The following is a 71,809-nucleotide window of genomic DNA, read 5'->3' as shown; positions in this document are numbered from 1 at the left end:
TCAGAATAGATGTTTGCACATCAAAAGAGAGTCCCCTGGAGGAGCTGCCTCTCCCGGTCCCTTGGCTACAATGTCTGTGAGTTCCCCTGGAGCCTCATGGGTCCCCAGCAGCACACAATGTTCTCCCTTTCTCCCTTTTTTGTTGACACTGAGAGAGCCACAAGTGAATTACAAAATCCCAGAATGTTTAGGTTGGAAGAGACCTCCAAGATCATCCTGTCCAACCTTTGACCAACACCCTAATCTAACTACTAAACCATGTACTTAAGGACCAGGTCCAAATGCCTTTTAAATGCCTCCAGGGATGGTGACTCCACCACTGTCCTGGGCCATTCCAATGCCTTACAACCCTCTCAGTGAAAAAATGTTTCCTAGAAAAACATAAAAAATGATAACTCTTTCCTTTCATTTAGCTTTGTTGGAGGCTTTACCCCAAGTTCAGACCTATCCGAATGCAAGAATAGTTACTCTGGGAGCTAAATGGAGGTAGTGTCAAGTTTTCTGTAAAGATCAAGGATGATCTCACAACTGTGGATTCAGGTGCTGACAGACCAATAAAAATCATATTTTGTTGAGCTGAGCCCTGAACAAACTTGCCTGTGTCATGGCAGGCAATGGCCCTGAGCAGCTGAGGAGATATTGGTCCCGAGAAGCCTGAAAATGCCTGAGTATCAGAGCAAGACCTTGACGAGCTCAGGTGTAGGAAATCAAATCATCCTCATGGAGAAGCTCAACACAAGCCTAGTCCTGGAGAGCTGGCACTGGGTATAACTTCATCACTTTTCTGGACCAAGAACCAAGAGCGTGACCAGCCCCATCTAGGTTTTCCTTATCATCTCTCTCCTGCCTGGAATTTGTTTTCCCACAATCTTTGGATTTCTCCTTGGAATAAGTTTGTGTCTTCCCCTTTGGCGGCCCCATGGGAAGTGCTGAACATTGTAGAGGTTGAAGTGGAGGTGGGCATCTCATCCTGTCAGGGCACGAAGCTGGAAAAGGGAAAAGTGGGGCACTTAGCTGCTTCATGGTGATAGACATCACCTCTTCCAATCATGGGTGGTGATACAGACCTATAGTGTATGGGGGGCATATGGGATTTTTTTTTTTTTAATCTCTTGAGCTGTGTAAGTCACAGGGTGACTCCTTACAGAAGAATGGATACTAGGAGTAAGAAGCAGTGGGAAAATGCTGCTGAGGCTTTGGAAATCTAATCACTGTTGGTGACCCTCACATTTGGTATGTGATTTGGGTTCTGGAAACAAAGTTCAGGTCCACAAAGTGTTTAGGAGCATCTTCCCTGTGTAGCTTCCTAACCTGTGTCAGCATCCGTGGGTGTTTATGGTGCTGGGTAGGAGCTTGGTGCTAGTTATCTTCCACAAATCTGTCTTCCAGCTGTTGTTTTAGTAGTCATGCAAGGACCTGGCCTGGCTGGAAGAGGAATAAATCTAAATAAAAAAACCCAGGGAGTCCTGCGTGGGAGCACTGATCGGGAGGGGACGTTCTGCATCTCTGCCTCCAGCTCACTGAATCACATCACCCACGCCTGGAAAATGGCCTTCATCAGGCATGTTCTTGGCATCAGGCCTCCAGGCACAGGGCTTTTTGTGTTCTTGCTGAGACTTATGAGGCTGAGTTGTGCGTTGGGTTGACAGAGGATGTACCAGAGGCTGGTGAAAAGAATGCAGAGAATAGGAGGACCTCAGAGGCTATCAGGGTCTGGGCTGAACTGGGGCTGAGACAGGGCAGAAAGACAGAGAAATCAAATCAGACAGATATGTAGATTCTAGTAGGCAAAGCCTAATGAAACTTAGCTTGAGCCCAGGGTTTCAGTGATACCTTTGTCCCCCTCCATCCCCCAGTAGTTATATAGCAAGGAAAAAAATGACTGCTTCTCTCTCCTACTTCTAACTGCAGGGAAATTAATGGAATTTCAAAGGATAGCCAAACATTTCATTTTAAAAATGTAGAAATGTCATGTGCATTTCAGCCTCTGTGTAGTTTGCTAAAATACACATGTAGCAAAGATGGGGGGAGGAGAAAAAAAGGAGAATAAAATACTTGTAAAAGGAGCAGTATAAACAAGTCTCATCTGGAACTGCCAAGGCAGGATGATGCAGTATTGTCTGGGAATCTTTTGGTGCTGTCGTGGCAGGAATGAAAAGGGTGATGTTGAGCACAACACCTCTGAACACATCAGTCCCACTCATCCTTTCAATGCCAAGCAAAAGCTGTTCTTGCCCATCATTAGCTTTTTTAGCTTTTTTTTTGAAGCCCACCAGCTCTTTGCAGGTTTATTCTCAGGGAAGCTCTATTCCTGCAAGTTCAAGATTTGAACGAGCCTTTGTTTTCTGCTGATTTTCTATTTCCTTTCCTAATTTTAGCCTCCAGAGGGCGAAAACCCTTCAAAAGAGCTGCAGCCAAGCTGGAGGTGACCTGCTTGCAAAACTGCAGCCTAAAAATCCGTGGTAAAGAATTCTCCCTCAGTCTTGGAGGTTTTCAGCCCATTTTTGCGATGATGTCTCCACCCCCCAGGCCTGACCCCTGCTGGGACTTTATGTGGGGGTCTGGGTGAGAGATGGGGAACACAAACTCCTGATTCAAGGCTTCCTGAAAAGCTTTGGGGATGATGAAATCGTCTGGTGCCTTACATCAGTTGGGAAATTTTTTCACCTCCTCGGCCTGGGAGCTCTTCCAGAAGTCCTGGGTGATGTGGGAATGTCCTAATGCCACCAGTGCAGACGTCATGCTCCTTTTCCATAAGGTACAAGGAGCAGTTTCCTTGTAAAGTGCTTTAGGAAAGAAAGGGGATCTCCCACTTGGTAGCTTCAAGAGAATCCTGCCAGATCAAAGCATCCTGGTGCTCTAACACTAATCCAGAGCTCAAAGAGATGGAGAAACAGGACAGGGAGTATGAAAACAAGGGCAGGATGCTTTTGAGGACAACACATATATTGCTGCTTGTTCAAGAGATCTGGCTCCTGGGAAATGCTGAGTGTCTGCTCTGACAAATGGGTTCTTTGCATAGGTCTCCAAAGGGTCTGGAAAAGTAAGAACTAGTGTGAGAAATGGAAAAGTGAGAACTGGAAAGAGAGGGCATTGCTGGCTCCCAGCTGGAAAAATGTTATTAAAGACGGTACAGAGGCAAGGTAGAAGGAGATAGGAGCAGTTTGGGAGTGAGAAGGTGGGAGATGGGGCTGAGGAAGGTGGGTGGGAGATGGGGCGGACTGAAGGAGAAACAGAACTCCTGGAGAGCTCAGTATGTGAAATGTTTCAGTATGTATGAACGTACCTACCAGCTGTGCTGGGAGTGTGCTCATTGTAGACAGTGTGGTTCAGTTCTGCAGTGTAGTTGCTGCCAAATGGGAGGCCACAAGCCCCAGGCTCAGTGTCTTGTCACAGAAGGATGATGCTGACAGCCAGAGGGACCCCGCAGCTCTGTGTGCATCCAGGCACCAGCACTGAAATAAGCTGAGCACTTAAATAATTTACTGCTGTGTTTCTGTCAAATCTCATTACATGGCACCTGAGCTACTTCTCTGCTTAAGTGACTGCCTGGATTCTATTGTACCCCATGCCTGATGAAATCCCTAGAAATATCCTCAAAGAGGACATTAGGTAAAGGCTGGGACATTCTTCTGCAATGCTTTTGGGGTATAAACCTGGTGTGGATGTGGTCCTGCCTCATCCATCACAGCTCACCTTGGGCAGAAGGGGAGAATTTTGGAGAAGGGGCACTGGGAAGATCAAACAGATCCTGCAATAAGTAGATGAGGCTCCTAGTCTTTGAAAAGAGGTGGCTGGAGGGTAAACATGGAAGGCTTATGAAACTGGGAGAGAACTGTCTGTTCACTGCTTCATTCAAGAGTAAATAGATGGATAGACAGATGGAAGAGGAGATAGGTGAGTAGATAGATAGATAAATAGAAGGTTACATTCATATATACTTAAGGGCATCAGCTGAGGTTCAAAACAAACAAGATGGTATTTGATCCAAGGTCTGGTTAAGCTGTGAAACTTGCCAGCACAAGCTTTGGGTGGCAAAGGCTGATCCAGAGGAGCCTGGGTGGTGACAGGAGAGAAGCCCCCAGGGGGTCAGCCAGGACACAGCCCCCCCATGTGCTGCAGGCACTGACCAAGCCATGACTGGCCAGAGACAGGAGGCTGTGTGGAGAAAATGTCATTTATGTGTTGCTACGCATTTCCCAGACGTCTCCATCTGCAGTGTCAGGGACAGGACAGAGGGTGACAGGTACATGCAGGTGACCGTGCAATACAGCTGTTCTGTCCCCTTCTTATGAACCCTTCAGCTGATGTGAAGAAACTGCAGCAGAGCCAGCCCTGGGCAGAGCTTTTCCTGGGTCACTTTGACTGCACTGTTTCTTATTGAGCTTTTGTAACACAAACGTGGGTGTCTCAGATGATGTCCTTATGCCAGTCCAATTGGAGAAACACTTAAAAACAGTTCCCCTACATTCATCCATCTGTGTTATACTAGGATAAGGAGTCTTTCCTCTGGCTCAGCAACCTCTTGCCTCAGATAAATCCTGAGTTTTATTATTTTATTTTCAGAGTTCAGCATCAACAGTGCGGATGGAGAAACTATACTGGAATATGCATGGCTTTTAGACAAGAGAAATATAAAGGTATACAGAGACTTTTCCCTATGGCTAAGACCAGAATAAATATATCTTTATGAAAAAAAAAGATTACATACTTCTCCCTATGCTTTCTTTCCCATCTGAGGTAATATTCCCGGCCAAATGCAGAACTGACTTGGGCTCACCAAAGAATTTTTAAAAGCTTTTTGGTTTTTAATTTGCATGTATCTGACATGGGAGTGACTAAACACCAGCACTGCTCATGTGGTTTTTTTCACAGATACTTTTTCAGAGCATTACTCTGTTTGTGAAGTGCTTTGTACTGAAGAAAAACAAGTGTCAAATACCACAGATCAGCAACAAGCCTGTTGTCAGAGCCAACCCACCTTCACAGGATTTCCCAAATGTTCTGCCTTTATTCTGCATTTTGTGTGAACATTTAAATCATTCGTTCTGTTTCCTTTTTCCATTTTTTTTCCTTACAGAAACTAAAGCAGGCAAAGTTTGAAAGCAGAGAACGTGCCAAGCACTTCAGAGAGTTTTCCCAGCGATGCTTGTCAGGTCCTTCATCTGGAGCTGCTCGGCTTGACAACCTGTGAATTCCCATTTCTTTAACTAAAACCCTAAAAACATGATATTCTGCTTAAACTACTCTAACTCTTTAAACTACTCTAACCCTTCAGAGCTGCTTAAGCTGCTTAAGACTCAGCTACGGTTCCGATCAGTCCAGACGCTAAAGCACTGCAGAGCAGCCGAGTGCTATAAACTCCCCTGGCTTTGAAATGATCTCCAAATTGAAAATGTTTCAACTGGTAGTATTTAAATATTCATTGCTCTAAATCTAAGAAATTTGCTTCTAAATAGGATTGAATTATGAGTCTCAATGAGATTTTGCAGCACAAAGCCTCATTTGCAGTGAGCCTGAGTAGCAGTTTGAAAGTTATTAACTTCAGCAGTTGGGAAATTCCTCTTAAAGTGGCATCTTTAACAAATGCTTCACAAAATTCATAGAATGACAGAATGGTTTGGGTTGGAAAGGACCTTAAAGATCATCAAGATCCAAACCCTCTGCATGGGACACCTCCCTCTAGACCAGGTTGGAAGAGGCCTCAAATTGCCTTCACTGATTAAAAACAAAAACCAAAACCCCAGATGTATTTAATTTGTCTTGAGTTTCAAACTGCATTGACATCACCAAAATGAGCTGTTTTTTATCTCCCTGGCTCCTACTACCCAATCTGAGTGCACAATCTGGCAGTGACATAAAATCAGTACAGCTTGATGGTTTTGTGCCCATTTGCTCAGATTGATTAAACCACTGGTGATGGGGATGTTCAATTGCACACGCAGGTGGGCACAAACCCAAAATCCTTGCTGGATTGGGAGGCAAGAAGCCCAATTCCAGGCAGGAGGGAAGTTGCTTTTAGTTTATGAGCACCATGTGGTCTGCCTTTTAGAAGTGCCAACAGCCCAAGCAGTTATGTGCATTGATCTGATGCTGTGGCAGTGGGATTGTGCCAGCTTTTCAGACTGTCATCAGAGGGTTCAGAGGAGGTGACACCAGCCTGGGTGAGGAGCAGATACTTCCAGTGCCCAGCAAGGTGCAACGTGCTTGAGGCCAAGTATTTTTCTTGCTGAAAGAACAGGATGTTATTTTCCTGGGTGAAACAGGATGAGACCTTGTTGGGTCACTTCTTCTGCTTCCGTCAGACTATTGAAATGTGGTAAATACCAAACTCTTCATCTGAACTGATTAACCAGCTCCAGTGCTGCTGAGAGCCACGGGGGGTGGAAGCTGTTGAAAAATGGGCAGGTGTGGGATGTGATGCAGAGATGTTCTGGGCACTGAGCTTTCCAAAACACCCAAAAAAACCCTGTAGGGACCTAGGTCTGAAAGCTGAGGAATGGCAGAGAATCTTCTCATGGAGGCAATGGGAATAGATAACCTCCAAGGTTCCATGTGTCCCAAGAGACCCACATGGTGATTGATGTTAATTCCTCTGCTCCCAGTGGACCCCAGGTCCTTGGCATGGCACCTGAGCACCTATATCCCATGAGGAGATCCTACAAGTCCAGCTCAACCCTTTGATCAGTAGTCATATAATCATAGGATAATTTAAGTTGGAAGGGACTTTTAAAGGCCATCTAGTCCAAACCCCCTGCAATGAGCAGGGACATCTTCAACTAGATCAGGTTGCTCAGAGCCCTGTCCAACATGACCTTGAATGTTTCCAGAGATGTGGCATCTACAACCACTCAGGGCAACTTTTTCCAGTGTCTCACCACACTCATCATAAAAAACATGTCTTCCTTATAACTAGTCTGAATCTACCCTCTTTTAGTTTAAAACCATTTTGAAACCATTACCTCTTGTCCTATCTCCACAGTGGCCCTGCTAAGAAGGGCCACCTAAATCTCAAACACCAGCCTGGAACTTGTGACCAGGTTGTCACCAGTTGTTGCAGCATTGGGGTGCACATATTGGGGTACAGGGACCATCCATGGGCTTTAATGAAGAATTTCAGGTGCTGTAATGGTGCCCACCTCAGAAGTTTCTGATAACATGAGGAGGGGGGCACTATGGTGAGGATTACATTCAATAGGATTTTATTGTGGCATCCCCAGCTTGCCAAATGCTTCAAAACCCAGCAAAGCACAGGAAAAATCACAGTTTACTCTGGTCAAAATAGACATTTCCTTTTGCCTTCAGAAAAATACCTCCTCTGGAAGGAAAGGGGCATTTAGAGATGGGCAGTGGTGAGACACTGGCCTGTCAGCCCTGAAAATAACACCTTGTACTTTTTAAGCCAGCCTGGAGGAATGATGAGAAGAATGCCACATAAGACAGACACTGCAAGCCTTTATGTCACACTCAGGCCACTTTCCTCCCTTCCTCCCTCTGGAGCTATGGCTGGGGAGCACCTGGCCTTCCTCCAAAAAACCACGTGCAGTTTCTGGCTCTGATATTAAAGATCAGGACTGTGAGCCCAGACACCCCCCGGGAGCAGCGGGGTGTGAATCCATCCCGTGGGATCACCACTATGGCAGGGAAGTTCTGGCTGGACATCCTGTTGGCTGCCTTCAGCCTTGGGGAGATTTGGGGCCAGGTGAGCAGCTCTCTCTCAGCCTCATCAAGACCTGATAATTGTGCTGCTTTTGCTCAAGCTCCGGGCTCTATAATTAGCAGGGCTGTGTCAGCACCCGCTGATGCCGCAATCCTAAGGGTTCAGCTCGGTTTTCCAGGAGCTGCTGGGACTCCAGACAAATAAGGAGGTTATCTCGGGTGACTCGGCCATCTGCAGATTCCTTCTTGTCTGCCCATCCCTGCTGAGTGTCCTCACCCTGACAGGACACTTGATGGGGTTTTTAACAGGGACCAATGGGGCTGATTGTTGGCCTCATGAAGAGAAGCCAGAGGGTGGCATTTGAGAAAGGGGCTGGGACTTGGCCTGGGAACTCAGCACCCAGTGTCAGGGTGACACTGCACCTCCAGTACAGTGTTCAGTCCTGGGGCCCTTTCTCTGTAAGAAGGAGATTTTGTTGCTTGAGTCCAGAGAAGGGCAACAAAGCTGTTGAAGGGTCTGGAGAACAAGTCCTGTGAGGAGAGGCTGAGGGAACTGGGATTGTTTTGCTTGGAGGAGGCTGAGAGGAAACCTTATTGCTCTCTACAACTCCCTGAAAGGAGGTTGTAGGGAAGTGGGTGTTGGTCTCTTCTCCCAAGTGAACAACGACAGGACCAGAGGAAACAGTCTGAAGTTGTACCAGGGGAGATTTAGGCTTGATACAAGGAAGAATTTCTTTGCTGAAAGGGCAGTGAGACATTGGAATAGGCTGCCCAAGGAGGTGGTGGGGTCACCATACCTGGAAGTATTCAGAAACCACATAGATGAGGCATTTCAGGAAATGTTTTAATGGCCATGGGGTTGCTTGGTTGTTTTGTTGTTTGTTTGGATTTGTTTCTGGGCAGACTGTTGGATGGGGAGATCTTAGAGATCTTTTCTGTGACAATTCTGTGATTCTGTCAATGCCAAAGGAAATGTTTTACCCCTGCAAACATCCAAACATCCAATTCATGAAGTCCCCCTCAGCTATTGTACATTGGGATGAGCATCCCAAAGTCTGTGAAGCTGAATGCTATTTTAGGATACAAGCTATTAGGAAGCTGCTGTATTACTGCCTCTTTCACAGAAACACAAGTATTCATTTAAAATCTGGCATGCCATCCTGCTCTCATTCCTCCAGAAGGGTCTCAAACGGACCAGAGCAGCTGTGGGTCAGGATGTCAGGCTCAGTCCAAGACCCGCAAGGCCATTCAAAGCAGCAAATCATTGTTGGCATGATTCATCCATGGGGTTGACGTGTAGGAGCACAACCTTGGGGATGGATGCAAGAAAACAGCCTCCCAGTCCTTCCCACCCACACTGAGGTCCTCCAGGGGTGCTGAAAGCAGAAAAACATGAACAGAGTGGAAAAGAGAGTAAAGATGAAGGTGACATTCAGTATGAGGCTGAAGGATATGCAGGCTACTTTTTTCCCCCACTAAAACAGCTTTTTTTCCCACTATGGAGCTGCTTGGGTATGTATCCAAGGGGCACACTGAGCTTCTTCCCTAGCATGTGTCCGTGCTCTTGAATCCAAAGATTACATCTGCCAGTGACCAGCCAGGATGTGGTCCCTGCTGGACCAGCTTCAGATCCAGCAAACCTTGTATGTTCATCTCATGTGCCCTTCATCCTTCACACTCATGGCACAGCCGAGAGCTGCAGCTACCGAGCGAGTGTCACCCCTCATTTGTGTCACTATGGGAGGCAAAAGAGCCAAGCCTATTACATGTTTATTGTGTTAGTGGCCCTATTTCTAAGCTAACAGCAAGAGCAAGGTGGGTTTTGCATAAGACTTAGTGCTTTTATCCCAGGCAGGAAATCCTGACTCAGCCTGTTCCATAAATGATTGATCTCAGTCACAGAAAGTTAGAGGGGAGAAAGGCTGAATTAGCCCAGGCAAGTTGGGTGATGAAACTGAAGTGAAAGCAGAAGCAAACACAAGGCCAGGATGAAGGGTCCTTCACAAGGGATTTCACAAGGGCAAAGGACATTGCAAAGGGCATTACTAGAGCCTGCCTGTAAATGCCATCGGTGGGAGAACCATCCTTGGCCCAGTTTTGGCCCAGGAGAGCTGATACCCTCCCTGAAGTCTGTGTGCTGCTTCTAGGGGAGGATAAGGCCATCATTCTATCCCTGGAGGAATTTGGATGGGACCACCCCACACAAGAGGAAAAGATTTTCAGATGGGGCAGGGGCCGCACTGTACCAGCTGGCCCTGGCACTGTTGAGTTTACTCTGCATTTCAAGGATTTTAACCATAAATGAGACTGAAAAGAAAAACTAAGCAGGGTTTCCCAGCAATAATAATAATCCCTCCCTTGGATGTCCACAATGAGAGGGGAGAGGGGAGCAGCCAGCAGCTGAGCTCATTTAATAGCAAAGGGTTTCAAGAAGGAAAATCTACCACCCCATGCAGAAATGTGGAGCTCAAGACAAAGGTACATCCAGCCCCAGAACAGACACTGAACAAATATTTAACTTCTTACATTGCCACCCACTGATCCAAGTCAAGCAAAAGCAGGGATGAAAGTTGGAGAAGGTCCCTGAGCTCCGTGCGGAGTTGGATGTGGTTTCATCTTTCATCAGGGACATGTGCTGATGGCATGGGGCTCTCCCCATGGATGTACCAAGGATGTCCCTGACGTCTGGAGCAGCAGCAGCACTGGGAAGAGTCCTGGATTCCTGCATCACAGCTGGCCTGAGCTGGAAGGGTTCCAACAGGGAGGATGGACTTCACCCAAGGAAAAAGGGCTCTTGATTCCAGATGGGTTTAGCTGTGGCAGCCTGGGAGAAGACTGCCTGCTCCTCACCTCTGCTACGTGTTTGAAAACATCCAGAGGATGAGAGAAGATGCTTGGGGATGCCCAGGCATGAGTCAAAACCTGAGAAAATCTGATTTCTTGGTATGAGAAAAATAAAAATTAATAATAATAAAAAGAGAGAATATGATCACAGTCTTCAAACACCTCAAGGAGGGAGCCAAGAAGCAGACAGGGAAGGATAAACATCAGGCAGGGAAAATATTTAATTTAGCTAAAGGAGCATATTGACACAAGAGCAAACGAGGGTTATCTGTCTGTGGATACATTTAGTTAGAGGAAACTTCCCAGCTATTAGAGCAAAGGTGAGGGGGGAAAAAAACAAGAAAAAAACCCAAGCTGTGGGGGTGGGAGAAGTGTTGTTTCCGAGACCTGACACCTCCTTTAGGTGGTCTGACTCCATCTGGTCTGGTTAATTAATCCTTGCTGTCCACAGAAGAATTTTTTGGACCATCCCCAGCCTGGCTTTGGCACAGGTCAACTTGCAAGCTGCCAACTGGCTTGCAAAGATCATCCAAGCTGGGGATGGCAGGTGGGTTCTCCCTTGCCACAGAGGGATTTGGAAATACCCCCATCCTGCAGCTTGGCATAGCACAAGTCCATCCTCTTCCCATTGCTACCGGGCCCTGCCCTTCCATCCTTCTGCTGCAGAAATGATGGCCAGATGAAGAAGGGAGATCTTTGGAAGCAGAAGAAAAAGAGAAGGGAGAAACAGAGGCAGAGGATGGAGACTCCTTGGCTCAGCTCCAGAGTTGGATTTTCCTCCCAGCTTCCCTTGGTGAGATGGAGCAAGAGGAAGGCAAATGGTCTGACCAGAGAGCCAGCACTGACATGGATTTATTTCTAGCTTGAAAACTAGTGTAATGGATAAATTAATTAATGGAAAACAGTCTATTAACCATGCCGTGAAGTGCCACATCTACACTTCTTCTGAACACCTCCAGAGGTGGTGACTCCACCACCTCCCTGTCCAGCCCTTTCCAGTGCCTGACCACTCTTTCAGTAAAGAAATTTTTCCTAAGATGGGAAGTTTCATCTCCATTCTTCAGTTTTCCCACCTGTAAAATAACAACACTGCCAGCCTCAGCTCAAGACAACTGGTTACTCTTATAGTAAATCAGTACTAGGAGTAAAGCAGAAGCAGTGGTTACTGTGAAAAGTACTCAGCAGCCCAGTAAAGCACCCCAGAATATCAATGAATCAATCAATCTAATCCTTGCCAGGTATTAGCCTGGAAAGATTTGAGCTGCCAGAGACAAAGTCAGGCAGATTAATGCCCTGCTTTCCTACTGAGCCTGACAGGTCCTGGCAAGAGCTTTTCTGCCCAGAAATGTATTTTGAGACTAGCATGCTCACAGAGTAACTCATTCCATTCAAATCAAATTAAAGCCAAGTTAATCTCTTCCACAGAGAGAAAGGAGCAGGCAGGTGAAGCTGGTGTGGCAGCCAAGGGGTCCCTGCAGGGCTTGGAGCAGCTCTGGGATAGTTGGAGGGGACGTGGATGTGTTGGGGGCTCCACCAAGCACTGCAAAAACTCAAGGGTTTGGGGCACAGTGCAGGAACCCTGAGCAGCCAGAAATGCCCAGAGGTGCCAAAAGAGGCAGATCCCTCTGCTCCCAGCAGGAAAGCAGGTGGTGATCTGCAGTTTTAGGAAATTAAACTGGCTCAAGATCTGATGGACCCTTCAGTTGGGAGGATGGTTGGAGGCAGAGCAAACCTTCAGCAAATGTGTACTGAACACCTCCATGGGTCTGCACCCAACAGCCTATGTGAGATGGAGGAAATGTGCTCCAAGGGGTCAAAAAGGTGACCAGCTGGCATGATCTACCCATGCTCCACACCATTTGACCTTCTAAGTCCCCTTAGAAGGGGTGGCACGTCAAGAGTGGTCTGTGGCCAGAGCCAGGTCCAGCACTGTGCCTGGGAATTGTTGGGAAGCCCAAGTTGTGCCTGGGACCACCCCAGTAACCTTGAGTTTCACACAGGGCACCCTTCCCTGAGGCTGTTTCATGTGCAGTGATACATAAACCTGATTCAATCATAGCAAAAATGGAGGGGGAAAAAAAAAAAAAAAAAGAAAAAAGGTGCCTTTGCTGTGGGTGGCTGCCCAGGGCTGCTCAAAACTCAGCTGGGCACAGCCCTAATCTCAGTCTAAGAGTAGATTCAATTTCGAAGCTGTCCCTGCATTGAAAACAAATCTGGAGTGGGTGATTTTAAAAGCTCCCTCCCAGCATAAGGGAATGTTATGGTTCTAAATCATCCAATGATCATAAAACATCATTAAACCATTTGGAACATTTTGAGATCCTACAGAGCAATTCTCCTGCCTGTTTGCACTGGCTCACCATACCTTGACCTCAGAGATGGAGCTGATTTGTGCAATGACATCAGCTCCACCACCACTTCTCATTCTTCCTGCAGCCCCATGGACTAATCCAGGTTGCCCCAGGGCACAGTTTGTCCTGGCACCATGGAGGTGAAGTGGTGTAACCAATTAGAAATTGCTTTTATTTTGCAGGGCACAAATCTCACGTGCCAATGCTCTGCCTGAGGTGCAGACCCATGCCCAAGGTGGATCCATGGACCTGCAAGGGTAGAATATTACCCTTGGGTAATAAGGGAAAATAAGGTGATGCATGTTCTGGACATTATTCAGTCACCATCCTTGGTCTAAGGAGGATCTAAATATACATCTCCTCCATCTTCCCCTGTGGTCTAACCACCTGAATTTTGTACAAAAATTTGGGCAGGAGCCCTGCCTGGCTCAGCTCCCCACCAAGCCCTGCTGCCACTGACCAAGGAGCTTCTGTCTGAGCACCTAAAGAGAGACCAGAACCTTTCCTGGCTGCAACAGCACCTAAATTGTCAGAAAGGTTGGTGCAACTTTAGGAGACCCCAAAAAGATCCTGCCTGAGCTTCTGGCCAGCATCATTGTCATCAGCTGGGCCAACATTATTCCAATGCTTCTGGTTTAATTTTGGTTTGGTTTTTATTCCCTTTTTCTGGATTACAATAAAATAATGTTTGAGAAAGGGAGAGAAGCTGGAAGGGAAAATGAAATTACAGCAATGGGAAGGAAACTGTAAACCTCTTAATTGCTGACACAGGGAAGAAGCAGCCATGTCCCCTGAAGGCTGTTTTGAGCAACATATCAGAGATTGCCACCATAGGCAGCTACTGGCTGAGTACAGAAATGATGCCTCCTCTTATTTCTCCTCCATCTTCCCATTTCCTTACCCTGGAAACTCCCCTGTTGTGGGACTCACAGGAGCAAAGGCCAAGAAAAACTCAGCAGCAAGGCTTCCATGACTTCAAGCTCACAGCCTGCAATTCCAGAGGAGGATTTCTGTGCCATTCATCCCTGTGCTGATGTGTCCCCACCCCACACACTGCACAGCTTGGTCCCACAGCCCCAGGGCTGGGCACTGACCCCCCCCTGTATAACCCCTGCATCCCACACTGAGCACATTGGGCATCCTGGGGCAGCATCACCACCCATCTGCCCACAGATTATTCACACAAGGGCTGCACAGATGTTTCCTCCTACACAGAGACTCTGTTGCAATTCACAAGAAATTATCTGATGTAAAAGGAGCTGGGGGGGGGGCTGAATAACCTCCCACAAGACCCCAGGTGCTTTTCCAATCTGGAATGTGAGAAGCCATGCCAGAGGGCTACAATTAGCTCCCCATTAGGCTAAATTTCAATTGGGCTGAGCTAGGAGGAAAGTACAACTTTTCTTCTGCAAGGAAAACCTACAAATCATGAAAAAAAAAACAGAAAGGAAAAGGGAATTTAAAAAATAATCCCAAACCTTATTTGCACTAGAGGCACCAAAAGACCCTGGATCAGCAGAGATGGTGCCAGGATGCTGGAGGCATCTTCAGAAGGTTTGGATAAAGCAAATACTGTGACCTTGGAGGGGGGAAACACAATTTTCATTCCTCATGTCCAAGCCCACAGCAACCAGAACTGCAGAAGCTGATGTTTTGTGTGACCTCCACAGGAAATTTCAGTTCCTGCCCAGATGCCCACAGAAGGCAGAGCAAGGGAGCGTGGCTGCATTCTCATCTTCCTTTTGTGTTCCTCCTGGTGATCAGAGGGCTGGGGCACCTCTCCTGTGGGGACAGCTGAGAAAATTGGGGTTGTTCAGCCTGGAGAAGAGAAAGCTCCAGGGAGACCTTAGAGCACCTTCCAGTACCTAAAGGGGCCACAGAGAAGCTGGGGAGGGACTTTTGGCAAGGGCATGGAGTGACTGCAGGTAATGGTTCCAGACTGAAAGAGGAGAGATTTAGGTTAGATACTAGGAAGAAATTCTGGACTGTGAGGGTGGTACAAGGTGCCCAGAGAAGCTGTGGCTGTCCCCTCTCTCTGTAAGTGTTCAAGGCCAGGTTGGATGGGGCTTGGAGCAAACTGGGCTGGTGGGAGATGTCCCTGCCCATGGCAGGAGGATGGAACTAGATGTGCTTTAAGGTTTTTCCAACCCAAACCCTTCTATGATCCTACAATGCCTGAGCAACTATAGAGAGGCAAGGAGCAAAGCAAACCCCCAACACTTCAAACCTGCACCTCTCACCTACAATGCAGACCTCAGGTTTTGTTGGTTTGTTGGGGTTTTTTTAAGGCATAATTTGCATTAAATGCAAAATGCATTTCTGTGCATCCATTTACCCAGGTCTTTACATTCACAACGTTGCCTTGTTAAACCCACTGAGCCAAAAACTTCACCCATTTGAGTCAAACAGAACCTGCATGTAAGGTTTGTGCATTGCCCACCATGCCTCAGATAGCACAGTCTCTCCCATCCTGGTTTTGCCTCCAGCCCATCAATCCTTGGGTTATTTACCCAAGATGTAAGAGAGCTGCTAAGGGGAAGGGGGGAGCACTGGGTTTGCAGCTCCTCACACTTCCCACGCTGCCAGGAAATGCCCATCTGTGTGGCTCAGCTGCTCTCAGATACTTCCCCTGCACACCCCCAGATACATAAAATATTTTTATATATATTATAGATGTACATAAATACACAATAAAAATTTTTAAATACAAATATATAAATGAAAATATTTGTGGTAATCATCAATATACATTTGCCTGCATTGAACATGCATCAAAGTGTATATATAATATTAAATACACAGGAAATGGTGGAGCCAAGGACAGGACTAACATCCAGGTGGCAAGGAAAGGAGGGAGCGATGCTGAAGGCATGAAGAGCATAGAGAGAGCCAAGGACTGACCCAAATCTTGGCCTGTCCCACAGCCTGCCACCAAAAGGAATTAAATTTGTCCTACCAGCCTGGAGACCCACCTGTGTCCACTTTTACAGCTTTTCTGATGCCTTGGTACCTCCCGGCCCTGATAATTCCATGACATGCCTGCTTTGTGGTTTCTTCAGCTGGCTGCTAAATCCTCCTCCTAGGACCATATTATTTGGTTGTTTTATCTTCAAACCCTCTCAGAAAATGTGTGTGGGGCTGTCAGGATAGAAAGCAGAGCTGAGGGATGGGGCCAGCATTGCCCTGGGAGGATGGCTCTGATGGCTCCAGCATTTACAACCCTTGGGTTTAGCTGGGATCACCTGGACCATCAGAAAAGGACAAATCCTCAGTTTCCCACCTGGGTTCACTCCAAGAACCTGCTAAGGATAATTGAAAGCCTGCAGTTTGGGTTTGCCTTGAGCTATTGAGGCCCTTGAGCTTCTAGGGATAACTCTTGCCCAGGCAGGTTGACAACAGCCACCAGCGCTCCCAACACAGTTTTTAAAAAAGAAACAAACAAAGAAACAAAAACCCCACTTGCCAACAGGGTGTTACTGGGCTCCACCTCAGAATACCACTTTCAGCAACAGGTCCATACCAGGCACATGAGCCATACTTGCTATTTCTTTGTGATGATTTGAAGACATGAGGCAGCCACCCAGAGCCCAATGCTGCTTTGCTAGCAAGGGGAAACCCCACCCCAGCACTCCTGGTAAAGGCTCTTGCTATTTTGCAATGTATTTAATCTGTCCATGGGTTGAACACTTTGAATCCTGTACCTATGTATAGTCCAGTAATGGCAATTTTCAATGCCAGCCAGAAAGAAAACACAGTGCCCTGGTCAGCGGGAAAGCACTCTGGAGCCAAGTATACAAAATGACAGTATTATAAACCAGAAGCATTTGCGAATTGAGGTTTCCATTCATAGACAGAAAAACAAGAGATTAGTTATTTGGAAGTGAAGATTTTAAGGGCACTGGTAATGTAGCAAGGCAAGCGAAGCACTGTGCCTGCAGGACTGTAGCTGGGGAGTGACTCAGCACAGCAGATGCATCCTGGAAAATTAATACCTCAGCCCCTCCAAAGTGCCTGCAAATCCTTTTCAGAGCTTGCAAAAAACAGCCCTGGAAGACCCAAGAGCCATCTCATCTGCTCACCACTATGGGGATCAATACAAGTCCCCCTTCCCCAGCTCAGGGACCTGACTTGTGGGGAAGCATCCCCCTGCAATCTCCCAGCTGCAGAGAGCTCCAGGGATTCAAGGCAGTGTTGCTAAAGGAAAGCAAACACATTCTGGCCTCAAAGCTAAAGAATCCCTTTTGCCACCCTCAGATCCCAAAATCTCCCTCTTCAACCCCCCACAGGCATCCTGAGCATCCCCTGCTTCAACCCCGGTGTCCCCAAGCAGAGGCAGGTGTTAAGGAGCTTAACACAGAATCATGTCAAGTAACAAACACCTAGTATTTATTAATAAATTAGTACACTGGAAGGCAATTTTTCAATTCATTCCCCTCTTGCCCCACTCCCACCCCTTCCCACAGGGCAGCACCTGCCACCCTCATATAATGATTTCTTCAAATTGAGCGTAGTACAGACTGTTTGTTACGGGAGCATAATAGTTGCAAATATAATCAGACAGACTTCTTACGATGCAGCTATTTTTTCCCCCCACCCCACCCCCTTCCATTTTTTTTTTTTTTTTCTCCTCTTAATAAAAAGTGAAGTGTGATTTGAAGAGGCTATTCAGACCAGGTAAGGTCTCTGGAGAACCTATTGGCCACGTCTGTATAAAAAACAAGAGACACGAGTGTAAAAGCATAGCGTGGTTTTAAGTCCTACACTGCGAGGAGAGCAGGACCACCCCTGGCTGCTTCCGCCTCCCCATGTCCAGCACAAGCTCCCTTCGTGGCCCCACCATTCCTGTAAGAGGCAAGGCAAGATAAACTCCTCACATTTGACTGAAGGCAAAGGACCTTTTCATCACCTCCAAGTTGGTGGGACTGCCCCTTCTCTTTGCAGTTAAAGCACTTCTGCTTTACTTTATAGGAACGCGATGCATTGTCCGGGTGAAAACCATACAATAAATAACCATGCTAGTAAAACCTCAGCAATGGATAGGAGCTATATAGTAGTACATTTAAAAAAAAAACAACAAAAAACCAGTCAGCTCAGGTGGGAAGCTTAGCTGCGAGACAGTGACCAGCAACAATTGGGGTTTATTTTTTTTTTTTGCGTGTTTTTGCCATTTACCACGCTGAGGCGAAGAGAGAGAAAGTCACTCCAAGAGACAGCTTTGAATGAAGAAGTGGGTTACAGAGCAATCCCCAATTTGATGTGTTATATTACACCAGATTTCATGGTCTTTTAGTTCATTAACTGCATTTTTCTTTAAAGTGCATCGACTGATCTGATTGGAATGAGGACAAGGAGGAAAGAGGCTCGGGAAAGGGGGCAAAGGGTGCAAAGACTTGGACTGAGCGATAGAGTTAAGGTGGAGGGGTGCAACGCTGGCAAACTGCCCCCCCTCCAGAAACCAAGGACACCTCAACAGAAATACTGGCCATATATTCTACAACAAAACCTGCCCGAGTATTGTCGGTCATCTTAAGGAGTGCCAAGCTAGCTCTAGCAGATATTCGGAGAGTGCGTGGTGGTGACCCAGTGCCTACAGTAAGTCAGGGAGGTGGCTATAGACAGAGTCCAGGAGGGTCTGGCTGGCTTCCTGGCTCTTGACTCCAGCGATCTCAAACAGCCTGTCCAGCTTGTCTTCAGCTTGGGGGATCTCCTCTATGACATGGAGCTCCTCAGGGTTCAGGATGTGCAGCATGTCATCGAAGATCGGCTGCAGATCGCAAGGGTCCAAGCGCACCTGGCGCAGGACGGTGTCCTTCTTTTCTGTAGGAGGAAAGGAAAGGAGAGGGTGATCAGGAAACCCCTCAAGAAACTTCTGCTAATCAGGGCTTGTTCTCCTTGGAGACTTGGATCCATCCCCTGGTGCCACCTCTGGACAGGGATGTGCCACCAGGACAATCAAGGGAAAAAGCAGAAGATGGTCGGTGTTGAGAAGGGGAGAAGATGGAGAAGGAGCCTAAACCAGGATCCTGCTAGAGCAAGCACGTCACCTATAAATGCTGAATGGCCAATGTGGGAAAGAGAGGGTAGGAGGGGAGCCAAAAAAAGCAGAATTCTGATTCTGTTCTTTCAGGTTGTTTTCATTGGGTCAGCTTCATTTCTGCACCCAAGTTTAAATTCAGAAAACTGATGGAGCATAATGTTTCACCTTCATCAGAAGTTGAAGATTAAATGCAGCAATTTAAATGCAGTAAATTAAGCTCTCTAATAAAAGCTGAGGTGATTAATTGTCATTTACATCTCAAGTCCCACACTGCAGCAAGCTGAACCAGGAGTAACAAAAAAAAAAAATCTTTGTTCTCCTGGTTTCACCTCATGCAGTAACACACAGGCCAACATAATAGCCAAAAATCAGGAGAAACCCCACAACAAGCATCCAAGGATGCTACAACTCTGTCAGCATTTCCAAGAGTCAAAAGCCTTTAGGAAGTTGTTTTCCCAAACCTGTATCATCTTAGCTAACAGGATATTCTTGCCTGGAACGAGGATCCACTAAACATATCCCAGAGAGTCAGTTTTCCCAGTTATTTACGATATGCTAGGCAGCTCTGCCACGTGTGCCACCACAAGGAGCACACACCATGGCATCCCTTTGCATCCCCCAACAAGCCCCAAGCTCCCAGGGTTGATTTTAGTACCTTTGGTAATAAAAGAGCCTGTCCGGCTGAGCGCAGAGGAGCCGCTGGAGGTGGAATCACAGCGCAGGAGGGGCTCCGCTTCATCGACGAAGAAACATTTCTTCTCTGAAGGAGAGGGCTCCACGGTGAGGACAGCCGCCTCGGGGGGCTTGGGGCTGGGGGTGGGTGCAGGGCTGAGGGGGCTGGGGCTCGCTGGGACTGCCAGCCTGTCAACTTCCACCTTTTTGGGGAAGAAAGAGAGGGAAAGTGAATGCAGTGAGGGTGGGTGCTGTGCAATGGGCTTCTGCTCAAAACCATCCCGAGCCTATCCTTGGTGAGCAAGCCCTGAGTTTGGGTGGTTTCCTTCTTCCTGGGGACCTGCTGGCCCAGAACAGGCACCAAAAATGACCTGTAGTGGACATCAGGCTGGCATTTAGCCACCAGTGCTCAACAGGGCAGGAGGGGTTAATGCAACCTGAACTCCTGGTAGGAGCTGCTGCAGCACCTAGATGGCACATGCAACCCCAGAAGCATCTTAACTTTGTTTTCCTTCTGACTCTCGGGTTATTAAAGCCTGAAGCTCCCTCAAAATCCTACTCCACAGCTATCACTTGCTAAAACCAAGTCATAGCCTGGCTCCAGGCCTCATTGAATTACCTTGGTTGGAAAAGACCTTCAAGATGAAGTTCAACTATAACCTGATACTGACAGGACATTGACTAAACTATATCCCCAAGCAGTATGTCTATACTACTCTTAAATACCTCCAGGTATGGTGACTCCACCATTGCCCTGGGCAGCCTGTTCCAATGCCTGATAACCCTTTCAGTGAAGAAACTCTTGCTAACATTCAACCTAAACCTACCCTGGTGCAACTTGAACCCATTACCTCTTGTCTCATCACTTGTAACTTCATTGAACAGACCAATCCCCACCTCTCTACCACCTCATTTCTTTAGCTGTAGAGAGCAATAAACTCTCCCCTCAGCCTCTTCCAGGCTAATAAACCTCATCTCCCTCAGCTGCTCCTCATAACACTTGTGATCCAAACCCTTTATCAGCTTTGGTGCCTTCCTTTAGACACACTCCAGTAGCTCCATGTCCTTTCTGTAGTGAAGGCCCCAAAACTGCAAACAGTACTTAAGGTGCAGCCTCACTAAGGTTGAGTACAAGGGTAAGGTCACCCCCCTGGTCCTGATGGCCACACTGTTCCTGATACAGGCCAAGATGCTATTGGCCCTCCTGGCAACCTGTACACACTGCTGGCTCATGTTCAACCAGCTGTCAATCAGCACCCCCAGGTCCCTCTCTGCTGAGCAGCTCTCCAGACACTTCTCCCCAAGTCTGTAGCACTGCTGGGGGTTGTTGTGGCCAGAGAGCAGGACCTAACATTTGACCTTATTGAAACTCCTGCAGTTGGCCTCAGCCCATTCATCAAACCTGTCTGGATCCCTGTGCAGAGCCTCCTTACCCTCAGGCACATCAACACTCCCACCCAGCTTACTGTCACCTGCAAATTTACTAAGGGTGCTCTCTATCCCCTCACCAAGATCCTTGATCAACATGTTAAACCAGAGTGGTCCCAGTACTAAGCCCTGGGGAAGATGCCTCCAACCAGCTGAGAGACTGCAGGGCTAGAGCTGTGAGGCCCCTCGGAGATCTCCACTGCAGCACTGCTCCTCTCACCAGCTACACTGAAACACTTGGAGTTAATAATTTGTTTGCCCTGTCTCACCCTGGCTCCCATGAGCACCCCATTAAAGCGTGATGGAATAATCCATCCTGCCTGACTTCAAGTCCAGGGCCAGGAAGGACAAGCAAAGGCTGGCACTAACCACAGTGTCACCCAAGTGCCTTTGCTTTTTGCTACCCTGATCTGAGCCAAAGGCTCCTGGAGATACAGGGAGCAGCAAGCACTGCTGGGACATCCTGAGCTGGAAAGCAGCATGGCTTGGGTGCCATCAGGAACCTGCTTCCTAACCTGACCATGGTCTGCATCACCCTTCTTGCATCTCCCTCCTACCTCCATGGCAGGAGGCAATGTTATCTGCCCTCCTTCATCTCTCAGTATCCCCTTGGGTTGCAAACCTCAAGCAGAATATACTCCCTGCAGGGACAAGAACCTTGAAGCAGTGTCCCTACATCTCTGGCTAGCAGTCTGGGTACCTCTGGAGGTCACCATGACCCTCCAGGCAGGTTCCTCTAAGGATCACCTAATATTTAACTTCTTCCCAAACTTTGCATCCCTGCTTGAACTGCTAAAGCAGCACAGATATGCAAGCCCTCTCTGCCCACAACTCACTCTCCCAACAAAATTCCACAACCCTGTTTTCTCCTTCTACAGGGAGACCAGTCGATTCATTCTCACACACTTTTGATTAAAATGCAAGATTCAGATGAAAGGCTGTGGGCCAGGGAGCTGCTGAGCCACCTCCATGCCAGCATGGATGTGCCTGCACATTTCTCATCCGTGTCGAGGAATTCACCACCCACAAATCACATGGCTGCTGAGACGCCCATTAGTTCACATTAAATTAACATTGAAGCCTGTTCCTAGTAGAATAAAAGGTTGGTTTCTTTCCCCCCATTGAAAATAAACAGGGAAGGATTTGTTCTAGCTCAGAACGTTACGCAATGGGCATGTTAAAAATAAAAGTCAGCTTTAATTTTTAATTAAAGGAATCTGCTTTCTACTCTGAAATTCCCTTCCCGTTGCAGCTCATCGATGAGAATCAGCTTATTGCCATTAACAGGGGAAAAGCAAGGGAAGGACCAGAACAGCAGCTGGCTGCTTTCCAAATTGCAACATGCTCCAATTTCCCCTTTAACAAAACAAAACAAAACAAAATACAAACCCAAAACAAACACACACAAACCCTAAGGAGGCTTTAGGGGTTTGTTTTTCCCTGTGCAGCTATCAATGTAATACCCTGTCAAAAACTGAAATCCAAAAAGGGGCCTGACAGCCAAGGAGCAGTTACAGGGAGGCCAGGGAGCAGCCAGCTGTCCTGGCTCTCCTTCCCAGCAGAGGGGAAAAAAACCCTTCCCAGAAGCATGCAAGTCATTTGGAGTTTAATTAAAGAGCTGGTAAAGCAAGGCGAGGGGAAAAAAAACAGAAAAAAAAAATAAAATCACCCGAGGTTATTTGACTGTAGGCATCCTGGGAGCCCAAAGCTTTCCAAATAGCTGAATGGTTGTGAGCTTATGAGGCAAAGCAAACAGGATGCTCGGATGCCTGTTAATATTTAAACCGAGGGAAGAAAGTGAGTGGGAACAAGGGCTTTGAAAGGCTAAAGGAAAGCTAAAGGTTGCTGCAAGGTTAAGCCTGTGGAATAGGTGTAAAAATACACTATTCATAACCCATGACTCATTTGCTTGAAACCACCTTGACCATTCCTATTTTTAAGACTGGTGGTGCTTGAGTGAAACCGATCTCCGGCTGGAAAAAATAATAATAAAAAAAACCTCCTCTGAAGGCCTTTTTCCTTTCCAGAGCCATGGAGTTTCTTACCTTTCCATCATCGTTGCAGGGCTCCTGAGCTTGCCACTGGGGTTGCATCTGCACCTGCACAGACAGACAGAGAGATGCAGAGGGTCAGACACAAGGACCAGCATGAAAATCCAAAGGTGCTGCAGCGGCTTTGATGCATCAGCAGCCTCCTGACACGAGGCAGTCGAGCTGGGGCACTCTGCCAATTTATTGTTAAATTTTGTTTTAAGTACTGCAGCAATAGGTTTGAAATGCCAAAAAAAAAAAACAAACCCAAAAAACAACCCACAAAAAACCCCAAAAAAACCTCAACAAAAAAACCCAACAAGAACCCAAACCAAACCAAAAAAACCCAACCCCCAAACCAAACCAACAAAGTAAACCCAAAATGCCACCACCAAAAAACCCCAAACCAAACCAGAATAATCCTAAAAGCTCCCTTTAGGGTACAGCTCAAGCACCAACATCCCTGTGGATCTTGGTGCATCTGCTCTAGAGGATGCTCTAAGCAGCAGAGGGGGTCTGAAGGCCCCTCCTAAAAGGAAGAAGAGAGGACAGCAAGGGATGGGTGCTGAAGATGACAGAGGCAAGGTTTTGTTTCCTTTTCACAGCTGCTGCCAACGGCTCTGTTTGAACAGGTTGGTCCCATTTTCTGCCTTCATTTTACTGAAGTGCGATAAAAGCTCACCTTGGACAAACAGAAACCACAGCTGCTGTGCCAGCATTAGGAAGGAGCAGCCAGGGGCATCCAAAACCCCCTCCCATGGGCAGCACTTCCCTGTAATTCCTCCTGCAGCAACCAGACAGAAATGAAAATCCAGTGGCAGGTTTGGTGCTGCATCAGCCCAGTGGTTTTGTGCAGCTGTGCTTGAGTCAGGTTTTCTTGCCCCAACACAAACATGACTCAAACTACTGCTGATTCAAGAAAAAAAAAAAAGATTGAGCAGGGAGCTGGGTTCAGAGAAGCAACCTCAGCAGAGGGTGACTGCACACCCTCTTAGGGTGGGGGATAAATTAAGCACCAAGGTTTTGGTGTTGACTGGGCCATGAGGTCTCATTAAGGTGGCAGAGACACAGGGTGATGGTCTGCAGGTGAAGGGTAAACCCTTCACCTGGCTCAGCTCCTTGTCCTTTACCTTGCTGGTCAGGTTTTAGAGGAACATTTCACATCATCTGTGGTGGAGCTGGTGGCACAGAATCATTCTGGTTGGAAAAGAACTTTAAGAGCATCATGTCCCTCAACACAAGGTAGCCCTAGAGAAAAGCTACTCCAGTCAAGCCTCACGTGACCCAGGATGGGCAATGAAAGGGTTTAGATGCCAAAACCAAAATGCAACCATCCATGGAGCAAACAGCTCTTTCCCACCAGCCCCAGCCATTTCTGGGCCTTCTCCTTTCTATGGATTTGCCCACTCATCTTTTCAACTCAACCCATGATGATAAGAGTCGATAAAGCTGTGATGAAGAGTTTCCAAATGCCACTATAGGCTGAGTAAGTCAATATCAGGTTTGGTTTGTTCTGACTCCACCATCTTCTAATTTCACCCTATACTCCTTAGCCCAACATACTGCAAATACACAGACCCAAAGAGATGTGGTTATCACAGAATGGAAGCCTCAATTGTAACTACATCCACTAGAAAATAACTTTTTCTTGTGTTTATCTTCTCTGTATTTGTATTACTGGTTGAAACCCAACTCAAGGTTTAGAGTAAACCTGACAAAAACCACTCCAACAAAACCCAACTAAGGATACCTTCCATAGGGCTTTGACCAATTTATCCTACAGTTTTCTGCCTCAAATAAAACCTAATGCAAGTCCAGAAGGAAATATTGCATGCAACTTTTTTTTCCCAGGCTGGGAAATGCTCTCAGACTGCAGCCCCTGCCTGGGAAATACACCCAACAGCTTCAGCCTTACTCCTCTGCCAGTGAAAAATTAATTGCTAATTAGTCCAGCCCAGTTCTGCTTTGCCAGAAGAGGAAATGAAGGGGATGGGGCAGAAGCTACTGGGGATGGATTTGGGGAACGCTGCTCCAGGCTCTTGACCCCCAGCCCTGGGTTTTGACCCGCAAAAAGACAAAGAACAGGAGCCAAAAGGCAATGCCACAGCCACGTGCCTGAACATGGGGCTACTTTCACATCCTCTTGTCCTCTAGCACTCCCCAAAAACCCCATGGTTTAACCTCACACCAGACACAGCCCTGACACATCTGCTGATTCATGGGATTATCCAGAGCATGCAATTAGCCGTGGACCTAAATCTCATTGGGCTCAGGACTGCAGCTCCTCACTCTCCATTTTTACCATCTCCCTATCAATTTATTTGTTTTGTAGCTTTACTGAGCTACTGAGAGCCCCAAGCAAGGCTGCTTGCTTCCCCTCCCATCCATCCCTTGAAATATTTCAGCTGAGGCCAGCAGAGCCATAAATAAAAAGCTAAGAGCTTAAACCACTGCTCACAGTAGGACACTTGCAGGAGTAAACAGGGCCATCCATGTCAGCAACACCCCAGGCCAGCAGACACTCCTTAATATCTTCCAAATGCTGTTATGCACCCCAAAAAAATCCCATTACCGAGTGCCTGCACTGCACTTTGCTGGTTTTAACCCCAAAAGGGAGAACTGCAATTTGCTGGGATGGCAATGAAAACCTTTTCCTTGTCCCCCAGCACCTCCATTCATGTTGATGTCAGCTCCACTTTTTGGGGTGTGCCTGTGCTTCACCACTGCCCAGGGAAAGAGTTTGAAAACCTGGAAGGGGGAAAAGTGCTGGTGGCCTGGGCCAACCTTTAACAGGAGCCCTGTGAGTTAAATGCACCCCAAAAAAATACCTTCCCACAGCTGCTGCTGCATACACCACATTTTCTGTTATCAGCTGCAAAAAAAAACCACAACCCCCAAAAAAACCCAACACCCCCCCCAAAAAAAAACAGACAAACAAAACAAAAAAACCCACCAAGAAACAACCAACCAAAAAAAAAACCAAACCCCTAGCAAAGAGATTCAGAGGGCTAATCTGGTTTTAACCTAAATTCATTCAGTGTGCTGCAAAACCAGCATAATCCCCCACAGCTAAAAAAGCCAACGAGCCTCCAGCAGAGCTGCTCCCTGCTTGAAGAAAAAGTTGCAGCCATACACTGTAACGCTCCAGAGACTCCCATAAAATCCCCTGTTCCTGTCAAGGGTGGTAAATATTTGGATTTCAGAGCCTGGGAAGTTGCTGGGGGAATGGGACAGTACAGGGGAGAGCAGCTTTGCCTCTGCAGGTTTCACAGGGTGAAGACAGAACAAAGGATTTGGGATAAGGATAACATAGTGGGTGGGATGGGATGGCAAAGGGAGGCTGGCAGGGTTCAGGGTACTGATTTGCTGACCAAGGGCTATGTCACCCAGTAACACATTTTTTCACCTGTTTTTCAGCTGTTCTTATGATTTTTGGTTTGGTTTATATTCAAGACTGCTTCTGCAGGGGTGAATGCTGGAGAGGTGCAGTTCAGTACTCAAAGCTGCCACCAACAGGGTGTCCCAATCCTTTGGATCAAACTGGGGCACCTTTCCTGTTGCAAAGGATTGGAGTGACTGGACAAGGGGGAATGGCTGGAGGAGGGGAGGAAGGGAGGTTTAGATTAAGAATTTGTATTAGGAATTCTTCACTGTGAGTGTGGTGAGACACTGACACAGGCTGCCCAGAGAAGTTCTGGCTGCCCCCTCCTTGGAAGTGTTCAAGACCAGATTGAAGGGGGCTTGAAGAAACCTGGTCTAGCAGGAGGTGTCCTTGCCCATGGCACAGGGGTTGGAATGAGATGATCTTTAAGGTCCCTTCCAACACAAACCATTCTATGGTTCTATGAAATTGGTTCCATACAGAGAAAAGCTGCCTCAATTTGTCTGTGTTTGGACAGACCACTGAGCACCAAACCTGGATTAGCTCTAATTAAAGGCTTTCCAACCAGCACAGATTAAAAGAACCCCAAACAAAACAACCTCAGTGGTTGCCCCTAGCATTGAGCACTTGGCTTCCCCACTGCTAGTGCCATGAACCTCCCCAATACGGCTCAGCCACTGGCACGAGGCTCCAGGGATTCATTTTCCCTTGCACAAGCTGCTTCCCACAGCTTTCTGCATCCCTTCCAGGGCCACTCCACCACTTCCCACATCCACAATAAAAAGAGCCAACCCAGGGCAAGGAGGTAAACAGGTTACAGCAGGTAACAGCAGTGTGCTGCAGTGATGAATCTGCACCCCAGGGTGCTTTTGAGGTTCAACATCCCATGTGCCATTTGAGTGACTGCCCATGGACCTTTGGGGTGGAGGGACCACACAGGAATGGGCAGCACCTAAAGCTGGTCATGAGGGATGCTCATTCAAAAAAGCCTGATGGGATGAATGGAAGAGGGAGGTGTACCTGGTCAGGTGAATTTTTAAGAACATCTCCTTTGCTGAAACAAGCCCTGCTTCTCATGTGGACCCACATGAGTTACCTGAAAAGATTAGCAAACCAATTTTACTAATTTCTAAGGAAAGAAAGTGAAAGCCACAGGAGATCACTAGGCTCCAGGTGCTGCTGGGCAGTAGGGAACACAGCGTAGTGCTTCAAAAAACAAAGAGAATTGTCCTCTAGGAAAGCAGGTCACCAAGCCCAAAAGAAGCCTTGCCTACAAGTATCCATGAGATTTGGGTTTGCTCATTCTCCAGGGCATCTGATTGCTTCACTTTCGAAGTTCCAGGCACATGTAAGGAAATAGCTTGTGTTTAATTTGTCATCAGGAGTACATCATCATGATGGGTCACCCAATAAGCTCTGGTCCTGAAGCTTCCACCCAGATCTCTGTGCTATTTGAGAAGTGCCTGACAGCTTTGGCTGAAACAGCACAGGAGCCCCAAGCACCCCACAACACATCTGGTAATTATGTGTTGTGCTGATGAACAAGCCCCATGTTTTATCTGATGTCCCAGCCCAGAGTTTTGCTGTAGTATTTGAAGTCAAATCAGTAACTAGGAGGACATGACCTTTATAAACATTTCCAGAAGACTACCAAATTCTCAGAGCCAAAAACCCAAAATCATACTGACAAGGAAGGCAGAGGTGGTCAAAACAAGCCTTGGTGGCAAAAGGCACCAAAGCACCTTGTGACTTAAACCCAGTTGAGACTCTGCTGTAGGATATTCTGCAGCAATTTCTTTAGTCTCCCCAGATCCAGGAGATCTTGGTTTAAGGCCAGAGCTGCCACAGAAAGGTAACAACTCTGGAGGAGACCATGCGTGGAACCCCAATGCTACCATCACCACACTGGAAGAAGTAACTTGCTGCTCTACAACATTTAGTGCTCAAGGATGCTTGGACCTTCTCACAAAATCCTGGGATTTAGTAACAGCATTTAAGGACAAGCTGAAAAGGGGGTGATTTTCCTCTGCCTCCTCAGTGCAAGGGCTCAGAGTTAAGTACCAAGTTCTCCCGGTGGGCTCCAGACACATAACACAAACCACGACACACGGGACTCGAGAGCTCATCAAAACCCAGACAAGGTTTTGAGCAAACTTTGGCAAAGCTTTGCTTAAAATATACATCTCAAATATAAACCCCCGAGAAGCCCCAGGGGCTGAACAGAGTCCATCCCCTTGACTATTAGATAAACTCCAGGCCACATCCGTGTCCCGCACTGGACAAGACGCGCTCTGGGGCAGACGGGCACGTGAAATCCCAACCCCTCCTTACCGGGGTGGTGTCCTCCATCAGGCCTCGGATCTTCTCCACCACGTCGTTGCGACGGTGCTGACGGAGGGCACTGATGAGCTGGGCCAGGCTGGCCTCAGGCCCACGGATGGTCCAGTGCTGCAAGGCGGCGTAGGCGCGCTCGTGGTCGGCCGCGTAACCGTTGGAGAAAGCCGCGACCTCCCGCTCGCTGGCGTTGCAGAGGAACTGGTAGATGTCCTTCCACTGGCTCCCCAGCTGGGCTGCCACAAGCTTCAAGATGTCGATGCCTGTGGGGGCAGAAGGGCTACGGGTGAAGGGAGGGCATTTGCAGCCTCCCTGTTTTGAAGAGCTAAGCTCCAACAAAGCTTTTCCCAGCCCCAAACAGCTGCGGGTTTTACGCTTTTCTTTGGAGGTTTTATTATTACCATTGAAGACCTTTTGGGAGTCCAGGCTGCAGGGAGCTCTGTGGGCAAGCAGGACCTGTCATGAGCTCAACACCTGCTGTGTAAATAAGGGGTTGCAGACCCACAGAGGCCCATGCACTCTCAGATTAACCATGTTAATTTAATCACAAAACTTCCTGTGCTCTTTGGCACAGGAAAAGCCCTGGTACTGAGCGACCACATGGCTGCAGAAGCAGGGGAGATGGCAACACGCTCACCCATATGCCTGCATCACAGCCACCACTATGAAGACGAGCTGGATTAAGAGATGAGTCAGCAAAGCATCTTTCTAAAGATGAACATTTCCATGACAGAGCAGCTACAGTCTCATGTAGAGCCCTTTCCCGTGCAGACTGGTGGGATGACTCAGTTACAGGATAGGAGACCTTGCACCAGCTGAGTGTTGGGTGAATGGAAAATCTGCTAGGGGATAAAAAGACAGAACCTCTCCCAGATCAGCCTTGTCAGTTCAAGATTGTGAGGGTTTCCTCAGTTTAGCTTTGTCAGCAATGCAAATAGCACACTTGTCCTTGCAGCTACTCAGAGGTCATGAGTTAAACCTTCAAATAAAGCCATAAGAGCTAATTAACCCTGGTTAATCAAACTAAGCAGCACTTTGTTTCTAACCACCACAATGTAGATGAGCTGCAAAGAGAAACTCTTTCCAGAGGTGTCACCATACCTCAGGCTTGCTGGCAAACCAGCACACCCCCAGCACTACAGGGATGGTTCCTCCTTCCCTCTGCAGCCACCACAACTTCCTCAGCAAAACCCCTTGCTTCTGGCATAAAATCCATAGAAATAATTTCTAATGCAATTTAGACCAAATCTCCCAACTGCACCTTCAGGTCACAGTCCTGATACAGCCAGCTACATACTTACATATATATTTTAGAACTATACAGCCATATATATATGTGTATATATATATATGAACTATACAGCCTGATATAGAGTATTAGCATATATATTTTTATTTATATGCAAACAGCCTGATATATATATATACTTTTTTATAAATGTATGTGTATACACACACATATTTATGATATATATAAAAATGTATAGACAATATAGATATTTTATGTGTCTCTGTGTACATATACATACATATATACACACATGAAATATCTTTACAGCCAGGTATAGACATTTTTATATATGTATGTGTATGTATACATACTTCATTCATCTCTATGATAAAGGTATGTTATTTATGTGCACGTATATGAATTACATATACACACATGAAAAAAACCCACTGTAAAGCCTCATATAGATATTTCTGACTCAAACCCTCCTCACTACTTAAGCAGGCTTACCAAGCTGCTATGTATAGACATCAGTTTTTACTTCTGAGCTAGATAACAGCCATGACCTCACAGAGCTCAGAGCATCCACAGCTGGTGTGGGACTACAGCAGAAACACCCCAGTACATGCCATGCTTTACACCTCCCTATCTTCCTCTCACTGTCACTAAACATCCCTCCCCAGCTGATTTACAGCAATGGGCACATACTGCCTCACATGGTGATATAGGGTTCCCCTACCAACCCAGGGGATGCAGCCCCCAAAAACCAAACCAACCCCAGTGCTTGATTTTAACTATGGAGAAGTACAGGAGAGAGGAAGAGTGAATGGGAAAAAAGTCATCTTTGTTATTTAAAATAAGCTTAAGATATGTTCCCCTGCAATAAGGGACAAGAAAAGACTGCAAATACACAGGTGGAATTTATGATGGGGCTCATTACCTCAGGTACATAATTATGTGTTATTGCTCATCAGATTTCAACATGGTCGCAGGAATTTTTCTGGTCTTTTTAACTTCTCTCGTTTTGCAAACACAAATTCCTCTCCCTCAATGCCTCTACCCATCCAGGCTGGCTGTCAGTCCTACACAGAAAGGACACACAGCCCAGGCCATGCTGTCACCAAGTCCTGAACCTTTGGACATCACTCACCCATGTTGCTAAGAAGCCCAGAAGATGATTCTGGTTTGGAGTCACATCCTTTAAATCAGCAAATTCAGCTAATTCTGGCATAAACCCAGCAGAACACTAGGTTTATGCAGCCAACGCTTAATTTTATCACTCATTAGAAAAAAAAAATTAAAATTCCTGATTTTGAGGGAAGGAAAAGCTTTGCAAGGCTTGTGCACCAAGGAACAGCAGAAATGCAGAGAGGCACAAGCAGGTTTGGTGCTGCCCATTTTACATCTGTAAAGATACATCTCAGTGCATAAGTCATCCTCACAAAGCTTTTTCTAGCCTTGTATTCAGGGGCATTTTTTCCCCCTGGATTGAATGATATATAAAGATAATGCTTGTTTTTACACATATAGATTTATATATGTAAAAAGTAAAATGCTGCCCCTTTTCTATACAAAATGAACAGAGCTGGGTGCTCCCAAGAGTGCTGCCCTGTGATGAGTTAAAAGAATTACACCTGGTGGGAGCTTTGCCCACACTCACTCCCACACAGACAAATATAATTTGTTATTTTATATAATATAATAAAAATATAACCTGCTGGTTTATGACCCTGGCAGAGTCCTCCCAGGAAAGGAAAACCCCATACATTACCTGCTCCCATCTTTGTATTTAATGCTGATAAATTCCAGCAATTACAGCTGCTGTACTGGTGAGAAAAGCTTTCAGCTGGTCACAGCTTGATTTTCACCAGCTTTATGCAGTGGTGTGGCATTTACATCCCAATGTCCTTGCACAAGATTTATGACAAAACGCTCGTGCTCCAACTGACATTTTCAAGTTTAGTGTATTTAATCTCACCATCCCATAAAGTGGCCCCATAAACATGTTTATGTCCCTTGGCAATAATATCCCAAGGCATGAGAACACACCAGGCAGCAGAGGATTTAATGGCTCATAATAATCTTTGGAGAACAAATGTCCCATTAAAATGAATTGGAAACGTCTACCTTAATACTCTGAGAACCTTAAACACATTTTCTTGCAACTACTAAATGAATTTAAGCCCCATATGTTCGCAACATCCACTAAAATATTGTGCAAACAAAACCCCAGATAGATGTGGAAGAGACACAGACATGAGCACAGCTTTGGCTGCAGTCAGTTGGGAAACCACTGCTCCTTCTGTTCTTGAAAAATAAGATTAAAACCATTACAAGACGAGTTCCAGCTGAACACTGCCAAGTATTACTGCTCGAGCCATCCACAGTTACTTAATTCACTTGTTCAGGAACTAAAATAAAATGTTAATGTTTATAATAAGCTTACAGTCCTACTCTTTCCTTATTTCCAGACTACTTCCCTCCAAATTACTCTGCAGAGCACTGATAGTGCTGGAGTGTCCTGCTGGGATGGGAAGGTGCCCACCAGGGTGCATGGAGCAAAAATCCCCAGCTCCACCTGAGGTTCTGGGTCCTCCCTCTCCACATGGATCTTCTCCCACCAAGCTCATCTGCACACTGGGCCTGGAGGTGATGCTCAAAGTCCTCCAGATCTCAGCATTCCCCAGTGAAATGGCTGAGCTCAGGGGGACAGTGCTTTAATCCACTGGTTTCACACTTCCCACATGAGGATGGCCACAGCCAGGTTGGGGTGAAGCTGCTGTGAGCTTGCAAACACCAGAGTACAGCATGAGTCCTATTTTAACACAGGAACAGCCTGGCAGAGCTGCCACCTCCCTGCAGCAAAAGCAGATGACACCACCACCCTCTCCATCATCACTATCAGGGATCATCATCATTTATCACCCAGCCTTGCTTGCTTCAGATAAGGCAACAACAGCATCTGAAGGGTTCGGATTTCTGTGTGTGTCTTGGGTACTTGGGTAGGTGGCATTTCAATTACCTAAACACTGCAATTCCCTAAATTTTGTGATGGGCTTCTCCATTAACCACCTAATATTTTAAGGTGGTGATAACCTTGGAGCAATGAAGAACTCCAGGACATGTTGTGCACAGGCAATTGAGAAGCCCAAGGGTGGACGTACACACAGGTGCAACCAGGAATGTCTAGAGCCAGAGAAAACTGGGACAAATGGAGACATTCCAGAGATGGATTTGATGCCTGCAGAGCAGCACCAGCAAATGCCACTGTTGAATACACATCCAGCTCATCTACAAAGATGCTGAGCTGAAGGGAGAAGCAGGGCAGATCCACAATATCTCTCATCTCCTAGCACACAACCCACCTCCACTCCCAACCTCCTCCATAAACACCACTTCAATTTATTTCAGTGACTTCCATTTGCTTATTCTGAATTTGGTTCAAGATTTTTCCCACCCATTTCCAGCTCCTTCTGATGTCTCTCACCTCACTGCAGCCCACAGTACACAATGACAGAGCTGTCACTCCTTCCATTCAGGAAGGTCACCAAGGTGGTCCCCACACAAGCACATGAGACTTAAAGAGTTTTAATGAGTCCCTTGAGCTTGTTCTGGACTCTCACTCCTGTCCCATAACCCTGCTCTTTACAGGATGGACATGAACCAAGGGATTACTTGGCCTCAAGGAGGGCAAGAGTGGGGCAGGGCTGTGACTGGCAGTACAATACCTTCAATAATCCATTTCTCTGCTGTTCCTTTTTAACATCTTCAAGCAAAGCCAAGAGGAGTGAAAGAGCTACCCCAAAAGAAGGCTACACCCAAGCACCTGGCAGCAGATACGGTATAGTCTAACCACAGCCTAGCCACAGAGGAGCTTCAGTTCCTTCCTCTTCTCTCCACCTTCTCACAAACAAAACCCCATCACTGGTTTCATTTTCGGGTCTCAAGACAAACTGCAGGTTGTACTTTCAGAAGAGTGCTTGTTGGGAAGCTGCCACCTTTTAGGTGCTCAAGTCTACAGAGCCTCCCAAGCCATGTGTCTTTCTATCCCACTAACAATGAACGGACACAGCACAGAGAAAAGGAATAACACAATATTTGTTCAAATCTTCTACATCTGGAAAGTAAAGCTCAGGAGATGCTCTAGGACCTGTGGTGCATGGAGTCTCATCTTATGATCAGCTCCAATGTCCAGGGCTCCAGAGCCAGCTCCATCCATTTTCAGAAAGGCTGGATTTTAGGACACTGTTCACCAGTCCTTCAGAGGCAGATCCTACCAATCCACTCATGAGACCTGGGGGAAAAGCCTTCTACCACCTACCTACTGACATAGGTATCCCAGAGTTGGGCAATACTAATCTGTGCAAATCTTGGTGACAAATCTTGTGACAAATCTTGACCAAGACAGGCTGGCTGGATTTCAGCCCTTGCCCAGACCTTGAGAATGAAGCAACATGGGTGGAGAGCACAGCTCAAAGGCACACACAAGTCAGACAGCAGACCCAAGGTGATGAAGGCCAATCCTCACCTATATTCAAATAAAAGCTTTGAATCACTGCAAACCCAGCTCTGTTCCTAAGTCCAGCCCACCTGCTTTCTCCAAATATCCTCCCAACTCACATGAAGCACAGCAAAACTGCCTCTTTTTACCCCTGAGCACACACCAAGAGCCTGCATCACCAAGGCAGCCAGGCTGCAGCACATCCTATCTCCAGCTGACAAGACAACACAGCTCAGCCAAATCAGGAAAATCCCAACTCCTCAATGCAATTACCTTTCCAAAATGCAAAAATTTCACCCACCTCTTCTGAAAAGGGGAGGGTTGTTGAAAACTCTGTTCCTTACCCCTTTCAAACACATTTCAGGTACTAAATTAGGTTTGGAAGATATGCAAGGTCTTGCATATGGGTCAGAGGAACCCTGATAAGAAAGACTTGGGGGTACTGATGGATGAAAAGCTGGACACGAGCTTGCAGCCCAGAAACCAACCATATCCCAGGCTGCTTCAAAAGCATTATGGCCAGCAGGTCAGGGGAGCTGATTGTCCCCCTCTGTTCTGCTCTTGTGAGACCCCACCTGGAGCACTGTGTCCAGATATGGAGACCCCAACCCAGGATGGACATGGAGCTTTTAGTGAGTGCAGAGGAGGGGCCGGAGCAGCTCTCTGGAGACAGACACAGAGTTGGGGTGGTTCAGCCTGGAGAAGGCTCTGGGAAGACCTTAGAGATGCTTGTCAGTATATAATGGAACTTACAAGAAAGTCAGAGAGACATTTTATCAGAGTGTCTAGTGACAGGGCAAGGGGCAACAGTTTTAAACTGAAAAGAGGGAAGATTTAGATTGAAGGAATTTATTTTTTTTTTTACAATAAGGGTGGTGAGACACGCAGGTTTCCCAGTGAAGTTGTGGCTGCCTCATCCCTGGAAGTGTTCAAGGCAGGTTAGATGGGGCTTGGAGCCTAGTGGAATGTGTCCCTTTAAGGTCCCTTTCAATTTGAACCTTTCCATGATTCTGTCTTTGTCCAGACAGAAGGAAAGGACCCACTTATGAAGATTTTATAGCCATTTGATAGTTTTTCCATGGAGGACAGTGCTGGTACCAGATCCTCCCAGAAGCCAGTGATTCATATCCTCAGCAAGTGCTGTTTGGGCAACAAACCACTAAATGGTGGTGTTTGTTGTTTTTAGAAAGAAAAAAATAAAAAAATCTTGCAGGGCAGGAAACTGACTCCGGACAAACACTTCCCACATGTTCTATGGAAAATAACTCAAGGAAACCAGGCAGTCGAGGAAGGTCTGTGATCAGTGCACTTATTACAAACATGTTTGGGACCCAGGAACTTAAGGGCCAGCACAAGACAAGACCTGCCCTCCCACCAGAGCAAGAGGAAGTCACCCCTGTAACAGAACCTTTGGTCCAACTCTGCTGAGACCCACATGAGCTCCTCCCCACCACCATGGGATGCTCTGGCCTTGGGGACCTGCAGACTGAGCTTGCTCTTTGGTTTACAAGGGAAAGGCCAGCATAAGCACTTTATGTAATTATTAAATTTTAAATGGCTTTTGTGGAGTTAATCTTCATTACAACCCTCCTGGACAGCTGGTAACCCTGAGCAAGCAGAGCCATATAAATATCCAGACACCCACAGATGCCAACCCAAGGATTAAATTTACCTCCTGCATTTATTTTTTCCCCAGATGAAGCCTTGGTGAGAAACGGGGAAAAAAAAAAGATAAAATAATCTGCCTTGTTACTCAAGGAGTTATGTGTGAGAGCCTTACTGATGTGAGAAATCACAGCCCTCCCAGCACACAAAAAAAACAGTGCCAAAAAAACAAACAAAAACAACAACCAAAATAGATGAAAAAGAAAAAAAAAAAAAAAAAGAAAAACCAAAACCCAAACAAAACCAGAAGCTTAGCATGTTTTTCTACAACAAAATCCTGCCCCCACAGAGCTGCCCTGCCTATGACACTCAGCCCTACACCTTAATGGGGAGGCACAAATCCCCATTCTTAATTAAATTAAGCCAGAGGCCACCTAGGAATTTAGACCACGGGGTGGTTGGTTTTTTCTTCTCTTTTCTTTTTTTTAAAGCACGATTGGGAGCAAACATACCAGCTTCCCCACAGATGGCTTGTACAGCAAATCACTTCTAATGTGAAGTGATCAAGCACCAGTGTTCAGGCCTGCTAATGCAATAAGGCTCAGGAGCAAGATAAGATAAACCTACACATGATTAGGTTTCCTTCTCTCCAAGCAGAGCAGCAGACTCCCTTATTTGAATTTTCCAAGGCTGCCTTTCACCACAAAGCCTTGGTGAGCTCCTGCTTAAGCCCTCTGGGAAACACACAACTTCCCAAAAGGTGAGGGATGATTCAAGGCAAGCCTGAGATAAGTTCTAAATTGAGCAGTTTGAGGAAGATCATGAACAGTGTGGGTTGAAAAGGACCTTAAAGATCATCTATTCCCAATCCCCCTGCCACAGGCAGGGACATCTTTCAAGGGACCAAGCTGCTCAAAGCCCCATCCATCTTGGCTTTGAACACTCCCAGGGAGGGGCTTCCACAATTTCCCTGGACAATCTGTGCCAACATCTCACCACCCTCACAGGGAAGAATTTCTTCCTAATAAAGGTACCTTCTTCCAGCTAAAACCCATTCCTCCTCCTCCTATCACTACATACCCTTGTGGCAATTCCCTCTCCAGATTTCTTGTAGACCCACTTCAGGTACTGGAAAGAAAGCTGCTGCAAGATCTCCAGTGGTGTTTCAAACTCATCAGATGTCACCCCAGATCTCACACAGCAGATGAAGGGCTGCTTCATCCCACCCCAAAGTGGAACATTACATGGGTGCTGGAGCAGATGCATCATGAAACACTGAGCTCCCACAGAGCCAAACAAGCCCCAGTGAGGGAGCATCCCTGTTTCAAGGCTCAGCAGTACAACAGCAGCAATATTTCTTGTGATGCCCAGCATGGACCTGCCCCTTCCAATTTAACAAGCTCACTTTTTGCCTGGGTCTTCCTTTGCAGAGGTGGACAGGCTGGCACTAGAGGACCAGCAGTGATCTGCAGATTGTTAACCTACAGATGCCAGGAGAGAGATTGCTTAAAAAAAAAAAAATACCCAAAATAACAATACCTTCTTCTCTGTTTTGGCCAGCAGACAGACACTAATCCCTCATCTCATGCTCTGCCTGCCAGAGTCAGATTAGGACTTGTGCACAAGCCCACGGCTGCTCTTCTCCAGGCCCAACTGCAATTACCAAATCATGTCAGCATGGATGGGCACACCTGCTCTCACAAGATGCTGCTGGCCACCTCTGCCCTGCCTATGGGCTAGGCAGAAAACCTTGAGGCTACCACAGTTTGAGGCTGGTGAAGCTTTTAACCCCGTAATTGCTCTCCCTGCTCTGTAGATATGCAGGAGAACACTGTCCCCATGGTACCTTTCCACAGCAGCTCCAGTATCTTCACCCTGTCTCCCAGCACAAGGCTCCTGCCACCAAACTGTGACCTGTTCAGAAGCTGATCTAAGGGAAATCTACTGCTACAAACCAAAACCATTACATGGCTTTCATCTCATTGACCTGCACAAACACTAAGGAGACATCCTTACATAGCACCTAGACTGACCCTGTAGACCTGCAAGTGCTTTCTCTTTAAAAAAACAAATAAACAAAAAAGACTCAAGAAATTTTACTCTAATAAGCATCTTCTAACACTAACCATAAGTGAGTATCTGATCCACGGGAGGACAAGCCTGCAATGACCCAAGATGTACGCAGCCAGCACACCCACTGGTTTTATTCCCGTGGTGATGCCTCAGCACAGGGTCAGGCTCTCCATGGCACAGGGATTTCCAGCAAGGCTCTGGTCTCACCTCAACACCCTGACCAAATCCCCTGGGAACAGACCAAGCTCAAGCCGTGGCCTGCTCCTACAGCAACTGAATCATAGAATAATTTGGGTTGGAAGGGACCTCTAAAGGTCATCTAGTCCAATCCCACTGCAGTAAGCAAGGACACCCTCAACTAGATCAGGTTGCTCAGAGCCTCCTCAAGCTTGACTATCTCCAGCCATGAGGCCTCAACTACCTCCCTGGGCAATCTCTTCCATTTTTCCACTACCCTCATGGTAAAGAACTTTTATCTAACACCAAGTCTAAATCTACTCTTCTCTAATTTAAAAACATTGCTTCTTGTCCTATCACTACAAGCCCTTGCAAACAGGGCTTGTAGGTCCCCTTCAGATACTGCAAAGTCACTATTAAGTCTCCCTGGAGCCTTTTCTCCAGGCTGAACAACCCCAGCTCCCTCAACCTGTCTTCATAGGAGAGGTATTCCAGCTCTCTGATCATTCTTGTAGCCCTCCTCTGGTTCTATTCTATCAGATCCATGTCCTTCCTGTGCTGAGGACTCCAGAGCTGGATGCAACACTCCATGGAGGTCTTACCAGAGCAAAGTGGCAGAATCACCTCTCTCAAGCTGCTGTCCACACTCCTTTTGATGCAGCTCAGGATGCAATTGGCCTTCCGGGCTGCAAGCAGGCAATGTTGGCTCCTGTCCAGCTTTTCATCCACCAGCACCCCCCTGTCCTTTTCTGCTGGGCTGCTTTCTAAAACCTCATCCCCCAACCTGTACTGATGGTGCAGATTGTTCTGACCCAGGTGCACAACCCTGCACTTGGTCTTGTTGAACCTCACCTGGGCCCAGCTCTTCAGCTTGTCCATATCCTTCTGGATGACATCCCATCCCTCTGGCTTACCAACAGCACCACTCAACTTGGTGCCATCTACAAACTTGCTGATGGTGCACTTGAGCCCACTGTCTATATTGTTGATAAAAATAATAAACAGTAAGGTCCCAGTATGGACCCCTGTGTGACACCACTTGTCACTGGTCTCCATTTGGACTTTGAGCTGTCAGTCACTGTAGATCTGACCATTCAGCCAATTCCTTTTCCACTGAACAGTCTGCCCATCAAATCCATACCTCTCCAGCTCAGTGGGTGGGATATCATGGGGATAAGGTCAAAGGCCTTGCAGAAGTTCAGATCACATCCACTGCTTTTCCCTTGTTGACTGATGTAGCCACTCCGTAGTAGAAAGCCCCTAGTTTGGTCAGGAAGAATTCACCCCTAGTAAAGGCTAGTAAAGTTGTCTTCAACCAACTGAGCTGCAAGACAAAGGTCTATTATAAATCAACAACCAAGATGCTCCCAGTTTGATAAAAACTGGTCATCCCAACAGCTGAGCAATCAAGACCCCCATATCCCAGCACTCCTCATCTTTTCACCATTATCCCTGAACTCCCCACTCTGATTTCAATCCTGAGCCATTTCCAGTACCTGCAGTCACAGCTCAGCTCCATCTTGGCTGCAAACAGCTTTTGCAGAGCAATTTATTTCTCTGAGTACTTAAGGCTTCCTGGCTTCACACTCACCACCCACTGCAGTAATATGCAATTAAAAGACTTGAAGAAAAATACAAAGGGAAGTGGCATCTCAGCCAGGCCAGTGATGCCAAGATCTTTTTTTCTTAGTCTTTCATCTCCAAAAAAAAAAAACAGAATCACCAAATTATCTTCTTTCCTCTTGGCACACCACGTGTGGCAGCTTCTTCTTGTACAGACAAGGTTTTACCCCAAAATGTAACATTTTACAGAGTCTCTTGCCTTTCATCTTCTGCTACTCTATGGGTGAAAGTCAAAGGTAACACTACCAGCAATTCCTGCAAGATGATTTCAGGCCCAGCTTTATGTTTGGCATAAACTGATGCCAAATTTGGCATTTCCAAAATGTCCAAGAGACAGACCTCTAGTCTTCATTTTTATTAAAAGCTCAATTCCTTGCCTTTGGAAACAGCTGAAGGAATGAAACGGGTGTTTGCTAAAATAAAGGGATTATTTAGAAGAAAGTGTTTCCTGTGTGTAGGCTTCTCTTGATCTTCTATAAAAGAAAGCAGTCACACAAGGTCAAACCCACAGAGCACTATCAGCCCAGTACCCACATTGTTCAGGCACCACACTGATCATTTCTTTGGAAATTTTTGGCAAACTGCTTTTTCTTTTTTGATTCCCATCTGCTGGGCTAAAAAGTAAGAGCCAGCTGAAGCAGCAAGACGTCCAACTTCTCCAACCACAGCTACACTGTGGATCCTGCTCCACCTTCAAGATCCTGTACAGACCAGAGCTGGGGGCTTTACAAGAGCCCCTGCCACAGGGACAGAGAGCAGTGGCATTTGCCATCTTGGCTGGAACACATCCATGCTAAGGACACAGGTCTTGTTTTAAAACCAGCCTGCCAAGCTACTGCTATTTATAGCTTTAGCCTGTTATTTAAGGCATGTGTTATGAGCAGAGAGAGCACAGGGCATAGACACCAACTCACAGGGAGATGAGGACAAGTGAAATGCTCCTGGATAACAACCACTGCTCAGGATCTCACAAGTATCTCAAGCACTGTGAGGAATTGAGCAAGGGGAAGCACTGCTTCCACCCTAAAATCCTCCTCTTTTAGGAAGAAGTCCTGGCACAGTGAGATGTCTTTGCTCCAGCATTCACCAGTGTCAGTTCCACACTGAAAATGCTTCACCCAGAACCGACAGATATAAAGAAATCTTAATAAAAATTTATAATAAAACCCTCCAAACAGGCAAAGCCTTGGATATGCTCCCATCCGGCATCCTGGAGGTGCAGGGGGTGCTGGGTCAAAGGCAGCCAAGAACAACTCCTCTGAGCAGAAACTGCAGCACCTACGTCAGACACCGTCTTCCCTTTCAAAGGTTAAAGCTATTTACTGAAAGGATTAGGAGGGAGGAGATGGTAAATGCAGAGGAGTGGGGGGAGACTCTGCACAACAGCTATGTACACAGGGCTTTGCCCTGGCAATAAACACACCCCAGCTCCTTCCTGGTGTGCCCAGGTCATATGGATGTCAGATCACCAGCACCAGACCCCAGGGCTTGACCCTCAACCCCAAAATGATGATTTAAGCTTAATTGCTTGCCCTTCACACCTCTAATGCAACCACAAACTAGGCTGACACCTGAAGACTTGGAGAGCAGTCATGGCTTTCGCATTTATGGAGGCTTTGCTCTGGCTGCCAAGCATGCAGAGATCTGCACTGGCAGCAAGGGAGGGGAAAGATTTCTCCTGTGCAACAGCCTGAAGTTTGTTCCTGGCTATATTCACCCTTGCCTAAAATGCTGCTTCAGGAGGAGGCATGATTTGGGTACAAACACTGCTGGAGCAGCAGAAAGCTGAGCTGTGATGCTGCAGCTCTGCAGTACATCCCCATTGCACAGCCAGTTAGTAAATTAAAGTGCTTTAAGGCACTACATCTCCTACTTCAAACAAACAGTCTCAGAGCTAGACATTTCAACTGCAAAACCAAGGAGGGATTCATATACCAACAATTTCCATATCTGCCACAATAGAGCAGTACCACCAAAGAACTAATGAGCAAGGTCCTTCCAGCTAACAAGATGGGATCTGGGCAACACCAGAGCTGCACTAAAAGCAAGGCAAAGCATTAACCAGTTAGCACTCATTTGTCTGCCTTCACTGCACACAGTTCAACTGAGGACATTCAGTGGCAGGAGGAAGTCATGAAGCCACCCACACCAACATGGAACCAACGTGACTATTCCAAGAATGACTGGGAAGGGCTGTGCAAAACAGCCCAGCCAGGAGGCCAGAGTAACAGGGCAGCTCACTTCAGGGCAAATCACTTCCAGATCCCAGCAGCTTGGTCAGATATATCATGGGACAGTTTGCCAGCCAAGTGTAGCTTTTGCTGTTACATCAAGCCTATTTCCCAAGACAACAGGAAAACTTAGTGAATATCTTATGAATTTTATGCACTGGATGAATTCAGCCATTGAAGGATGACAAAAAAGACCAGGACAACTCATTTTGGGAAGCACCCAGGAATGATTCCATCCCCCAGAGGACAACAAGATCTGGGAGGTGGGCTAACTTAACTAAATGGGCTGTCATAGCCTTGCTGCACATCACACATCACCTTTTCTTACCTGCATGGCCTCTTCAGCCTGAATTGTACTTGGTGACCACATGCACATCACTGTCCACAAAGCCAGCCCCCAGGAGAAGGGCCAGCAGCAGGGCAGGGGGCTGAAACACCAGGTTAGAACCTACAGCTGCACCCACTCAAAGCATTTTGGTCTGGGGTCTGCACTTAAGCACTTCCCACCCTGTACGAACTCGGCCCCTGTTCTGAGATGCTTCAAAAAAGCAGAAAAAAAAAAGTCAGATATTCAACCAACCAGTAACTAAGGTCTGATGGAAAAAAAGTTACTGCAAGTGAGTAACAATCTGGTGCTTTTGGCCAATGAACCATGGCCAGAGCCACAGTATTCCTGGGAATGCCCCCAGATAAGGATGTCTAAAAAGGGTCTGCAACCCCACTGCAGATCAGCCACCACAGCCTCAAGGACACATTCCAGGTACCACAGATTTTAGGGACAATGGAGCACACAGGTTACAGGCAAAAGCTGTTACAACCTGAAAAAAAGCTCAGCAAACCACACTCCAAGAACAAAAGAGTTAATAGGAAACTGGTAAGTAGCACAAACACAAGAGAAGGCATGAAACTAATTCCAACAGGACCTTACTGGTATTATGAATGCAATAATGAAGACAAACAAAGTGTGGGTCTGTTAATCAGCAGGAAGGGAGAGTACATGACACAAGACATCCTCCTCAAAGCCTTCTTTGCTTAGTATTTAAGCACTCAAGAGTTGCTTTCATCAAGAACTGATCTCTTAAACCTTCCTATCTTTCAATTCTTTCTTTGTTTGCCCCCCACCCCCGACCCTTGTTAAATTTGTTTTTTTAAAGGTTAACTCTGAATGTTTAAGGTTAAGCAACATCAACTCAAAGTAAGGACTCATCAGTGCTGTCTGCACCAGACAAGGGGGGGGTCAAAAATGCCACTGTAGCTTTGCAGAGGAAGAACCATACAGCCTGCTAGGTGCTCATGTTCATGCCACCATTAATTTCTTATCAACTTGTAAGTATTTCTATTTAATGACCACAATGAGTCATCTTTAAAGTCTCATCAAAAAGCTGACAGCAAGTCATCCACCATAAGAACAGAAAACACTACAAATCAAAGGCTCCAGGAAGACCTCATGACCCTCATGGAGATGTACACCTCCACAACACAACCTTTAAGGACAACCTTCCTGGCCCCAGCATGGGCAAAGGGTTGGGGACACAAGCTAGCAGTTGGGATTTAGGGCTAAGAACCTGAAACTGAGGCTCTGCCAAGAAGCCTGGGATGACTCAGCCTTGCAGAAACAGACAGGGTGAGGGAAAAAGAACCACAAGCCCAAGTAACTGAGACAATAAGTAGAGGACAATCAGGTGACATTCCCTCCACTAACCCTTTCTTCAGGACCAGGGAGGCACCATAGGAAGAGGAAGGGGAAGAAGCCAAGGATGAAGAAGTATCTAAGGATCAGTAGTACATGGGCTTTGCACTTGCTACAAGACCCAGCAAGTCAGAAAATCAACAGGACAGAGAGGTGGCCCCTGCAAAGCACCACATGGGATGGCGGAGAGGACAGTACCCCCTGCAGTCCCCAGTCACCACTGCTCACCATGCCCGTTGCAGTAATAGATCCACTTCTCACGGTTCTGCGTGGGGGTGGTGGACTTTTTCATAATAGCTTTTTCTACAATAGCGCTGGGATCTTGCCTGGGTCCCTTCTTCAGAGTCCGTGAGCTCTTCCTGACACTGCAGACAACGATAACCACCAGGACCAGCAGAAGGAAGAGGACGATCATCCAGGGCAAGTGTTCGTTGATGTCAAAGTGTTGGTGGACGTTCTGCGATCCCCGCCGGGGGGGCCTGTATGGGACACTGGACTTATCACCTCCTGCCATCTCCAGAGATGGCTGCTTTTCCAGTGCTTGATTGGCCTGCTTGTGCTGGTAGCTCTGTGCCTGGCCTGCAGCAATGGAACCAGCAGGAGCCCTGTTGGCACTGTCTGTCTCGTTGGTGGCGTCCGTTTCGTTGGCCAGAGTTTCACTGTAGTAGCCCAGGGGCTGCTCTGTCATGCCACTGGGTGTGTGTGGCACAGGAGAAGGGGCAAGATCGGTAACTGAGGAGTTCAAACCTGTGAAAGGAGAGGAGAGTTCAGTATCACAGCACTGGAGATGCGATATGGCATCAATGTCACAGTGTAAAACCCGACCGAGCATCTGCTTGGCCTGCAGACAGAAACCCAATGCCAGGACGTGAGGAAGGGAAGAGGTGAAGTTGAGGTTTGGCTTCGGGAAGAGATGGATGTGGTTACAGAGGAAGGTTCAAGATAAAACTGATCCTTGTTGGATAGGTATAGTGACAGCTTGTTTAAAAAACAAGTGATTGAAGGCATGTTGTCAACCCGTGTTTCCCCACATGCAGTACTTCTCAGAAAACCTAATGCCCTGATGTTTCTTAGGTTTATGAACATGGGTTCCATTCTGAATTTAGGAAATGTGGTATTTGGGCTAGAAACACAAGAAAATTTGGAGGGTTTGTATCTGTCTACCTAATTTTTTTATTAAGGAAGCACAAGTATTTGTATCAGCATTGCAAGCACTTGGGGACCCATCACCTACAAAACAGTTTTTTGAAGCAACAGGCAACCCAACTTCCCTCTAACAGTTATTTTCCATACTTACGGAGTTTTCTTATCAACCAACAGCTCCCAGGTCTCAGCCAGCTGTATGAAGCTTGGTGAGAAGAGGAAGGGCTCTTGTGGCCAAAACTAGTGCTTATTTTTGAAACTCAGCTTTTGAAGATCATGTGTCATTCTAATTGAGCTAGAGGCTGGGTGGAACCACCTGTATCCTGATTTTGCCTCTAACTTGGTTACCACAAACACTCTGACCAGGATACAAACAGAAAAAATGTTTTAACTTTAATCTAATTGTCTGCAGTTGATTTCAAAGTTCAAGAAACACTCTCCCAACTTCCAATCACACACTAACATCATATCAAGCTTTGAGACCTAACAGAGGAGAAGCACTGGGTGTCTAACACTGTTAACACTTCCCTGATACTGTATTTACCAACTCAAGTGTTCAGGTGAACAAAATTGCAGTTTTTAATGAAAATGTACCATCTAAGACACTGAGAGGAGGCTGCTTCCCAGGGACTGTTAAGCACCACCTCAAATGGGGTCCTACAGAACCACTGCAACTACCCCTGGCTGAAGTATCTCCCTCAAGACTGTGATGATCCATAATTGTCAATTAAATGAGAGAAAGGGGAGTTCAACCTAGTCCTCCCCACCAGTGATAACTAAGGGAAATGTAAACAGCTGGGGGCAACCTGGTGCACCCTGGAGCAGCTTTCTGGCCATGAAGCAAAAATAACCACCCATGCTTTAGACCAGGCTGCCCTTTAACAACCTAAAGCCAGCCTTGAGCGAGGCAGTAATGCAACCACATAACTAAAACCAAATCTGTGCTTCAGTGGTGGACATTACCTTTGGGAAGATGAGCAGTTGGTGGAACTTCATAGGGTTCTTCACTCACTTCAGTGCTCGACGAAGTCAAAGACGTGTTCGGAAGCGACGCCGGAGAACCGCAGACGTTGTCACTTTCCTTCGTCCCCGGCTTGATGACCACCATGTTTTTCCCAAAGCAGTCAGTGTATGGTTTGCACTTCATCACACTAGAAGGCACATCAGAAAAGGTACCACGAGGGCACGGCTTGCACCTGACGTCTTCAGTCTCAGTTCCTTTCTTGCGGACGCCCCAACCGACCGGGCACACGGTGTAAGGGACGCAGGTATCGTTTGTCTGAAACGTGCCAGACAGGCAAGTGCACTCGCGGTCAGTCAAGGCAGCACAATGAGTTTTCTCAATCATTGGCAGTTCACAGGGTTTTCTACAAGGGTGGCACCGCTCTATGCCGTTCTCATGCTTAGTAAAAGTCCCGTCTGGACAAGGGCTGCACTCTCTTAAGGTACTCTTCGTACAGTGTTTGGACACGTAGGTTCCCGCAGGACATTTGTCGCAGATCAGCTCTTTGTTGGTGGCACGGTCGAGGTGGCGGTACTTGCCAGGGGAGAGGCTGATGGTATTCTGCTCAGAGGTCACCTTCGACTGACCATTAGCAGTGGCAAGGAGCACGAGCAACTGGAAGACAGACAGGATGTGTTAGTCAACAACAGCACACGACCAGAGCCCACTCTGCCGGTGATCCCTTGCAGGATCACAGCGCTCATTGGAGGTTGGAGCCAGGGGGGGGTTGGCCTCTTTTCCCAGGCAACTCTCAGCAAGACAAGAGGGCATGGTCTCAAGTTGTGCCAGGGGAGGTTTAGGTTGGACATTAGAAAGAATTTCTTTACCGAGAGGGTGATCAGACATTGGAATGGGCTGCCCAGGGAAGTAGTGGATTCTCCATCCCTGGAGATATTTAAAAAGAGACTGGATGTGGCACTCAGTGCCAAAGTCAAGTAACTGCAGAGGTAGTGGATCAAGGGTTGGACTTGATGATCTCTGAGGTCCCTTCCAACCCAGCCAATTCTATGAACTATGATTCTATGAACTTCACGACCACAGAGATGTCCCTAAATCCACAGGAAGGAGCTCAGAGAGGTCAGGGTGGAAGAGAACCCCTGGGCAGAGGGCAGTACTCCTTCCAGGTACATCACCAGCTATGGTTATAACTCCTTAAACTTGACACCACACTTCTCAGTGAGACCAAGCATCATTTACACTGCAACCCTGCCAGGGTGGTAACATGCTGCTAATTGTGTTTCAGCAGTATGTGAGACCCAGCCACCCCAGAAGAATTCTGGCCAGCTTTGCATTTCAAGGCTGAAAGGCTCCAGCGCAAGCCAGGCGCTTGCCAAGATGACAAAAAGCACATGCAGGTGGCAGCTCTGACCTGTAAAACTTTCCTCCTCTGTATTTATGAATCGGCGCTTGTTCAGAGGGCTGCCTTTTTAAGTAATGCCAACCAGGACATGATCCGGGCTAGCACACGTTGCAGGACTATTTCTCAGTCCCTCTGCCATTTCCATGATTTTTTATGATCCAGCATAAGCGTAGGGTTTGGTGAGACCACAAGGGATGTTCTGCTTCAAGCCTCCAACCACATCTGAATCCTCTTTAAACCAGATGCATTAGCAACAGGACAGAAAACCCAATGCTATTTTTAAGCTCTTGGAGGAGCTCTGCTGTAACTCAGTTCCTCATTGCATCAGATAAAAGCAAAAGGTCTTCTGTTTTCAAACACCAACCTGCATCCAGCTGGGCTTGGCTGGATGATGACTACAAATCTGTTTATCCCCACCGACCTCCAATCCTAAGGCTTTATTCCTTTAATTACTTTGCATTGGGGCTGCTCTATCCCCAAGAGAAGCCCCATCTACCAAGCAGGACCTTCACTTATTCCAAAAGACCTCTGTCCCATGGATTTAACATCAGTTATGCCAGCAGAGATAAGACAGCACGACCTAAAATCATCTCAAAACAAAGGCTGACACCCCCTCACACAGCATACAAAGCATTAAACAAATTTTCAAACAGCCACAGGCTGAGATAGAAGGGAAAGGGAGGAATGAACCAACATTACCTTGAATTTCTGATACTGAATGTAAAAAGACCAGAGACCCTTATGCTTTTCAACAGCATATAAATCACTCAGCAATGTTACACAAGCCCTTGCTTTTGCTCTGCTACCTATTCTGGGCTATTATCCAGCAAGAACATAGTTGGGGGGAAAAAAAAAAAAGCAGCCTCCTAACACCATGACTCTGCAGAAGGCACATCACAGCAGAGCCGCAAGCCACGCCGTGTCATTTTTGGTGCAGTCTCTTGCTTCTTGGAAATACACAGCACATTTCTGTTTCACCTGCTAAATAATTTACAGCTCAGGATTTGTACAAAACACTTTGGGTTTTTTTTTTAAATCTTTTTTTCCCCTTTCCAAAGCAGCAATTACAGAGCAGGCAGAAGCAGGCAAGCCCGCAGGAATTGACAAGGATTCTGCAGCGGCCGGGCTAATTGCAGCACGTCAAATTAAACCAAAAACAGGGCTGCCCTGGCAGGCAGCAAAAGCTTACAGGATGCATTTTATTTTTCCCCTCCCTTAAGACATGATTTAACGAAGTGCTTAGCTGGCTCTAAAGAAACCTGCCGCCCATAATCTCCATGACGCAGCCCTGAATTAGCAAACTGGAAGCAGCAGGATCCGGGCACCCCAGGTTGTGTGGGGGTTCACCTGTGATACTCATCCTCCTCCCCACACTGGTGCTGAGCAGGAAGGGTTTCAGGAGAGGCAGGACAGAGTGCTACCATCTCAGATTCTGATTTCTCCTGCGTCAACCCACGGACAACCCTGCCACAAGCATATACCATGGGTCGCAGCCTGCTCTCTCTTTTCTTCCCAACTCCAGCATCTTTCCAGCACTCACTCAAGTAATTAAAGCAAATCCTGAACTATCCTAACAGCATCAGGTTTGGGTTCTATTTGTTTTTTTTTTTTATTTTTAAAACCTATCTCAAGCAAAGCAGCACTGGTGCTTTTAAACATCTCCAGATCTTCAGCTGCACACACACTTCAAAGCTTAGGGACAACAGCAAGTCCCAGAGAGGGAAGGCAAGGTTAAGCATCCATGGTTTATTGGGATTGGTACTTCTGGTCCCTAAAAAGATTCAGCTGCTTGAGATCTGTGGCTGGCACTACTCAGATCTCTGAAACCCAAGGCCTGGAGGTCATCTTCAATAGTGTCCTGATGTGAGGGGACCAGGATAAAAATTTCCTACATCCATACTGACCTGAGAGCACTCAGGACCCCACCAGCTGCTGCTGGCTGTGACAGTGAGGGAGCAGCTGTGCCTGTGGGGAGGAGAGGGGGGTTCAGGTGACCCAAATGGACCAATAACAGCACTACTGCCTCTGGTGTTCAACATAAAATGGCTCCTCAGAGAGTCCTCCTCTGGCCAGTGTGCTGACTGGGTTGGGCTTCATCCAACTGTCATTGCTCCCCATGCTGCTCCTGAATCCTGCTTTCTCCCCAGAGAAGAACATTGTTAGCAAGACAGATCACCTTCAGTCATAAAATTATTGAAGCTGGACATAACACCTAGGATCATCAAGTCCAACTGTCAACCCAACACCACCATGACAACAAAAAAATGTCCTGAAGTGTTACACCTACACATTTTCTGAACACCTACAGGGATGGTGCCTTCACCACTTCCCTGGACATAGGTCTTCTATAAATATAAATATTATATAGGTCTTCTCCTGCCTCCCCAGGAGGGGGGACCAGCTTGGCTGCTCCAAAGTTTTTGTGGACAGTCACTGAGACCCTGGACTCAGGCACTCCCATGCGCTGCCAAGTTCAGTTGTGGCTTTTTCCGGTCAGGAAGTAATTACCAACTGAGGAGTGTGGGGTTCATAATTCACCATTATTATTACTACTTCATTAAACCTATTCTAGTTTGTTTTTTTTTTCCTCAACCTTCAAGTCTCTCATCCCTCTTGCCCTTTTTATCTGGCCCTGGGAGGGTAGTGGAGGGGATACCAGAGAACATTTGTCACCTGATTATTACCTAAAACCAGGCAGATAGAAAGGGCTATCTGCTGGTTTGGTCCTGCATCCTCCTGAGAGCCCAGCAGGATGCAAAGTGAGACCTTTATGGTTGACACCCCCAGATTCAGCAGCAAAAGAGAGTAATGAAGTGAGCTCTGCTCAGCCACTGGATTTCAGTTCATTACTGCAATGCCAAAGAAAGTGCATAGAGTAACAACACACACAGAAAGAAGGAACTAGCAGAGGACCGCCCTAGAGAGCAGATCTACTTTGAAGCTGGTTTGGTGCTGCTCTCCTTGCATGATGGAGAAGTCTCAACACTGAGGCCTAAAGCCTCAAGCAGGATGGGACAGCCAGGATCCCAAAGAGGTCAGCCCTGCACCACATGGACAATGGGAATTCCCAGCTGCCTCCACCTATTGCAACACATGGAAGTTTTACAATACAAGGAAAGCAAAATCCAGCTGGGGAATGCTCCCATTTTCACCTCCTCATACTGAGGAAACAGCTCAGACAAGAGCTCAGCTGCAAACAAACCCTTGGGCCAGCAGCACCCTGCAGCTGATGTGGGCATGACCATGACCCAGCTTGATGATTCCATCTCAGTGGTCTCATCTTTGCCATGCCTCCACCACCCTCTGAAGTAACTGCATGCTGCAGGAAAGACCCGATGAACAATCTGCACAGTAAATAGCTCGCAGGAGGCCACAAGCTTCCCAGGCACGTGTGTGGGGAATGAGGCTGGGAATACAATGACTCACTGGGGACCCAAATCTGCTCAACGGTCCAGTGAGTCAACGCACCAGCTGGAAGTTGGTGGATCAACAGGCATTTGTGTCCTGAAATGGGGTGACATCTCGAGACAGTTACAAATCAAGATGCTATTAAGCAACACCTCACCACTGGCCCTGTGGGGAGGCAGCAATAAATCTAAAATACATAAAAAATTAAAACAAAATAAAGAAACGCCAGCAATACACAGGGCATTTGATGCCAGCAGAGAAAAACAGAAGCAGAGGCAGAAAGCTATAGGAGAGAAGAGAGCTAAATGATACTCTGGGAACTACTTCTGAGCAAAACCAGGAAAATTGGGTAGAAATGGCAGCGGGTTCCATGGCGATGCCTTGGCACAGGTTGGGGACAGGCTGCAGAGCCCGTCACCCTTCCCAAAGGCCAGCTGCACCCTCCGCCAACCAGCTCTGGGAAAACGCTTGCGACATTTAAGGAGAAAAATAATAAAACAAACCCAGAAAGGCAAATAAAACTGGTTTGAAAGTTTTACGGTAACTTTGCAGCTGGAAGAAACCCATCTCCTGCCCAATTCACTGTAAAAAGGATCAAGTTACTCACTCTGAAATAGTTGCCTGTGAGGAGAGTATCGAAGAGCAAAACAAGTTTCTGCTTCTTGCAAGGCGAGCAGCTGTTTCGGCTGCTTTGGGGTTTGTGAAACCGAGAGTCCAGGGTTTATCCTGCTCACCAGTCCCTTTACTACACCCCGAGAGTGAAATGCAGGCAGCCGAGACTACCAGAGCAGCAGCACCGACCGGCACATCTGGTCCCTATGAAGGAAAACCCAGCAGCTATTCCCACAGCCAGAGCCGACTGGAGCTCACAACCATCCCCAGCAGCCAGGGTTTTGCTCTGAAGAGATGAAATCCCCCAGGCTCCCGAAAGGCTGAAGTCCAAAGCAAGGTGACACTGCGCTGGCTCGAGGTGAAGGCATCAGGGGACATGGTGGAAACTACCACGCAGCAGCCAGTGGGTGTCCGACGCCCCGTGACAAGCAAGGGAAACCGTGACCAACACAACCGCGTCGCCTTACACAACTGCCACCGAGTGGCTATCGCTCAAAAACTCAGTAGCCAGGCAGATCTGGGGTGGCTGCTGCACCAATAAGAGACCCAACGACTACTGATATGAATGCATTTCCATCATGCTGAAAAAACCTCAGCTCCCTGTGAGGCCTACAGGGAGCTGGCCAAAATTTTGAAAATTGAAAGTGTTGGGACAAAGAAACGCTGGCTGGTGGCCAACAGAGCATCCTGCCAGCCCATGTGCAAACAGGAATTTTGCCTTAAAGTTCGTCTGCTCATATGAACAGCACACGCAGAGGGGTTTGAATCTGTGCACGTCTGCTCAGAGTCTCAGACTGAATTTGCAAAATTGCTGTTTTATTCCCCAACACCTTTACACCACTCCTGTTTCCCCTCTCTTCCCTCTCCACCCGCCATTCCCAACTGACCTCTAAAATCCCGGCTAGAGCTCCAAATCTCAAGCTCGTCATCAGCATCTCATCTTCTAGACGTGCAGCAGCCCTCGCCTCGCTTCTCCCAGTGGGACACCAGTGCTTGGGAGCACCCAGCCAGCACCCTGCACAGCCCTCCGCCTGCTCCGCCGTGACGTAACGTTACCCTTTGCCTTCAAAAACCAACTGGAGGCTGTTCCCCAGCTAATGCTCTCCCAGCTTTAGATTATTTTTTTTGTTTACTCGGATTCCTATTGAGCCAGCACCAGCTTGCTCAGATCCACCTTGAGTTCAAGAGCAAGTGCACTCCTCAGTTACACAACCCAGCTGCAGCAGCTGCGGCGTGTGCCTGACACACCAAATCCCTCTCTCCCCCAGAAAAGATGGATTGTAGCCCTAAAGCCCTGACTGGGAAGGGCCCTACCTGGAAAGGTAAACCCAGAGATGAACCTGCCAGAAAACATTTCTATGTTAAGCCAGGGCAGCTGCCTGCAATTAACGAGGGTGAGTTCTGCTGTCTGTCCAAAGGGCAGCCGAAAAAGCAGCTAGTGTGGATGGATGGATGGATGGATGAACAGACCCCAGCCCAGCGTTAAGCCTCGGGAGTGGGGCAGAGGGGTAAAACAAGGATCCGCTCAGCCCCTGAGATGCGGCACAGCCCTGGATGAAGGCCCAGGGGAGGATGCCGCCCTGTGCCCGTCTGCAGTCAATCGGGGATGGGGAATATCGCACTCGGCCCCAGGGCTGGGGGTGCAGGGGCCAGGGCAGGCAGCACCCCCTGGGGCTTAGGGGGGCCCCGCACACTCCTTCCGCGGAGACAGCGGGACCCTCAAAACCAGCCACATCCTCCCAAAACACACCCCTACCTACCTACCTTCCCCCCAACAGCCAGGCAAGCACGCACCCCAACCTCCGGGGCGGGCGGGCAGGCAGGCAGCCCCGCACTGCAGTACATCTCCCCCCCACCCACCTCCCCGCGGATCTTGCGCGGGCGGCGTCGCTGCCCTCCGCGAGGCGCGTAGGGATGGACCGACACCCCACCCCCCCTTCTCACACACCCACACAGACTCACCGTGAGGAAGCCGGCGAACGCGGCAGCGCTCCGGCACACCGCGGCGGCCCCCATGCTGGCGGCCGGGGCCGGGGCCGCCGCCGCACAGGGCAGCGCTGCGGGGGAAGCGCTGCCCGTCCAGCCGCGCTCTTCAGGCGGCGGTGCGGGGGGCCGGCGGCGGTGGCGGCGGCCGGCGTTGTGTGGGGCAGGAGCCCATGGCGATGGGCCGGGGCCGGGCGGGGCAGGGGCCCTGCCGCCCGCCGCGCTCCCACCTGCCTGCGGGGCCGCCGGCTGCGCACTGCCGCGGCGGGGCGGTGCGCACGTGGGGCGGGGCGGGGCGGAGCGCCCTTTGTGGCGTCACCCGACCCCGCGCAAGAAACCGCGCAAAGGGCGCCGCCCTACCCGCGTAGCCCAACCCGGGAGCCTCGCAGCCCCGGAGCCTTTCCGCGCTCCCCTTGCTCCAACCGCCGCCTAACAACACGGGGCAGAACCGCTTCCCCTCCTCAAGCAGCCTGCGCGGCTCTGCGCGCTGCGGACGCGCACACGCACGACCCCTGCACACACACGACCCGCGCACGCCTGCTGCAGGGGGTTTAACAGAGCCGCCCAACACCTCGGGGCCCCCGGGTGCTTCACCCCGTTGGTCTAACTTTTGGAGGGGCTGCAGAGCGCCCCAAGTCTCTCCTTGTGCAGAGCAGTTGAACGTATGGAAAAGGGGGCTCTACGCTGTGTCACTGCCCGTGCTGCCCCTCATCCATCCATCCATCCATCCATCCATCCATCCATCCATCCATCCATCTATCCATCCACCCATCCATCCAGGGGTGACCGTCTCCCACCCGCCTGGGACATGAGGAAATGGTTTTGTCCCCATCTTTGCCCCATCTTTAGCATCTCCATCATCGTCCCTAAAAATGAGGCAGGAGCAGTTTCTCTGGGCAGAGCAGGGTGGTGGTGACAGCAACCATCGACAGCCATGGGAAGTGATGGGAAGAGGTTGACATCTAACCAGACAGTCAGAAGAACAGGAGATGGGGTAAGAGGTGGGACTGGGAAAGCTGTAAATTAAACCTAAGGTCCTTCTTGGAGACTGGAGATGAAGCTTCAGGATGGGTCTAAGGACACCAGGGCATGGGTGGGGAAGGCTTCAAAGAAAGTGGATCAGAGTTTTCAGGGTTTATGAGTGCACAAAATCGAGGAATTATATGACTCCCTACATTGCTGGTTGTTTATTGAGGAAAATGTTCAAACACCTGATTTTTTAGAGCCTGCAGAAATCATATTGACCAACAGTCATTTTCTGGAAGCATACTGTAGGTAGATGAAACAAGGGAGGGTTTTGGACCCCCCATGAATGACAGAAAATCTAAAATAAATTTTTAAAAAGCACACACACACACACAAAACAAAAGCAAAAAACAAAATCAATAATAAAAAAAACCCAAAAAACAAACCCTGTTCTTGCTTTACGAAATTGTGGGCTTCATCCAAACCCTTCTGAAGCCCTTATGAAGCCTCCTGATTTCAGGGAGCTAGAAGCCTCCTCTCCCAGACAAAAGTTTGACTTTTCTCCATCCACTTCTCCTTATCTATTCCCAGTTAGGAGCTGGAAGGGAAATACGACCTTCAGGAGCCTGGGAATGAGCCTGGAGAAGAGCTTTCCTCCCAGAGCTGGGGTAGCTGTGGTAGGACTGCCATTCCCAGGAGGAGACAAAATAGATGGTGTCAGATGTGTAGGGAAAGGACCTTTCTCCCCAGCTGGCTCTGCTGCAAGTGCTGCAGAGCCCCACTTTGGGCTTTGCCTTCCCTTGAGGCCACCAAACCTGGGAACAACATGCTCTTCCCAGGAGGTCAGGGAAGGTGAGCCTCATCCCAAATAGAGATCACGATGCAAAGCAAGACCAGGTAAGGCTGCTCAGAAGGAAATCTGGGATGCCCTTTGCTGCTTGTAATTGAAAATAAATTGGACAAAAAATAGGTCCAGCAGCACACCTGGGTCAACTCCAGACTTGTGGATGGTGGAAGGGATTTTAATCTAAAAAGTGTGCAGCTTTCTGATAAAATACAGGACATGTGCCAGTGTCATGATGCTAACAAGGCTGGTTGTGTCTGGGTTAGAAGAGGGTTTGAAATGCCACAGCATCACCAACCCCTGCTTGATCCTCCATCAGTTTTCAGATCATATTAGGGAAAAGCAGAAAAATAATCATCTGGAGGACAGAGTGACTCTGGGGATTGGCTATAAGATGGATCATATTACTGCTGTGGATTGGATTCCAATTAGTTCCATCCGCTTTTAATTATTATTATTTATACAGAACCTAAAGGCAATCCACAGATTATCCAAAAAATGCTCAGGCTGATCTGCAAATCCCCCATCCCAGCCCCCCCCCATATCCTCCCCCCTCACAGCCCTTGTAATGACAAACACCAGTCACGCTGCCTGGACTGGTTTATACTGGCTGTGCCATAAATTGCTTGTTAACATCCAGCTTGCTGCATCTCCACTTTTCTCACTCACCAGAAGGAAAATGGGGAAGTGGGTGACTGAGGCTGGAGTTTCATGTTAAGTGTTTTTGTGGCCTCAGAGCCTTGAGAAGTTCCTCCTCTCCTCCCTGCATTTGGTTCCTTTTTTCCCTTTTTGTCACCACATGACTCATGCAAATACAGGCCCATGGGATCAGCCAGGTCAGTGGACTGGTAACTGTTTCAAACAAACAAACAAACAACAAGAAGGGGGGGATTTTTAATCAGAGTTGATGAACTTCACTGCTCATGTTGATCAGAGACCTCTGGGTCTTCACTAAGCCAGTGGCAGGAGTCCAAGTGAGCAATGCAGGGACCAGAAACCGTCTTCTCTTCAACAGCAAGCTCTCGTTTCTTGAGAGAAAAAGCCAATGGTCCTGCTTAGTAGTCTGAGACTGTTTAAAGCATGTGGATAAAGTGGGAAAAATTGTTTTGCCAAAAGTAGTTTTTTGGGAGATGCTACAGAACCATCCCATGCTTCATCCTATAGAAACCAGAAGCATTCTGGAAGTGATTTCTCATCACTTACAATAAAATAAGCTAGGCTAAAGGGGAAAATGTAATTTACTTCTGGACTTTCTCATTCTCTGGACATAGACCTTTGCTTCCGTATCTTCTGGAGAAACTGTTACAGGAAAGTATCCACTGCTTGGGAAAATTCACAGCTCCAGTTCACATGGAAACCACAGTTATCATTTGCATTAATATAAATTGGGAAACAAACCCAACAAAGTCCATATACTTCCCTGGGTGAGGAAAAGGAGAGTTTGAGTGGGAGTTCTCACCCTTCTGGCCTTCCCTATGATCTTCAGGAAACTGGGAAGGGAAACATCTACCAAGAGCAGATGTTCCCAGCAGGAACATATATGTATATATATATACACACAGAGATATATAAACATAGTGGTTTCTAGCAGGATCCATAGCAAATGAGGGATTGCCTGCAGGCAGGTCTTTTTGATGGTTGAGGTGAGATGAGAAAATGTTGGCCTTCCAGTGTGAGATGGCAACTGAAAAAGAGCATGAGAATGTCCTCTGGATCACTGTAGCTCCCTCGTGGCTGTTTGTCCAGACTGGGACAGATTCCACTTCTTCTGTCTCCTTATGAAATGAACTTTTCCCATCTTTCACTGTGGGAAAAAAAAAATAAGTTAAAATTACTCCCTTACAGGGCTAAGATGAGTCTGGGTCTCCCTATAGAGAATACAGGTCCTGCCTTAAACTTTCTTCCAGCAGTTAGTTGCTTCTATATGTTATTTTTATTTCTCTGTTTGAGAAGCCTATTGAAGGGGAGAGACTTCCACAAGGAAGGTGTTTTATTGCTGATGGATTTCCTGCCTAGGCATGCCATGGGATGTCAGGGCAAGGAGCCAGGGCTGGCAGCTGGGAAATGCAATGCAGCCCTTTTAATGCAGGTTTGGTGGCCTTTACTCCTGAGCTGATCTTTTTTCTGGAAAAAGGCTGATGCACAGCTGAAAAGCATGTTTTCTCAGAGCACATTCAGAAAGGAGAAGCTCAGCATCTGTTGGCAAGGCAAAGTGCACAAAGTGCTTGAATCCTGCTCCCAGGGTAACTGCTGGGAGATGAGCAGCAGGAGTGATGGGGAGGTAAGGCTGCACGTGAAGCACCTCATGCACCTCAAGCACCAGCTTGAGCTCCAAGGTGCTGCACCAGCACCTCAAGCAGCAGCTGCTGCTGCTGCTGCAGAAAGGGACACACAGAGCTGAGACATGAAATTCTTTCCAGGCCAGTGGTCCACTGTAAAGAGGTTTCCCTCCTGCCCTCCGAGCAGTACAGTAACACCAGGGATGTAAAGCAGAATGGTTTCTCTCCATCTGAAAGCCATGGCTGGCTGTGTGCTGAGTTCAGTGCAGGTGGAGCAAGAGAAGCAGCCCTGTATGTACCTTTCAGAGGAAAAATAATGAGTGTATGTGAAGTTAATGCTGCTTCTGGGATGTTTTGCCATAGAATCATAGAATGGTTTCGGTTGGAAGGGACCTTAAAGATCATCTAATTCGAACCCCCCTGCATGGGCAGGGATACCTCCCACTTCACTGAGTTGCTCCAAGCCCCATCCAGCCTGGCCTTGAACACTTCCAGGGATGGGGCAGCCACAGATTCCATGGGCAACCTGTGCCAGTGTCTCACCACCCTCACGGTGAGGAATTTCTTCCTAATGTCTAACCTCAATCTACCTTATTCCAGCTTGAAACAACTCCCCCTCATCCCATTGCTAAATGCTCTTGTAAAAAATCCCTCTCCAGGTTTCCTTTATCCTTTTCATAACACAGAGTTTTGTTTTGCAGGAGGTCTTTTGGCTAAGATGGGGAGAAAGGCCCTGGTTTTGAAGCCTGGAGACTTATCTCAACCACACCAAAAGCCACAATGACTCTGGGCAGATCATGTAATCTGTTCACCTTCCTTCTTCTCTGTGGATACAGGTGCTCAGGGGCTTAGGTTTAAATGTTGCCTAACAAAGTTATGTTAGGCAATATAAATGTTGCCTTGCTCTCAGCTGGGGCATCTGTATGGTCATGATGTCAGAAATGAAAATTTAGGACGATCATTTTTATGCAGCATCCCTAAGTTTACACTGGAGAACTCAAAGCAGCAAATTAAGCAGTATAGTCATGATCAGAGGGTTGGCAGATAACCTAAAAGCTTCACACTGAGCAGAAGTCCACTTGCTTGCTCCTTTGAGCCCAGCACATCCTGAGTGGGATGGAGAGGTGGCATAGGTGACGGGATGGTTTCAGAGAATCATAGAGGGAAAAGACCTTTAAGATCCTCAAGACCAACCATTAACCCAGCACATCCAAATCCACCACTAAACCATTTCCCCAGTCACCACATCTACATGGCTTTTAAATACCTACAGAGATGGTGCCTCTACCACTTCCCTGGACAGGCTCTTCCACTGTCTGACAACCTTTCCAGGTAAGAAAAACCTCCCCTAGCACAACTTGAGACCATTTTCTCTTGTCTTGTCACTTGTTGGGAGAAGATGCTGACCCACACCTCACTGCATCTTCCTTTCAGGTCTCTTTTGGGAACAAGAAGGTCTCCCCTGAGCCTCCTTTTCTACAGACTGAAATTCTGCAGAATTCTGTCAGCTGCTCCTCACAGGACTTGTTCTCCAGCCCCTTCACCAGCTTGGTTGCCCTTCTCTGGGCATGCTCCAGCACCTCAATCACCTTCTTGTAGTGAGGGACCAAAAATTGAACACAGGATTTGTTGTGCAGCCTCATCCATGCTGAGTACAGGAGATGATCCCTGCCTTAGTCCTACTGGCCACACTATTGCTGATCCAATGCTTTTCCAGGACGTGGAGTTATCCAGGGTGGTCACTCAGGGTGACTGTGAAGAGATGCAAAGAGCTTAAAATAATGCCTGACCAGGCCATACAGGCACATGCACAACTTGGTGTCCTTGATAAGGGGCAAGAACTCGTTCTACCTGAGTTACTTCCTCTCAGGAATGAGATCCTTCAAAGCCTTTTGAAGACTCCCCCAGATATCAGACCTCAGCACTGTGGCAAACAGCCCTCCCCTGCATCCCTGAGGGTGGCAATGGGTGTGAAGGAGCCCCTGGGAAATGGAGGTCATGAAGGATACAGGGAAATCAGTAACCTATCACTCCCAGCACATGTAGGCGACAGAGCCTGGTGACATTCCAGGACTCTGAATCACCAGGATTTGTGCAACCTCAGTCCCAGCAGCACTGGGTATTCCCTGCAGCATCAACTGGAGTGGCTGGTGATGGGAAGAATGCCCAGAGAAGCCTTCTCTGACTGTAGGTTTGGTGTCCAAGTGGTATCTGGATGTCCTCAGCACTTTGGGGAGAGGAGCAAAGTGATTTGGAGGTAGTGAGATGGTCACATCTTTGGCAGGCTCCTGCAGTCCATCACAACTGTTTGAAAGCCTCACCCAAGTCTGGCTGATTTAAATCAGTTCACTCTGATTAATCATCACATAACTAGACATAGCTTCAAGACTAATTTATAGACTTAATGTTGGTTGGAGTGTCTTGGTGGGATGTATAAGGAGCTGGGAAGTTTTCAATGCAGACAAAAAAAACCAGGGAGCAAGACCTCCAGCACAAGGGAGTTCAAGCCTTGCTTTAAGCACCAGTTTAGGATACAAGAAGAGGCTTTAGAAAATTCCCTACAGTTCAGCACTCTGCTGCCTTCACACGTCTTTACTGTGGCAAATCCTTCTCCGGGAAATTTAGTATTATCCCTGGTACTAAATCACTTTGGAGGAGAAAATCTTTAGTGCAGATTATTGCTGGAGGGATTAACATCCTCTCCTGGGGCTTGATGTGTAAAACAGTGCCCAGGTCACACGTCCCTCCCATCTCACCAGCCTCCAGGTCTTTCCCAGGAATTGGGCAGTTTTTCCCTCTTCCTTGGAAGCTTTTCAGACCCTCTCCTGTGACATTTTCTGGACTGTTTGTCACTACAGTTAGGGTGGAGAGGAGGGACAAGGAAGGACAAGTTCCACTCCCTGATCTCAAAACACCTTCAGCCATAGCCTAAACATTTCAGTTTGAACAGACCTAGGAGTTTCTGCCACTTCCAAACGTGGAGGTCTCATTCCTCTCCTTTCTCCTGCAGCTCCAGGCCACCACCCCCTGTCCTCCCCTCTATCTCAACCTCATGCTGGCAGATTCAGTTCTGACTCAGCAGAAACCTCTTCCCTTTTCTTACTTGGCTATTTTTGTGCCAAATTAGTAGTTTGTGTGTGTGGAGGCTGAGCAACACCAAAGCTGATTCAAGGGAGAGTGATGCAGGGTGGTGGAGGATGGTCCCTGTGGGACCTAGGGGTGGAGGATGCTCACAATGGATTCAGATGCCATCAGAGCAGATTTCCAGGTCATTTGGGATCAGAGGAGAAGCAGAGATGGTCATTTGAGGCTACAATGATAACTGAAAGGCCTCAGACTGGGGCAACTGAGCAGAAATGTTGGCATGTTCCTGAGAAAATCCCTTTCCCTGCTTCTCTTCCCAGACATCCATCCCCACTTGTGAACAAAGAAACTCAACAAAAACGTGCTTCACTGAAAGGAAGAGAGGCAAGGGAAACAGGAAAGCAGATAATATAACAATAAACATCCACCTCATCCAAAGTACACAGAGTGATCTTCAACTCTCCCTTTCTCTTTGCTTTTCTGGGGCCTCCCAGGAAAGCTGACTACTGCCTGCATCCCACAGCCTCCCACTGTGCTCAGTTCACTGGTGCCAAACCTCAGCCTATGCATTTCTCCCAGGCAGCAAACATCCATCCATCCATCCACCCAGCCATCCATCCATTCCCATCCATCCATCCATCCATCCATCCCTATCCATGCATCCATCCAATCACCCCTATGGAGAATCCCAAAAAGAATAATTGTCTCAAAACAGCCACCCTGGCAAAATGGACATTGCAGTCTGGTGGGGTCCTCATTCCATAAGCCACCTGGACTCTGTTCTCTGAAGGAGAGACCCTCATTTGGGTAACCCCCCTGATACACAGGGCCCTGTTCTCACTAGAGCAGCCCCTCTTTTAGTGGCTGTCCCAAAAAGCTGAACACTGTCCCTGCAAGGGGAGCTCTGTTTGATGGCCACCCTGACAGGCAGGACACTGTCCTTGTTCAATAAGGGACAGGGACAGGCAATCTGTGCCCTGCAGAGGCAGAGTGACACCTTGTGTGTGCCCCATGTAAAGCCACTGGAGAGGGCACATGGGCAGAAATAAGGGTCCTGGCTTTGTCATCCCATCTGGAGGGGTCCAAGTGAACACCTGGCTTTGCAAGATATGCCAAAGCCCCCCCAAAATGTGGGGTCAGGCAGCATACAAGATGCACACCTGAAATGCTGTGTGAGCACCCCCCAACCAAGGATCTGAACTTCCCACTGAGATCATCCCTGGATCCAAGGGTGGTGCTATCTCTTCTATCTCTTCTTTATCTCTCTCTCTCTGTCTCTGTTTCTAACCTTATCTCAGCACAGGGGTGTGACACCCAAGTAGCTGCTAGTCATCATCAGCTATCCAGTTGTGTCCTTAGCAGGAACCCATATTGTCCTCACTCAGGAGGAAGCTTCCTAAATAAAGTCAAAACCCAAGGGCAAAAAACCCCCATTTCTGTATGCAGGGTTTCTGATCGTGGTTGTGTTGAGCTCAGTCCTTGAGGTCACTGAGTGAAGAGAAATTTGATGCAGGAACATGAGTCCTTGTGGGACTGGTTTCTATCTGGTTTCTATCACAGGGTTCACCTGGACCTCAAACAGGGATGGAAGAGGAGAGAGCCAGGGCAGCAGCACAAGGAGGTGCATTTCTGGCTGCATTGCCTGGTGAGTGACGTGGTGCCTGGCAAGGGACAAGCTGTTCCCCTGCTCCTTATTGTTACCAGATGAGTGGGGGACTTTTACAATCGTTGGTTTTGGGCAATCAGATGCTGATTGTGACAGAGGAAGAGAGCTGCACTCCTCGTCCCCCCCCAGCACCCCAGTTAAGCAGGGAGGGGTGAGAGGCACAGTCCCCTGGCCTGTCCCCAAGGCGTTGTTCCTAGAGGTGACGTGCAGCATCCCGGACGTGACTCTGGATCCCAGCCCCCCGTGATGCCCTGCTCCATCTGGGGTTATTGTGTGATGCCCAGAACAATATGTTGTGGTTAGGGATGCCTGGGAGAGAGCTGGGAGGCTCTTTCCTCCCCCTCTCTCTGCTAAGTGCTGGGGGGGAGGCAGCTTTCAAACATCTGGTAGCTGAGGGCTTGGTGGAGGTCCCACAGCAAAGGAGAAGAAGCAGTCCCCAGTCTTGTTCCTAGACAGGAAGGCCAGTGTTTGGCATCGACTCAGACACAGTGTCTTGGACACAGGGTGCCCTCAGGCACTGTAGGATCACAGGATGGCTTCTGTGGGAAGGGACTGCAGAAGGTCTCCAGCCCAACCTCCTGGTCATGCAGGGCCAGCTCTGGGGTCAGACCAGGTTGCTCAAAGCCTTGCCTAGTGAAGTCTTGGAAACTTCTGAGGTTAGAGGCAGCACAGTTTCTCTGGGCATCCCACATCAGTGTGGGACTGTCTGTGTGGTGGGAATGTTCTCCCTCAAGTCTGAACCTCTCTTGTACCAGCTTATGCCTGATGTCTGTTGCCCTCCCACCCTGCACCACTCTGTAGAGCCCTCTTTCATCTTCTTCATATCCTCCATACTTTCAGTTCCCCACCAAAGCTTTCTTCTCCAACCCTATACCCTCAGGTTCTGCTCCCAGGCCACATGCTCTGGTGGCCCTTTACTGGACTCATTCCCATGTATCCCTGTCTCTGATGTACTGGGAGCTGCAAACAGGATGCAATATCCAGAAGTGGTGTGAGCTGGGCTGAGCAGAGGGGAAGGATCTGACCTCCTGGCAACATTCTACCTAATGCAGCCCAAAGGGGCTGTTGTCCAGCTTTGCTGTGATGATGCATAGATGGCTCATGGTCATCCTGGTGTCCACTAAGAACCCCAGGTCCTTGTCTGCAGAGCTGCTCCCTTACCAGTCATCCCCAGTTTGTGTGGCAGCGTGGAGTTTATACCTTCCCAGGTGCCCAGGTGGCTTTTGTCTTCAAGGAACTCCCTAAATACCCTTGAATGCAACAAACTTAGTGGCCAGTCAGCAGGTGCCTTCTGGGTTTGCCATAGTCAGATGGGTTTTTATTTTGAAATAGCTTGAGAAGTCCCTTCCAGCACCTACCTGCATCTTAGAGGGAGGTTCTAAAATGTCTGGCTTCACTTCTCTGTTTATTTGGGATGTTGTGATGGCTGGAAGCTCAGGCAGTGATGCAATGGAGGACAGTGAAATAACCAAAAACAGGAGAACCACATCTCAGAAGGAAACCTGCATCATCCATTGCCAAAGGCAGGATTTGTAGGAGCACTGGGGAATCTCAGATAGGATTTTCCTGCCATTGTGTCATTGCAAAACCCTCAGGAGGAGTTTCTGTATCCTTTGGTGGCCTTCATACTGTCAAGGGTGAAGGGAAACTGTGTCCTGTGTCCACAGGAGTCCTGTGGGCTGCCTGGGTGAGATGTAACTCAACACACATCTTGTTTGTGCACCATTTTAAGGAGGCAGAGGGCACCTGCTTGTGTGTGGCAAGGAGCTGGGCTTCAGGTGGTCTGGGCTTCTCTGTCCCTGCTTACTGCTTGATTCCCCCTGTTATACAGATCTCCCTGGGATGAGCTTGCCCTCATCAGGGTTTGACCCAGGATCTGCTACTCATCCCAGAATCACAGAATTTTAGGTGTTGGAAAAGACCGCGAGAGATCATCGAGTCCAGTCCCCAAGTCAGCTTCTTCTGTTGGGTGCAAGTCCTTTGCCCAGCGAGGATGCTGGGAGATGGTCATGACATCTGGGAGAGGGAAGGCAGAAAATGGTTCTTCTCCACCAGTCAGTCAAAGAGCAACCATATTTTTAAAGACCATAAAAATGAGCCATGTAGGAAGATACCATTTCTTCTTTGTGGATGAAGACAAAGACCCTTTGGCTCTGTGGACAGGGAGCTCCCATTTTTCCCCAGCTCACCCCAGCAGCAGCAGCAGCACAAGGTCTCACCCTCCCCATAGAAAGGTCCCTTCCCCAGACCAGAATATTTATTCCCAGGAATTCCCTGCCCCAGGGCTGCTCATTCATCTCTCCCAGACAGAACGGAGCCTGTCAGAGGCGCAGATGCAGAACAGGCAGAGCTCCCCATGAGATCCTTCACCACCAGAGATGATAAACAGATGGGGAAATCTGCTGGGAAATGCATTGACGTAAGAAGTAGGTGAGAGGCTGGAGCATTGTCCTCAGGGAGGTGGAAACACGCTGAGAGAGCTGGACAGAGAGGACAGAGAGAGCAGTGCACAATGTCTCTTTGATTCCCCTGGACCAGGGTGCTGCTAATGGACCATTTCCTCTCCCAGCCCTCCCTGTGGGGTCGGGATGTCTTGCCCTCACTTTATCTCTCACCCTGACTTCTCTCTGGGATTTCCTTTGACCCCCTCCTGAAAGCTACTGGGCTTGGGTCATCCCAGGCTACTGTCCCTTCTAACATCCCTTTGTCACCAGAGCTGCTATGGCTAAAGGCATTGCCTTTAAGAGGACAACTTAGCCTTGCAACAAGGGTGTATGGAGCACAGATCCGTGGAAAAACCTCAGCCTTCCCACCTGGAGGCAGAGCTGGGGCTGGGCCTTTCTCCAGGACCTTGAGGTTTGGCTCAATGTGACACCACTGTCCTTCTTGGTGGGATTTTCCTACTGCATCAATCCTTCTTGGAAGGACAGAGCCATCCATGCAATCATCATATGTGCAATCCTTTGTATTTTGCATGATATAGCTCTCCCTCCCCCTCCAAAAATTAAACAGGGAATAGGGTCCTCCCTGCAGCCCAGTTTCTCCCTGCAGCCAGGAGAGTGGTGCCTGGAGCCACCTCACCCAGCACATCCAGGACAGGAGAAACTCAGCCCTGCAACCTCTGGGCACTGAGCTGGTCTTTATCATTAAATTTTAATTTCTGGGCCATAATTTTAATGGAGAAGCTGCATAATTCCACTTTACATCCTGGCCTCAAGGCCTGGTCACCAGCATCAAAGGGTCACCAGCATCCCTAATGGTGAAGTTAGGGTTTGCTTTTTACCTAGTGCAACAAAAATTCTTACTGGATTTAGAAATCACATCTACATGTATAAATGCCTAAAACAAATTACCCTGGGGTGGGGTGGCAGTTACCAGGGTTTCTGAGCTGCCAAGCAGCCAGGAGGCTCTGACAGCCAGACATAAATTGCTGTTTATAATACTTAATAGCAAGCAACACTACAAAGTCCTTTCTTTATTCATTTCTCTCCATAGCACTTCACAGCATGCAATAACTTGAATTTATAAATTAAACATGCTCCTTGTTTTAATGTGTCATCTACTTCTTATTCCATGATCCTGTAATAGGATTTTTAATTGCCTGTCATAGAATCATGAATCCTTCTTGCAAGCTGAGAGTGTGAATGGAGCCATGAGCCCATTGGTGCATGTCAGGATTAAATGGTGCATTGAAATCTTCACATTAACAAAAGAGAGGAACATGAGTGGGTACATAGAACAGTCATCATTAAGGAGACTTATTTTCCATGGCAAATAATGAGAAATTGCAGGCCAAAAGTTCAGGTTTCTTTCCCCTCCACCCCCCCAAAAAAGGGACAGGTACTTCACAGTGTTTTAATTATTGCTGGGATTATTTTGAATCGATGCATATCCAACATCTTAAACCCAGATTATGATCCAATGGGCTGTGGTAGGAGGCTACAAGACCCACTTCAAGGGTAGCCACACTCCCATGAGCTGCTGCTTCCAACTGGACCATCCAGCTCCAGCCCCCTGTCCTGCTTCCCTTTGCCACAAAAGCTGTGCCTGGCTTTCCCAGCCTCTCTGCTCAGCAATGCTCAAATCCATGCCACTGGTGGAGTCAGTCCAGATGAGTTGTCCCTGGGAACCCCAGGCAGGAGAGGGCAGAGAGGAGGGAGATAGGGAACAGGGCAGTGGGCACTGGTTTCCAAGCTTGATACACCCAAACTGAGCAATGTGTGCTTGATTTTTGGTCTCTGTACCCTAAGGGTGTGTGAGGGTTGAAGAAGGGACAGAAAAAGGCAACTAGATAGTTAATGGGGATGGAGCAGCTGCCCTGTTGGAATTTAATGTGATTTCCTCTTGCAACACTGGAATATCTGCTCTTCATAACAGCTGGCTGTGTCCTAGAGCTTTTATCACAGCTTCTCCTTCCTGGCAAAACAAAGTTAAATCCTTCAACCTTTCTGCTTTCTAATATCTTAATCTTTTTTACTTAATTGACATCCTTTTCCAAGTGTACCTTAAATAGGAAACTTGGTCCAACTGAGACCTCATCAGCACAGAGGGAAGCTGAGTAATCACCTCCTCTGGCTTAAGCACAACAGTCTTGTTATTGTATCCTGGAAAGAAATTTGCTTCTTCTGTTGGTGTTTCCCTAACATCAGATTTCTTATCCTCATCCTTTGTGACTTGCTGTACCTCCTCTGTTTCTGCCATACCATCACATGGATACCATGGATTTGATGTTGCTCCTCTACCAGCTACAATTTGTGCTGGTTTTAATTTGGTTTCATCTTGTCTATTTCAGGCTTTTCCTCCAATTTTTTCGAAGTCATATTGAATTTTCATCTGGTTCTCCTAGTGATTTCCTCCCTGTCTATTTCAGAAGTGCATTCCTTGGGCCATCATTCAAGTCACTACATAAAAATATTGAATAGAAGCACCTTTACACCTGATTCAGAAGGACACTGCTCAAAATCTCCTCCTCATCTGGCTGAAAACCATTGGCAGTGACTCCAAGTGTCTTTTATTCAATTGTTCCTAAGTTCACTTTCCCATATTTCCTTAATTTGAGACAATTTGTGAAATAACAGACAGAACTATTTCAAAATCTTTACCTAAATTGAAACACATTTCAGCTACCCAAAAGGGAACCTGAGCTGAAAATTATTCTGAGTTGGGCAATTTATTCTTGACAAAATTCACCTTCTATTGTTACCCCCATATTCTTCTCTGGCTTTGTATCAACTCTTTGTTTAATAATTTGTTCCAGGAGCTTTCCAAGGCTGAGAGTGAGGCTCCTGGGTTTGTAATTCCCCTCTCTTTAAAGAGAGATATTGTGCCTGCTGGTTGCTGCCCTGTGGGACCTTCCCTAGCTTGGGGTGGTTGGGAAGAGCATCATGATTCCTTCCTTTGCTTACCTCCCACGGGACCATCCTCCCCTCATGCTGATTCCATCTCCTCCATCCCATCTAAACCATCTCCAGACAGTTTCTTTCTGCTCCACTCCTTGGTTTGATTAACATGTAATTAAAGTGAATCCACTGGCGATGAGGAACATTTTTGTCTGAACGCAGCACTACCCTTTTCTGAGTCATCCCTTACTCTTTTTCCTCTTTCTTTTCCTGCTGATGTATTTATAGACCCTCCCCTTGCCTTTCCCACCCTTGTAAGCTGAAACTCTTTCATCCCTTCCAGTATGGTTTCGCAATGGGGTGGGTTTGGTTCCAAATGGGTAACAAGCTCCCATGGTTCCCATGTTGCTGCCTCTGGGTTTGCAGCAGGATCACAGGATTAAGGCTGATAGTGGTCCTGTTTCCTGCCCTCCTGCTGAAGGTTAAGCCACCCTTTAGGGCTCTCTCCAACCCTGCCAGCTATCCTGCTGCTCCAGGAGCCACCCACGTCTTCCCTGCATATGTTGACATCAGCTGGTTTGGGTCCAGCGTCCCTCTGCCCTGGTTTTCAAATCTGGGAAATCTGGGTTTGTGGGAAGAAATTAATTCATCCACTTTGGGATGACTGTCCCCAAAAATCACTCCCCCAGCTTGTACCTCGTGGCCAGTCTGGCCTAGGCAGCCCTTTGTCCATCTGAGCTGAAACATCCCCAGCATCCCAGGGACCTGGTGGATTGTGTCCCTGCTTGATATGTCTACTTGTGGGTAATTAAAATAAAATGCTTCACTTTGGCTGCTCTTGATAACTTGAAGAACCTTTTCTGACTCCTCCTCACATCTCCTGCCATGGCCACATCGCAGGCACAGCCATGTGCACTCCCAGCATCACCTTCCTTTCCTCTGCTCTTCCCAAGTTACCTCTGGAAGGACATGAGCAGTCTCTGCTGAGAGCTGATGCTGCACAGTGTCATCATCATAGCTGAGTCTTAGCAGTTCCTGTTGAACTCATTTCTTTCCTAGGATCCAGGAGGAGGTTGTATAGGCAGAGCAGACAATTGCTGTGTTGACCTTTTCCCTTTGCCAGATCACTCTTATCCCTTTGCTACAATTTCTCCAAGAAAACTGGATCTTCTCTTGTCTTCCATCTATGCACCCCTGCCCAGGACAAGAGGTTCTCCAGCTGTGAAAATTCAGCTACCAGAATCTCTGTCCCCAGCCAGAGTTGGCCAACATGTCACACATCACTCATCCCAATGACCACAAAAGCTGAAGGCTGTTTTCTTTGAGGTGAGGACCACACAGCTCCCAACTTTGTGTTCCTGCTGGCATCCAAGACAAAACACTGAGCCCTCTTCACTTCTGCAGCCATCTGGGGAGCCCCGAGCACCTCCAAACCCCATGGGCACCAGGGGCTTGGGCTCCCAGATTTCATCTGCTACCCAAACCATCAAGTTAAACCAAACAAGAGACCCAGAACATAGGAGATGGGTATTAAAAATGGAAACCTGAGCCTGAATTTGGCCCCAAACCATTCAGGAAAAATTTATAATTAACTGTGAGATGCCACTGAAAATATTGCTGGCTGGAAGAAGAGATTTAAGCATACTTTCTCTGGTCTTATTTTTGCAGGCCCAGGGCTTATTTACTGTACATTGCAAAAGAGAGCCCTTCCTCCCTCCTCATTTTGTGTTGAACAAACAATGCCATGTCTCTTCTGCTGCTGCTGTATTAGGAAAAACTGGGTCATGCATATAATTCTGCAGAGGGAAACAAAAGACCATTCTGCCCCTGTTGGATCTCGTACTTATGGATGCTGTGGCACATTATTGTAATTCTTTCTTGAATCACGCATATAATTAATAGCTAATAATTTGGCAGTGGCATTTTTACAGGCAGATTTGGGGAAAGATTCATGTCACATTGGACAAGGGAATAAAACAGGAGTTACACATAAAACTGCTTGCAGACTTTCCAAGGCACCAGATTCCTGTCCCCGCTTTGCCGTCTGGCTTTTTATGCACTCTCTCCTTTTAGAGGGTGTTGCTGATAGCTAAGTCTTTTATTTCTTTGTATTCTGCCCTATAAAAAAAAATAAATAAATAAAAAATACAGTGTATTTGCATGCAAAATTGGAGGGTCAATGAATTTATTAGAAGTGTAATGTCGACATCTGTTCCGTACTCACAGAGGGACAATTTTAGGGAGGTGGTAAATTATGGAGAGATGGGAATATGCTCACTTGCTTGTATGTTGTACATGTTGATTTTATAGTTTCATGTATAAAGTGGAGAAACTCAGCTTTGGCTTGGTGAACAGACTGAAACAACCAGGGGTGAAAACTGGTGTAAATCTATTGATTTCCATCTCATTTTAATATTTGTGCTCCTCTGTCCATTTAGCCAAATACTATCTCATGTCTCATTGCAGTAGGAGCAATCTCAGGCTGAAGTGATGAAAATAATAGCAAAAGAAACTCGAAAAACAATTCCCTGCTGGTTACAGAGAACAGAAGAGTCCCTGCTTTGCTGAGCTCGGATGTGTCACAACCTCTCCCTTCCAAATGTTACAAATTAACACCAAGCAAAACTGAAGCTGTGGGGGTAATGAAACAAAAATCACTGCATTATCAGCCGGGGATTATCAAGTATAATCCTCTGGGGTGAGATGAGGTTTCAGGACATAAATGCTTTCTTCCAAGTGTGTCCATTCCTGCCTGCTGCTGCGTTTTCTCTGGCAAACCTAGGGTGACATATGGCCTAGGAAATAAATTCTACAGATACCTGTAGCGGGAGGAGCCATTCTTGCTCCTGAAGCTCGACGAGCTGCTAGCCTCTCCATGCCTCGCACCAGAGCGAGCTTAGTGAGTTCTCTGTGGGTGTGTGTCCCACCTTTATTGGCCCCCTGGTCTTGCTCATGCCCAATAGGGGCCTGTCCTAATCAGGCACAGGTGGACTCACACCCACTCACTGGCAATTCGAGGCACCTGGTTGACAATGTCTCTCTACAGATACCCTTTGACTTCCCAAGGCACACACAGAACTCTGCATCATTACACATCACCTGAGCACTAAATATCTGCTGCACCTTTTTTGCTTGTGTGCTTGGTTTTCAAATAACAGCCAGCTAAGGTTGTGGGTCTGCACTACCCCATAGCAGCATCTCCTGGGACTTCAGTGCCTGCCTACAGACATGCTTTCATCCCCAAAACAGCCTTAACAAAGAAGGCCCTTTCTGTATTATTTCTTCTCATTGATGCTTCAAATAAAATTATGTGACTCAAGAGTGACACAATCTTACTCCTGGAGGTTGGGCACCAACCCCAGAGCTAACATTTCCCTGCAGCATTCCATTCAGAAGGATTTTGAGCAGCCCAAGCCCTGGCACACATCAGGGTGTGTGCTGAACCTGAAGCTTCAGGTTTGTTCCTCCTGTCCCAAAGGAGCACTGGGAGCAATGGCTACAGCCTTCCATGGCATCCTGCATCCTGCCAGCCCTTATTACGTAGAGTCATAGACTCATATAAAGGTTTGAGTTGGAAAAGACCCTAAATATCATCTGGTTCCAATCCCCCTGCACGGGCAGGGGGGATGCTTCCCACTGGACCAGGTTTGCTCAAATTCCCTGGTTCTAAGCAATTCCATGGATGGGACATCCCCAGCTTCTCTGGGCAGCCTGTGCCAGTGTCTCATGTTGGACTGGGGAAATGTGGTCCCTCAGTGGGGCACCTGGGCATGGCCAGGGAGAGCAGGAGGTGCAGGAGCAGGGAGCTGCAGGAATGACCAACCCCTGCATGCCCTGCCCTTGAGAGAAGAGGGCAGTTTGGGTCTAAAATCTTTCAATTTGTCAGGATTGAAAATACCTTGTAACAGATCTGTGCTGGCACTGAAATGGCCATTTTGCCACTCATGAGGTTTTGGGGCTCAAACGAATGACTTTACATACCCTGTTCCAGCCTACTCTCTATCCAGTTCCTTCCTTGCTGGTTTTTTGCTCCTACTGGAGCTACTCAGCTTTAGATGCAAAGAAATAACAATGATACCAGAAAAGAGAGAGGGTGAGGCACACACACACACTTCATTTTTATGAGCCTTTCCCTGTATTTCATCTGCTTTTCATTCAAAACACCAGTGACACTTGAGAAATTCCCAAAATGCCACCTAGGAAAGAAAACATCTTAGGAAATATCTTGACAGAAGGAGAGAGGTGTTCTCCAGC

The 71,809-nt window shown here is 47.6% G+C and overlaps 1 protein-coding gene across 1 annotated transcript; it reads right to left on the bottom strand.

Annotated features, from left to right (window-relative positions):
• Positions 1-17,484: 17,484 nt before the first annotated feature.
• On the bottom strand, positions 17,485-53,507 carry TNFRSF21 (TNF receptor superfamily member 21). The gene is made up of 7 exons (XM_030446590.1): positions 53,357-53,507; positions 45,975-46,629; positions 44,097-44,615; positions 28,735-29,000; positions 23,037-23,090; positions 19,547-19,766; positions 17,485-18,671 (listed from the first exon to the last, which is right to left on the bottom strand). Exons 1-7 carry the CDS (start codon positions 53,408-53,410, stop codon positions 18,442-18,444), a joined length of 1,998 nt encoding a protein of 665 aa, XP_030302450.1. The 5' UTR covers positions 53,411-53,507; the 3' UTR covers positions 17,485-18,441.
• Positions 53,508-71,809: the final 18,302 nt, after the last annotated feature.

This window comes from Calypte anna, chromosome 3, assembly GCF_003957555.1.
Source record: "Calypte anna isolate BGI_N300 chromosome 3, bCalAnn1_v1.p, whole genome shotgun sequence".
NCBI classification, from domain to species: Eukaryota; Metazoa; Chordata; class Aves; order Apodiformes; family Trochilidae; genus Calypte; species Calypte anna.
Note: the sequence above shows the minus strand (reverse complement) of the source record. Positions and strands in the feature narration are given on the sequence as shown.

Bases quoted from the DNA above. Each gene is read 5' to 3' on its own strand.
- TNFRSF21 (XM_030446590.1), bottom strand. From the start codon at position 53,410: ATGGGGGCCGCCGCGGTGTGCCGGAGCGCTGCCGCGTTCGCCGGCTTC. The intron at 44,616-45,974 runs GTAATGTCCACC...CTCCTTTCACAG, and splicing joins AACTGCTCATCTTCCCAAAG to GTTTGAACTCCTCAGTTACC. The intron at 23,091-28,734 runs GTAAGGAGGGGT...CTGTCTGTGCAG, and splicing joins TGATGGAGGACACCACCCCG to GTGCAGATGCAACCCCAGTG.